This window comes from Piliocolobus tephrosceles, chromosome 1 (genome assembly GCF_002776525.5).
Source record: "Piliocolobus tephrosceles isolate RC106 chromosome 1, ASM277652v3, whole genome shotgun sequence".
Taxonomy (NCBI): Eukaryota; Metazoa; Chordata; class Mammalia; order Primates; family Cercopithecidae; genus Piliocolobus; species Piliocolobus tephrosceles.
The window spans coordinates 85,968,772-86,040,860 of NC_045434.1; the positions used below are offsets into that span (position 1 = coordinate 85,968,772).

At 40.0% G+C, this 72,089-nt stretch overlaps 1 protein-coding gene across 5 annotated transcripts; it reads left to right on the forward strand.

The window, feature by feature from the left end:
- The first annotated feature begins 893 nt into the window (after positions 1–893).
- On the forward strand, positions 894–55,970 carry CHD1L (chromodomain helicase DNA binding protein 1 like). Of its 5 annotated transcripts, none has more exons than XM_023193433.1 (23): positions 894–1,082; positions 12,412–12,524; positions 15,279–15,385; positions 16,236–16,350; positions 16,965–16,996; positions 20,319–20,400; positions 24,322–24,484; positions 25,844–25,999; positions 27,357–27,449; positions 28,729–28,825; positions 30,876–30,949; positions 32,126–32,236; positions 35,278–35,392; positions 35,986–36,139; positions 39,921–40,086; positions 44,594–44,742; positions 45,576–45,739; positions 46,553–46,758; positions 47,896–47,994; positions 51,696–51,766; positions 53,833–53,947; positions 54,607–54,715; positions 55,640–55,970. In XM_023193433.1, exons 1-23 carry the CDS (start codon positions 950–952, stop codon positions 55,716–55,718), a joined length of 2,703 nt encoding a protein of 900 aa, XP_023049201.1. In that variant the 5' UTR covers positions 894–949; the 3' UTR covers positions 55,719–55,970. The 5 variants fall into 5 exon arrangements, with proteins under 5 accessions (XP_023049201.1, XP_023049202.1, XP_023049203.1 ...); XM_023193437.2 differs by having other exon boundaries at positions 931–1,082; positions 24,329–24,484; XM_023193435.2 differs by lacking the exon at positions 12,412–12,524 and having other exon boundaries at positions 905–1,082.
- Positions 55,971–72,089: the final 16,119 nt, after the last annotated feature.

Here is a 72,089-nt window from a genome sequence, read left to right on the forward strand (position 1 = left end):
TGGAGGGTGCAACTTTAACATGAGTTTACTGAAGAAGGAAGCACCAAGATTAACCTAAATGAGAATACTATTCTAATGACATTAGCCAGAGAATAATATCATTCCTGTTCCAGTACTGCCAATTACCATTACAAGTCACAATATCTTCATTTACAATGTGAGGACAATTATAACACCTAATTATTGGTTATTGTGAGGGTTAAATAAGAAAACATACTTAATGCCCTTAGGACACCACCTAGAACTTCATCAATAAATGCAGCTGTTTTGTTATTATCATATTTATATTAGTGATGTAGTACATCATAAATCCACTCAAAGCTGATGTTGAGTCACTGAACACATTGCCTTAATCTGCTCGCCATAATGCACTCGAGATACCCACTGCAACAATGACGTCTTTGGTGATTTTAATTTATTACTATTCAGAGGTTCCCAATTTTGGCCCACAGGTCACAGGCAGTAAGAAATGTATTTCAGGGACTAAACCAACTTAGCACTACGTAAACCGATCAAGGACAGTTTGATCTTGTCATGAATCACTGGAGGGCATGGAACAAGTCTTTCTCACTTCTACAACCTCCAGGGCCCAGCGGAAGTATCTGACACATGAAAGTTGATGTTGATTAAATAATAAATGAATGAAGAGCATATGCCACCTCCTTGACGGGCAGTTCAGGCAACCAGACGCCCTGCGCGTGATCAGACGCCTAGCGCTTCGGAAGCATAACTAGTGAGAACTGGGCGGCCCTTCCACTCCGCACTGCAAAAACTGCCTAAGCCGGAGGGTAATTGCAACAGCTCCGCTCCGGAAATCTTGGCAGGACGCGCCCTCTGGCGGCGCCTCGCTGGCAGGTGGGCCCCAGCGCGCCGCCGCTCGCCCCCGCGCGCTGGGAGGTTGGGAGGGAACTGCACGCAGGGGCGCGCGGGGCGGGGCTCTACTGGCCTGATGGAGCGCGCGGGCGCTGCCAGCCGCGGGGGCCAAGCGCCTGGCTTCTTACTGTGGCTTCATACTAAGGGCCGAGCCGAGGCGGCGCGGTCGCGGGTGCAGGAGCAGGACTTACTGCAGTGGGGGCTGACAGGTGAGCGGGCTCCGGGCGGACTTCGCCTAGGCGGGCCAACCTGTTGGGACTGCCTCTTGCGGGCCGGAGGCGCAGCGGGTGGGCCGCCCGGTGGGCTGTTTACCCGCCGGCGCCAGGGCCTTCCTTTGCTCCTGCCGTGGGCGGAGAGAAACCGCGCCCGGGCCTGCTGGCCACGTCCCCCGCCTGCGCGGCGCGCGGGGCGGCGGACGCGGGATGAATGAGGTCGCAGTCCCAGGAGCCGGGCCCGGCCCCGGGCCTATGGAGGGGAAACTTGGTGAGATCAGCGCCACCTGCAGGCCTCCGATGAAGAGTTGGACGGCCTGGTGCACCAAGGATGTAGGCTTCCAGTTGCTGTTACAGTGGGTTTGGGTCCTGGCCTGGGGAGTTTATTGGTTGTTTTTGTAAAACGATCAACTCATCTCCCAGCTTCAGCTTCTCCGTTTACTGTGCGCGCACAGTTATTGGAGAATTCACCACTGATTAATTCTCCCAATCGAGTTACGTGCGGCAGTGAGCGGACAGACTCAAAGCACTGTCTTATGAAGCTGTTTTTGTGTCGAGTCATTCATAAATACTGACTGAACCACGTACTATATGCCAACTTAGCTTGTCCGTTCACTACTGCACGTAACTCGATTTATTGACACTAGCTCTTGCGGAGAGTCTGCAAAGCGCGAACATTGCAGGCCCCGCAGCCCTGCAGCTGCACTGCTGACGGTACTTCCTGCAGCCCCAGACCCCGCTCTCCTCCCTGGTCTGCGCTGACTCGCCGCTGAACCCCCCAGCCTCGTTTTCCTTATTTACAAGTGGGGAACGTAGTGTGTGCTTTATATTAACAGAATCGTGCATCAGTAATAATTAATAATACAGTCGTTTATTCATTACTGATTAAATGCCACTGGGAGCGTATTCTTAGGCATTGGCTACAGAGATGAGCTAAACAAATATGGACCCTTCCTACCTAGAGTTTTAGACTAGTGAGAGTGCATTTAAAAGTATAAACAATAACTTATTTAAGTGCTCAATACCACGAAAGAGTGAGGTTTGTCATTCTAGGAATGAAACAAAAGGTGCAGTTCTGTGTTCAGCTTAGAAGAGAGAAGGATGAAGTTGAATGGAGAGGATGCAGACGAGAAAGAGAAAGACCTCTCCTTGATTTCCTGAGTCTGTAAGAATTTGTGGCTGTAAGGAGTATGTATCCAGTTTAAGTACGAGCTTGTCGACTGGTCTTTTTATGTTTGACTTTATCTTAACTAAAGTTGATGTTTGTGTTGTTTGCCTATTTCCTTGCAAGTGTTGGGAATGGTTCTTTAAGAACTTGTGTGAGAGAGGGCTCAGAAAAGTGTGCCAGTTGATACTTAGCCGGGGATAATATGCCAGGAGAGACGTACATATGGGCAGGTGTTTTAGTGAAAATGAGGAGACAAGAGGTTGCAAGTTTGAGTGGGTGGAATGGAGTGAATAAATTCAGAATTAAGTAGGCAAATGTGACAGCTTGGATAAATTGGTAGTGGAGAGAAGGAAAACAGAAAAGCAGGGTCAAAGGAATAGCTACTGAATATTATAACTTGTAATTTCTATTTCTATTTACCAGAATAAACTAGTATTATGAGAAACTATTCTTCATGAGTTGGTTAAAAAAATTCTTACTGCTTTTTTTTTCTTTTGGTTACAGAAATAGTACATATTTTCAGTAAAGCATTCAGGGAAATAGCCTATGCATAAAGAAAATAAATATTAATCTCCATAATCTCCTTACTGTTAACATGTTCTGTATCCTGTATAATTTCCTTTACTTTCCGGTGGAGGGGGAAGGTGCAAAAATGGAGTTTCATGTACATGCTTTTGGGAAATCATAACTTTTTTTTCCTTATCATTCAGTCTTCTTCAACATCATTTTTAATGGTTACAGTGTTTCAGTATATGAATGTACCATAGTTTAGACAGTCCCTCTTCTTGGTATTTATTTATTTATTTAGGTTCTTTTTTTTTTTTTTTTTTTTTGCTATTGTAAGTAACACTAATAAATATCCTTGTAACCAAATATTTATTATAGCTATGGACGTTTGATTCCTGAAAGGTACTATTTCTAGAATAAAGAATATGCAAAATTTTTGCTTATTTCTCCATACTCTCAGCAACACTAGTATTTTCTAATTTCAGAAGTTAACATGTTATTGTATTGTTTAATTTAATGTTTATTTGGTTACCAATATTGATGGACATTTGGATATTCATCTTTGGATCATGAAGTTACCTTAGGACCTTTTTGTTTCTGGAATATGCAGACCTATTACTTCTTGCTGTTTTACTTACTGTTTCACTACTTGTCATCTCCCTGACAGAAGGGCAAAAGAATCTACATCTGGAGGTTAAAAAACGAAAGACTACCTTTCCCAAACCCCACCGTAGTTTGGTTGTAAATGTGACTTGGATTTAGCCAGGCACATGACTGTGGGAGATTTGGAAGGGGAAAGTGAGGGAAAGGACTCAGAGGGGTTTGGGTTTTCTGCTTCCCTCTTGGCTACTACCTCATGGGTCTCTGGGTGGGTACAGAGCATTCATTTTGTTATCATGGTTGATAGGTTCCTGGAGCTGACGGTACGGTGGCCTCCTGGTTGGTTCCTGGCTTCCAGGTCATGGAGGTAGATACTTCCTTGGTGTGCCTGTTCTGTGGTGCTCGATTTAGCAGTTGCACCCAGAAGATCAGCCTAGATGTTACTCCTCGGGCCCTTTCGACAATTTTGTGGTGATCTAATTCCCTGTATTACATCCCTTTCTGCCTAACCTACCAAGGGTAATTTCTGTTTTTTGCTGTTGACTCCTAAGTGTTAAGTATTGTTATCTTTGTGGATGTAATTCCATATTATTTTTGAAAATTCAACTTTTTTTTTTTTTTGAGACAGGGTCTCATTCTGTCGCCCAGGCTGGAGTGCCATGGCCCACTGTAGCCTCGACCTGCTGGGCTTAAGTGGTCCTCCCACCTCAGCCTTCTGAGTAGCTGGGACTACAGGCATGAGTCACCAGTTGTAAGAAATAATACAGAAAGATCCCATGTAACCTTTACCCAGTTTCCCCTCATGGTCACATCTTGCAGTGTGGTACACTATCACATTGTGTGTGCTTGCACCGATGGTATGCTATCACAACAGGATATTGACATTGGGACAGTCAAATCCAGAACATTTTGCATCTCCACAAGGATCCCTCAACTTGCACTTTGATAGCTATACTCACCTCCCTTCTACCTCACCACTTACTTAACCCCTGGCAGCAACTAATCTGTTCTCCATTTCTATAATTTTGTCATTTTGAAAATGATATGTGAGTAAAATCATACAACATGTAGCCTTTGGGGACTGGCTTTTTTCACTCAGCATAATTCTCTGGAGATTCATCCAGGTCGTTGCATGTATCAATAGTTTCTTTTTATTGCTGAGTAGTACTCCACAGCACAGTATACCACAGTTTGTTTTACCACTCACCCACTGAAGGATATCTGAGTTGTTTATAGTTTGTGACTATTGCCAAAAAAGAAAAGAAAGATACTGTAAACATTTGTGCATAAATTTTGTAAGACAATAAATCTTCATTTCTCTGTAATAAACGCCTAGGAGTTCTGTGAGTGGGTCATATGGTAGTTGCATGTTTAGGTTTCAAAGAAATTGCCAGACTTTTTCCAGAGTAGCTGTACTATTTTACATTCCCACCAGCAATGTATGAGTGATTGAGTTTGGATTCTCTGCATCCTTGCCAACATTTGATATTGCCACTTTTTTATATTGACTATTCTAATGTATGTGTAATGGTATCTCATTGTGGCTTAGGTATGAATTTCCCTATTGGCTAATGAAATATGTAACCTCTTTGATAAAATGTCTTTTTCTTTCTTTTGCCCATTTTAAAATAGGATCCTTTGTTGTTTTTTTCCACTGTTGAGTTTTGACATACTCTAGTCTTTATATACTCTAGATACTGGTATTTTCTCAGATGTATGTCTTACAAAATATCGGGGGAAACCCTGCCCCCGATATTCAACGTGGGTTCTTTTCTGTTTCCCTAAGCATTGTCTGGTCTGAGAAATAAAGGGAAAGAGTACAAAAGAGAGAAAATTTAAAGCTGGGTGACTGGGGGAGACATTGCATGTTGGCAGGTTGTGTGATGCTCCCTGAGCCAGAAAACCAGCAAGTTTTTATTAGCGATCTTCAAAAGGGGGGAGTGTACGCATAGGGTGTGGGTCACAGAGATCACATGCTTCACAAGGTAATATCACAAAGCAAATGGAGGCAGGGTGAGATCATAGGACCACAGGACGGGGTCAAATTAAAATTGCTAATGAAGTTTTGGGCATGCATTGCCATTGATAACATCTTATCAGGAGACAGGGTTTGACAGCAGACAACCTGTCTGACCAAAATTTATTAGGCAGGAATTTCCTTGTCCTAATAAGCCTGGGAGTGCTACAGGAGACTGGGGCTTATTTCATCGCTTCGGCTTCGACTTTAAAAGGCAGCCACCCCTAAAGCGGCCATTTCAGAGGCTCACCCTCAGGGGCCATTCTCTTTCTCAGGGATGTTCCTTGCTGAGAAAAAGAATTCAGCGATATTTCTCCTATTTGCTTTTGAAGGAAGAGAAATATGACTCTGTTTCGCCCAGCTCACCGGCAGTCAGAGTTTAAGGTTATCTCTCTTGTTCCCTGAACATTGCTGTTATCCTGTTCTTTTTTCAAGGTGCCCAGATTTCATATTGTTCAAACACACATGGTCTACAATTTGTGCAGTTAACGCAATCATCACAGGATCCTGAGGCGACATACATCCTCCTCAGCTTATGAAGATGATGGGATTAAGAGATTAAAGACAGGCATAGGAAATCACAAGGGTATTGATTGGGGAAGTGATAAGTGTCCATGAAATCTTCACAATTTATGTTCAGAGATTGTAGTAAGCACAGGTGTAAGAAATTATAAAAGTATTAATTTGGGGAACTAATAAATGTCCATGAAATCTTCACAATTTATGTTCTTCTGCCGCAGCTTCAGCCAGTCCCTCTGTTCAGGGTCCCTGAGTTCCTGCAACAACAAAAGTTTTAAATCTTGGCTAAAATTTATCAATTTATCAATTTTTTTCTCTTATGGATAGTTTTCTTGTGGTTTGGTGTCAAATATAAGAACTCATTGCCTACTCCCAGATCCTAAAGAGTTTTTCCCTAAAAGCTTTACAGTTTCTTATTTAAGTCCATGATCTACTTTGAGTTAATTTTTGTTGCACAAATTTTGATATGTTGTATTTCCATTTTTATTTAGTTCAGTGTATTTATTTCCCTGGAGACTTCCTCTTTTGATGGACTGTTTAGAAAGAAGTGTGTTGTCTAGGTTCCAAGTGTTGAGAGATTAGCCTCTAATGTTTCTGTCCATGAATTCTAATTTTATTACATTGTGGTCAGAGAACATACTCTGTACAATTTCAGTTCTTTTAAATGTGTTAAGGTTTTCTGGCCCTCCTTTAGTTTGGATATGGATTATTTGTTCCCACCAAATATCATGTTGAAATTTGATCTCCAGTATTGGAGGTGGGGCCTAGTGAAAGGTGTTTAAGTCATGGGGGCAAATCCTCCCTGAATAGATTAATGCTGTCCCTGGGCGGGGAGCAGAGAGAGTGAGCAACTTCTTACTTTTTAGCTTCCAGAAAACTGGTTGTTAAAAAGAGCCTGGCATCCCCCACCCCTTTCTTCCTCTCTCACCATGTGATCTCTGTACATGCCAGCCCCACTTCCCCTTCCGCCATTAGTGGAAACAGTCTGGAGCCCTCACCTGAAGCAGATGTTGGTGCCATGCTTCTTGTACAGTCTGTAGAGACATGAGCCAAATAAACCTCTTTTATTTGTAAATTATCCAACCTCGAGTATTCCATAGCAACACTAAAATGCAGAGACAGGAGCATCACGCAACCTGCCAACATGCAACATGACAGGCCCTGAATATGTTGTATGGTCCATGGCACTTGAAAAACATGTGTATTCTCCTGTGTTTGGGTATCAGCAGCGCTTCATTCCTTTCTGGAGGCTCTAGGGGAGAATATATTTCCCAGCATCCAGAGGCTGCCCACATTACTTGACTCCTGGCCCCTTTCCTCCAACTTCAAAGCCAGCAACATTTCATCTCTTTGATCCTTCTCTAGCCAGCTTCCTCTCTAACCACAGCTGTTAAAGATTCTCCGAATGATGCATGTGATTAGATTGTATGTCCATTGCATTATCCAGGCCCACCTGGATAATTCAGAATACTCTTCCCATCTCAGACCCCTTAGCCTTAATTATATGTTCAGAGTGCCTTTTGCCATGTAAAGTAACATACTCACTGATGCCAGGGTCAGGGCTTGGACATCTTTGTGAGGGCCACTATTATGTCTACCACTTCATCCTTTTACTTTTCATTTATTTATCTAATTATTTTTGGGTTGAATTTCTTGTAGACAATTTATAATTGGGTTATGTTTAAAATCTACTCTGGAAGTCTTTGTCCTTTTTTTTTGAGATGGAGTTTCGCTCTTGTTGCCCAGACTGTAGTGCAATGGTGTGATCTCGGCTCACTGTAACCTCCTGCCTCCCAGGTTCAAGTGATTCTCCTGCCTAAGCTTCCCAAGTAGTTGGGATTACAGGCATGCGCCACAACACCCGGCTAATTTTGTATTTTTAGTAGAGACAGGGTTTCTCCATGTTGGCCAGGTTGGTCTTGAACTCCCTACCTCAGGTGATCCTCTCGCGTCAGCCTCCCAAAGTGCTGGGATGACAGGTGTGAGCCACTGTGCCCAGCCAAGTCTTTGTCTTTTAATTGGTATACTTATACCATTTATGTTTCATGTAATTATTACTGTGTTTGAGCTTAACTCTGCCATCTTATTTTTATTGTTTTTAATTTATCTGTTTTTGTTTTCTTTTTCTTGCCTTCTTGTGAATTATTTGAACATTTTTTAGAATTTTAGTTTTGTTTATTTACAATGTTTTTTAGTTTATCTCTTTGTATAGCTTTTTTAGTGGTTGTTAAAGGTATTGTATATAAATGTATGTGTGTGTGTATAAAATCACAGACTACTGATACTGTCATTTTACCTATTTGAGTAAAGTACGGAAACATTACTTCCCTTTATATAAACATTACTTCCCTAAATATTTATCTTCCCTTTATAGCTTTACCTTCTGTTTATAATTGTCTTAAATATTTCCTTTATATACCTTTAGAACCATGTCAGACACTGTTATAATCTTTGCTTCAGCTGTTAAACATAATTTTAAAAACTCAAGAAAAGGAAAACCTATTGTATTTACACATATTTTTGAATGCTGCATTCTCACATTCTTCCTCATGTTCCAAGGTTCCATCTTTTATCATTTCCTTTTTTGTCCAAGGGCTTCCTTTAGCCATTCTTTGAGGGTAGGTTTGTTGATGATAAATTCTCTTTGTTTTCCTTCATCTGAGAATTTCCTTTTCATTCCTGAATACTATTTTTCTTGATTACAGGAGTCTGGATTGGCAGTTCTTTTCTTTCAATATTTGAAACATGTTGTGCCATTTCTTTCTGGCCTTTAAGATTTCTGACAAATCTGCTTGCATTTGAATAGTTTTTCCTCTTTAAGTAAGGTGGTGTTTGGTGTTTTTTTTTTTTGGCTGCATCTAAGATGTTTTCTTTGTCTTTTGTTTTCAGCATTTTAATAATTACATACCTTGGTGTGTATTTCTTTGGAATTTTTTTTTTTTTTTTTTGAGACAGAGACTGTCCTTGTCACCATGCTGGAGTGCAGTGGCGCTGTCTTGGCTCACTGCAACCTCTGCCTCCTGGGTTCAAGCGATTTTCCTGCCTCAGCCTCCTGAGTAGCTGGGATTACAGGCACCCACCACCACACCCAGCTAATTTTTGCATTTTTAGTAGAGATGGGGTTTCACCATGTTGGCCAGGATGGTCTCAATCTCTTGACCTCGTGATCTGCCTGCCTCGGCCTCCCAAAGTGCTGGCATTACAGGGGTGAGTCACCACGCCTGGCAGGATTTTGTTATGTTTGCAGTTTACTCAGTTTCTTGAAACTGTAACTCTTTAGCCAGATTCGGGAAGTTTTCAGCTCTTATTTATTTAAGTACTTTTTCAGCCCTATCCTCCTCCACCTTTTTTTATTGGACACCATTGAACAAATGTAAGATCTTTTGTGGTAGTCCTGAAGGTCCCTGAGGTTCATTTATTTTCAGTCTACTTTCTCTCTCTTCTGATTGTAATCTCTCTCTAACTTCTGTTCTGTAGAGTTCACTGATTCTTTCCTCACTTCCTTCCATTCTGCTGTTGATGCCATCAACAGCATCAATAGCCTTTTATTTTGGTTAGTGTATTTTTCAGTTTTAAAACTTCCACTTGGTCTTTCTTTATATCTTTTATTTCTTTGCTGAGATTTCTGTTTCTTACTTGGGGTTTTCTGTTTTATCAATTGCTCAAGTGCATCCATAACTACTTGTTGAAGCATTTTATCATTACTGCTTTAAGGTCTTTGTCAGATAATTCTGCCGTCTGTGTCATCTGGTGTTGGCACCTATTGATTATCTTTTTTCGTTCAGTTTAAAATCTTCCCAGTTCTTGATATAATGAATGATTTTTGTAATAATTAGAGCTAGGCGTGTGTGTGTGTGTGTGTGTGTGTGTGTGTGTGTGTGTGTGTGTGTTTTAAATAATACTTAAACCTCCTGTTTGACTGTCTTTGTCTGATGCTGCTCTGGCAGGGGAAGAGGGTCTGCTGCCTTGTTATTGCCAGGTAGGGGTAGAAGTCCAGGCTCCCCCTTCAGCCTCTGTCCACATCTGGGGACTGGGAAGGGGCTCCTCCTTCCTGCTGGGTGAGGGTGGGAGTTGTGGCTCCCTCCCAAGTCTCTACTGATCCTGCAGGTGAAGACCAAGGGGTAGGGCCTTGTTACTGGTTGGTGGGGATAAAAATCCCAGCTCCCTACTTGGCCTTCTCTCATACCATCCTGGCTGGGGTGCTGGGGCACTCGTTATAGCTATAGGTGAGAAGTCTGTGCTTTCCACTTGGCCTTTGCTGGTGGGGACCACAGGTTTATTCCTGTGCTGTTTACTAGAATACAGCAGTTATTATCTAAAAGTTTCCTGTCTTGCTAGGCTGCCATTTTCTAGCAGGAGCAGGCTTGTGAGGGGTGGGGGTGGGATGGTTTGGCTATGTCCCCAACCAAATCTCACCTTGAATTGTAATAATCTCCACGTGTCAAAGGTGGTGCCAGGTGGAGATATTTGAATCATGGGGTCAGTTCCCCCATATTATTCTCGTGGTAGTGAAGAAATCTCACAAGATCTGATGGTTTTATAAATGGGAGTTCCCTGCACAAGCTCTCTTGTCTGCTGCCATGTTAGATGTGGCTTTGCCCCTCATTTGCCTTCCACCATGATTGTGAGGCCTCTCCATCCATGTGGAACTGTGAGTCAGTTAAACCTCTTTTCTTTATAAATTACCCAATCTCAGGTATTATTAGCAGCATGAGAAGAGACTAATTTGGGGGGGTTGTTCTCATTTTGGTTTTGGTCTACATCAGTTGGTGTTCCCGGTTTGCTGATTTCTTGACCTGTCAGACTGGGATATATAAAGCAAAAACAAATTCCAGGGAACTTACTACCCTGTTCTTCCTCAGGTCCCAAGGTCCCTAGCCAATCTGCTTCTTCACTGCAGCTTTCAGAGTTTTTTTTTTTTTTTTGAGACGGAGTCTCGCTCTGTAGCCCAGGCTGGAGTGCAGTGGCGCAATCTCGGCTCACTGCAAGCTCCGCCTCCTGGGTTCACGCCATTCTCCTGCCTCAGCCTCCGGAGTAGCTGGGACTATAGGTGCCTGCCACCACGCCCGGCTAATTCTTTTTGTATTTTTAGTAGAGACAGGGTTTCACCGTGTTAGCTAGGATGGTCTCAATCTCCTGACCTCGTGATCTGCCCGCCTTGGCCTCCCAAAGTGCTGGGATTACAGGCGTGAGCCACCGCGCCCGGCAGCTTTCAGAGTTTTATGCTTGCTTTCTGTAGCATGTCTAGGGTTTTTATTTGTAGTTAGCAAGAGGAATAAGGGAAAACAAGTATACTCCCATCAGAAGTAGAAATCTCTGAATTTTCTAATTTATAAAATGGGGATAATACCTACTCCATAGAATCATTATAAGCATTAAATGAGATACCATAATTTATTATTATTATTTTTTGAGACAGAGTCTCACTGTGTTGCCGAGGCTGTAGTGCAGTGGCGCGATCTCAGCTCACTACAACCTCTGCCTCCCAGATTCAAGCAATTCCCCCTGCTCCAGCCTCCCAAGTAGCTAGGATTACAGGCGTGCACCACCACGCCCTGCTAATTTTTGTATTATTTAGTAGAGACAGGATTTCATCATGTTGGCTAGGCTGGTCTTAATCTCCTGACCTCAGGTGATCTGCCCGCCTCAGCCTCCTAAAATGCTGGGATCACAGGCATGAGCCTCTGCACCTGGCCTGAGATACTGTAATTTATGTAAAGTGTTTACTGCTCCTCTGGTATTTGTAAGTGCCTAAGAAAAATAACTTATTTTTAAAATTTTGTACAATTAATATATATTTTGAAGATTTTTTAAAGGTATAAATTCAACTAGAAAGTTATGTTTTTGCTAATAGTTCTTATATAAAGTATGTTTAGGGTTTTTCACCTTCCCAAGATATGGCTATTCTTTGAAATTGGATTTTTTTCACCAAGGGAAAGAGAAAAAAGAGAGTCAGTAAGCTCCATATTAATTTCACATGTTTTCTGCCATCCCTGTACACAGTTAAGCACCCTTTGTGAAACATCATTTCCATTTTTAAAAACAGCGCTTCTGTGTTGAAGCATTATTCAATGTAGTCCTAAGTTTTTTCCTTTAGCATTGATGACATATTTAAATGGGTGCAATTAAGCAAGCAGACACATGTACAATCCATGTGTTGTTGCTCTTTGTTCAGTTGTATCAGTAATGCCTTGTTTCCCAGAACGGACACTGGTGTGAGTCTCAGGCAGTATAGAGGCCAGATCCCAAGTTGACTTTCTCATCTATCAAGTGAATCAGGTAACAATGACGGGCTGCTTTGGGGCTTTGAATATAAAGGTGAATAAGTCTGCTCAAAAAGTAGTTTGGAAGTCAGCAGATGTTTAGATATCCATAACTCCTCAGCAAAAGATATGGCCAGTGAGGTTTAGAGTTACGTGAATTTAGGCTGTGTTCCTCATTCAAACTCTTAGAACATTGCCTGTGCATGTGCTGAAATGTCTGCTCTTCGGATTTGCTTTATTTTTTGTTTCTAGGGATTCACCTACGCCCTTATCAACTGGAGGGAGTAAACTGGCTTGCCCAGCGCTTCCACTGTCAGAATGGCTGTATCCTGGGAGATGAGATGGGCCTGGGGAAGACATGCCAGGTGTGTTACTATGCGACGAGTACTGCTCACCGCCACTGCGGTACCTCCTTATAACTCATTCTGGAGCTGAGAGCTCTGGAGCTAAAACAAAGCTCAGTTTCATAGATGTCCCTGGGATCCAGGCTAACTGGCTCTTGTACCGGGAAAGGGCCTTTCCTGTAGTCTTCTCTGCCTCAGTCATTGCATTTGCCCTGTTGACTTTATTCAGGGCCAGCAAATGCTATTTGTCCTTTCCTCAGATGTTCACATAGCTCTGCTTTAAGCTCTCTCAAAAGATACCACCTCCAAATTTGTTTTGCTTAAATTTTGTTTAGACTTTTTGCATCTATGTTCATGAAAGACATTGGTCTGTAATTTTCTTGTAGTGTCATTATCTAATTTTAGTATTGGGGTAAAGCTGGCCTTGTAGAATGAGTTGAGAAGTATGCCCTTCTCTTCCATTTTCTGGAAGAGTTTATGTAGAATTGCTGTAATTTCTTCCTTAAATTCTTGCTAGAATTCACTAGTGACTCCACACTTGTTTTGTAGACATACCTGGATTATAGAATAAAAGATAAACTTTCTCGAAATTGCATCCTCAGGGAAAGCTAGACTGAATGGTTTTAATTCATTAAGTCACTTTTTTTTTTTTTTTTTTTGTTGAGACGGAGTCTGGCTCTGTCGCCCAGGCTGGAGTGCAGTGGGCGGATCTCAGCTCACTGCAAGCTCCGCCTCCCGGGTTTACGCCATTCTCCTGCCTCAGCCTCCCAAGTAGCTGGGACTACAGGCGCCTGCCACCTCGCCCGGCTAGTTTTTTGTATTTTTTTTTTTTTTTTTTTTTGAGACGGAGTCTCGCTCTGTCACCCAGGCTGGAGTGCTGTGGCCGGATCTCAGCTCACTGCAAGCTCCGCCTCCCGGGTTCACGCCGTTCTCCTGCCTCAGCCTCCCGGGTAGCTGGGACTACAGGCGCCGCCACCTCGCCCGGCTAATTTTTTTTGTAGTTTTCAGTAGAGACGGGGTTTCACCGTGTTAGCCAGGTTGGTCTCGATCTCCTGACCTCGTGATCCGCCCATCTCGGCCTCCCAAAGTGCTGGGATTACAGGCTTGAGCCACCGCGCCTGGCCGTTTTTTGTGTTTTTTTAGTAGAGACAGAGTTTCACTGTGTTAGCCAGGATGGTCTCGATCTTCTGACCTCGTGATCCGCCTGTCTCGGCCTCCCAAAGTGCTAGGATTACAGGCTTGAGCCACCGCGCCCGGCCATTAAGTCACTTATTAAAGAATGGTTCCGGGCACAGTTTGGGCTGAGAAAACATAGATAATTTTTAAAAAATTATTTGTTATAAAAACTAACTACCACCCTGTAATGTAAGCACTCTAACCATAACCATGAGTTGCAATGAATGTTTTGCATGATTGGACTTTTGTTTTTGAGACAGGGTCTTGCTCTGTCACCCAGGCTGGAATTCAGTGGCGTGATCTTGGCTTACTGCAACCTCTGCCTCCCAGGCTCAAGGAATCCTCAGTCTCCTGAGTAGCTGGGACTACAGGCGCATGCCACCACGCACAGCTTATTTTTAATTTTTTTTGTAGAGATGAGGTCTCACTATGTTGCCCAGGCTGGCCTTGAACGTATGGACTCAAGTGATCCTCCTGCCTCAGCCTCCCAAAGTGCTGGGATTACAGGTGTGAGCCGCTGCACCCAGCCCGTGGTTGAAATTATAGTGCATATGTAGTTTGTATTTTGTTAATCTAACAGTGTCACTATAATGTTTTACTTTGTTATATTCTTCACAGTCGTTATCAACATTGCATAATATTCCATCAAGAGAATTTATAATTTACTTAAGTGTTCTACAGATGAGAAATGATGATTCCTCCTCTTTTTGTGCTGTTTAATCTTGATGGAACATCCTTGTGCTTGTAGCTTTCTCAGGATTTTGAATTATATCCTTAGGACAGATTTTTCTCAGAAATAGCTGAGCATTTGAAGATGGAGTCTGTTGACACATTTTTGTTTTAAAATAGGTTATTTTCTCTGTATATCACAGCGACATTCAAGTCATAAGTGTGTACTAGAATCTTCTGAAGTATGCTCATTTGCCTTTACCAGTATTTCCATTTTATACCCTTCCTTAAGCTTAGGAGGATCATGTATTGTCTGTTTTCCCCATTAGAATGTGTCCTCCAGGAGGGCTGGGCGTTTTGTCTGTTTTGTTCACTGTTGTATCACTGGTGTATAGAACAGTGCCTAACCAAGAGAAGACACCCTGTAAATACATATGGAAGAAAGGAAAACAGTAGGGGAAGGTGGGAGGAAGTGAGAGAGGAAGGAAAGCATCCTCCCTCGGGAAAGCCTGGCAGGCAGCAGAGGGCCACCATGCGATTGGTGGTTTTTACAGTCATATCTTGGCACTTCTTGCTTAATATTTTCAGAGTATTGCAGATCGTGGTCATCAGTTGGATTTTCATTGATTTTTATTGTCTTTCCTGACTTTTTCTTTACAGTAGAGGTTCAATTACCTAAACATTGAGCCTCATTGCTTGTTAACTACTGCAGTAATTGAGTTCCATAAATTTCCGTGGCAAGTATATTGAGGCTTACATGATTTCGCTCTACGAATGGATTACTCTCCTAATGTGCGGAAGATTGTACAGTATTTCTTTGTAAAACAAGTCTTACACAAGAGTGTGTGTTCCGCACAGGGTTGTGGGAACTCCATGGTTGTTTCTCATGGAGAAATGTGATCAAAACTGCCTTCTTTTTCTGTGTTCCAGACTATTGCTCTCTTCATTTATTTGGCAGGAAGATTAAATGATGAAGGACCATTTCTGATTCTTTGTCCCTTGTCTGTTTTGAGCAACTGGAAAGAAGAAATGCAGAGGTACAGAGTAGATGTAGCTGAAATTTTATTGTTTATCTTGATTAATATTTTTTTTTCTGGATGATGTATAAAATATGATAAAACAACCTATTGTTGTAATTAGTAAGTTTATTCCAGAAAACTTTGAACTTATGCAGTGTAGGTAGACACTTGAGGATATAATAGGGGAAGAGTAATTGGCAATTTAAAGGTCAGTAATCGTTTATAGTAAGTATTGAACTTAGAAGCCATTTTTTTGTTTTGTTTTTGTTTTTTGTTTGTGTTTTTGTTTGTTTTATTCTTTTGAGATGGAGTTTCACTCTTGTTGCCCAGGCTGGCGTACAACGGCACGATCTTGGCTTACCGCCACCTCCACCTCCTGCGTTCACGTGATTCTCCTGCCTCAGCCTCCCAAGTAGCTGAGATTACAGGCATGCACCACCAAACCCAGCTAATTTTGTATTTTTAGTAGAGACGGGATTTCTCCATGTTGGTCAGGCTGGTCTCGAACTCCCAACCTCATGTGATCCGCCTGCCTCAGCTTCCCAAAGTGTTGGGATGACAGGTGTGAGCCACCGTGCCCGGCCTATTTTTCATAGTGACGTAGCAAGTAACTAATGTGGAAGAGATCGTTTTATTTTTAGAGTCAGCACAAGACCTTTTTAGATCTGATCCCTTTACCTCTTCACATAGGAACTTGCTCCGAGGTTCAACCATTACTTTAGATAAGATTCAGAGCCCTAAGACTGGTTGTAGGACCTCATGAGGTCGGCACATTGCAATCCTCCCATGAAATGTAATTTTCCAGATATGTACATGCTGTTAAATGGATCTAGTGTTTATGTTCATCTACTTCTTTTCTTGGATTCAGATTTGCTCCAGGTCTTTCCTGTGTAACATACGCAGGCGACAAGGAGGAAAGAGCCTGCCTTCAGCAAGACCTGAAACAGAAGTCACATTTTCATGTGCTACTGACTACCTACGAGGTATTCATTTGTTTCTCTATAGCAAGAACTCCTAACCTATGACCTTAGAATTTGTAGAGTCTGCTGAAATTATATTTAAGTTTTGTTGAGAGCACACACTTTTCTGGGCAGGGAGTCTGCCTTCATCAGAGTCTCAAAAGAGGGCTGTGACCAAAAGAAGTGAAGGATCATTGTGCTTCAAATTAGTTCAATCTTTTCCTTTCTTGGTGGATCAAGGGGGAAGGCTTCTCAAGGAGGCGGCAATTGAGCTGCCTCTTGGTTGATGAACAGAAGTCAGGCAGGCAGGCAGGCAGGCAGGGGAAAGGGTTTTGTGGACTGAGGAATCATGTCTGTTACTGGAGGATAGGAATGGAAGACAGCTTTGGCCGCCTTATTTTAAATCCTCGTTCTTCAGTCTAAGATAGTGTGTGCCGCTGACCTTCCACTTGATCAGGCTTTTCTTTGTTTTTAAGATGGCGGCGCTACTTAGAACTTATTTTCAGAATGTTTTTTGCTTAATGAACAAATGAGACTTAGATAAATCCTGTAGTTGAAGAGAGTTCACAGAAAACTAGCTTATCAATATCAGAGTTTATCAGTGCCAGCCTTTATAATGTGTCTTCCTAATTTTTCAGATTTGCTTGAAAGATGCATCATTTCTAAAATCGTGAGTAGGTTGTACTATTTAAGAACTTGCGTTGAATGTATCGTGAATGTCATGTCTTTCCTTCACATTTTAGTACTTTGCCTCTCCTGGCATGTCTGGTATGTCTTAGTTCTCTTTATGGGTAGGTGGCATGGCGGGAGTCCCCATGTTACAGTCCTCTACTTATTAGCTGTGTGTCCTGGGTTAGTTATTTAATCTCCATGAACTTCAGCTTCTTCATCTGTAAAATGGGGATAATTGTTTCTTACCTCAAATAGCTGTTACGAAAATTAAATGAGATTAAACATACTTTGTATGGTTAATAGATACTAGGCTCTTTACATGAAACTTGCATAGACCCCTTTCAGTACTACCATTTGGAGATTTTACTGTAATATAGAAGGAGACTCATTTGAGCTGTTTGCTGGAAATAACCTAAAGTAGCAATCAGTGCTATGGAATTAACGTTCTAGAAAGTGAGTTTAAAGTGTACCTCTAATTAGTTAACTTTTAGACCTCATGTTGGCCCATGAAATTGGAAAGTCAGATTTAACTGTCAATACCACCTGATAATGGGAATGATAGAATCATGTCAAGATAACAGTTAAAATGCAAATTAAACAAGGGCTAGAGTTTAGGTAAGAAAGATATGTTGACAGGGTTTCATTCTGTACAACCTCTGTGGTTATGACATGGTTAGGTGGATATTCTGTATTTTAATATTCAAAAATTTTTGTTTTAAAAGGATTTTATCAATATTTTAAATGTTATTTCTCATCCAGGTTCCTGTGAGTTGGATTTCTATTTTCGTGTTATTTTGAAATACTAGGGGCTAGGTCATAGATTTCATGACTTCTATCTGGTATTTCATTTAAGTGAGCATATTATCTTACTTTTCTTAAGAAGATATACGTTCCCTCTCTTTTTGTTATTAATATTCAACTTAATAACAATTTTTTGTTATTGTTTTTGTTGAAAGTCACTCACTGGAAAGACATTGTTCTGAAAGTTATTGGCACTATCGGGAAAGTAAATCATAGAGCTACCCTAAGAAGACATAAACTCCAGTGGAGGGATAAGAAGTGTACAGATATCCCTACTATATAGCAATATATGGGAAGTCTCAAAAGACAGTAAAATTGGGACATAAATGTTGTTGGGTACTTTACATAAATTATCCCATTTAATCTTCATGAAAACCCTACGAGGCAGCTATTATCATCCATTTTATGGGTGAGGAAAGTAAGAGATTTGGTAACCCATCCAAGGTTACGTTGCTGATGATAAATAGCAAAGCAGACATTTAAACCCAGCATATGATGCTGTGGAGCCTCTTTTTAAGAGAACTTCTCAAAATAGCTAGTTACACTGGAGTTCTACTTTATTCAGCAGAAATAGAATCTTTCTATTTCAGATCATTTGTTGTTTTCAATGCATTTTCAGGTAGATTTAAGAACCTAAGTAACAGAGGGATATTTATAATGCTGTCTTGTAGTCCCAACAACATAGATATATTCTTTCAATATATTTGGAAGGTTATATTACTTATTACCATATTGTACATTCTGAGAACAGCAAGGAAGTGTAATATCATCTCTGCCCTAAAAAGATTTATTATGAAGAGTTAAGGCTGTGCATGTTACAAATATGAAAAATTTGAAATGTTTTTGGACAATAGACTTGTGAAACTCTTTGGATCAAGAGGATTAGAATTTACCTCATCAGACTTTCCATTCAGTGCTGGAATTCCCCCCATCTTTTCCTCTTCAGGGAACATCCTTTAGAGTATCCTTTGATGAGGGATTTGACCCACTTCCTTTCACGAGCCAAAATCTACCTCTCTATAGCCTGTTCCCACTGAACAAGCATTTTTTGGACCTAATGTCTAAACTAGACCTAAATGTCTAGTTCTTCTCAAGGGAATAGAACCTAATCTGTTTTGAAAGCTAATTCAAACAGAGCCAGGCACCATCCTAGAGAAACTTCCATACCTTATCTCATGACCACTGTGCAACTTCATCTGGGCCCTTGTTTCTTACCATCCTTAAATGCATCCTCTGCTCATGCCACCCAGCCTTCTCTGCACTCTCTTTGGACCTTCAGTCCTCCCTCTACTCACTCCTCTCAGTAGGTGAATTGTAGTGTAGTAGGCACCTCTGTTCCTCCGCCTGTCCTCTGGAGTTTCTCTGTAGCCTCAGGAAGAGGGCCTCCTCCTTGTAAGGTGAACCTCTGCTCAAGATCTTTCTCTAATTTGGGGGGAATTTTCCTTTCCATACCTACTGTTTTTCTAATATTCTGTTTTACCGGCATATACATTTAGTTTTTTAAGTATGAAAATAAAGTAATGGGATTCCAGAATGTTTATAATCAAAATAAAAAGTAAACATCCTATAATTTCCACTTTATTATCTTTTGCATGACTTTTATGTTTGTAAAAGAGGATATATGATATTTGTATCTTTTTATTATTCTATAGGCCTTTTAAATTGCAACATAATCATATTTATTATTTAAAATGCCATGTGATATTTTACCATCTATTATTGAACATTTAGGTTATTTTTCCATTTTTGCTGTTTTAAATAATACAACTTGAAAAATTCCCACATAAATCTTCTTCTGTATTTTGAATTTTTTAAAAATAGCTTCCCAGTAGTGTTTGTCAAAGTATTTGCTTTTATGACTGCAACTTCTTGAGAAATTGCTGATGTGACCCACTATGCTATAAGACGTGCTCTGGCAGCAGCCACTAATGACTTCCATGTCAACAACTTCAGTGGATGTGTCTTCCTGGACATCTCTGTGAGATCTGACTCTGTTCACCACTTCCCCATTTTAAAGTCACATTTCTTAAGTTCCTGCAACACCACTGTCTCTTGATTTTTTTCTTCGTGTTTGAACGTCAGCTCTGTCTTTATGACTTCCACCAAGTCACCTAACCTTTCTGAGCTTTAGTGTCTTTGTTAGTGAAATGAGCACAATCGTCTGCCTGCTATATTCTTTTGGACTAAATAACACATAAAGCCCTGAGGTCAGTGTCTGGCACAAAGTAATAGATCATAAATGTTTCCTTTTCCTTTCTGTCTCTGGCTTCTTCCTTTCTTCATAGGTCTTTCCCATTTTGTTAAAAAAAAAAAAAATCCCTTAGTTTTACTGCCTTATCCAGATATTGTATTATGCACACGGTAGCCTCTCAGATAGGAAGGTAATTTGGTAGCATTTGTAATAGAAGGGGCTTACTGTTAGTCTTTTTAATAACAGGCACAGTTTTGTAGTAAGACTTTTGATTGTGAAATACGTGTTTAAATTACACAAAACTGAAAGCATGGGTTTTCTCTCACAGATTCCCTTGGAGTGTTCTTGTTGTGGATGAAGCTCACAGGTTGAAAAACCAAAGCTCCCTGCTGCATAAGACCTTGTCAGAGGTAAACTTACAGTGTAGCCTTAGTTTTTATATAACCTTTTCTTGTAAAATAGCCATTATATTTTAGAGTAATTTTAGATTCACAACAAAATTGAACAGAAACTACAGATGTTTCCCATGCATATGTCCCCACACATGTACAGCTCTCCCCTGTCCCCACACATGTACTGCTTCCCCCGTTATCAACATACCCCACCAGAATGGCACAGTTGTTGCAACTGATGAACCTACATGATACATCACTATCACCCAAAGTCCATAGTTTACATTTGGGTTCACTCTTGGTGGTGTGCATTCTGTAGGTTAGGACAAATGTACAATACCATGATATCTACTGTTATAGTATCATACAGAGTAGTTTGAACTGCCCTAAAAATTCTCTGTGCTCCACGTATTCATCTTTTCTTCATAACTCCCTTAAAAAAATACTAGTTTAGGCCTATATAGAGTCAATTAAATTGAAACCTTTTTTTGAGTTCGATTTCCGCAGGGCTAAATAAACATTTTATGGAAGACAGAAGTAGTACTGAATATGGCCTAACTTCTTCTTTCTTTTATATAGGAGATAGGTTTACTAATATCTGGTGAATAAGAACCCTACCCCAATAAAATGCATTTTATTTCAGAAATGTTTCGACTCTCTTTTGATCATCTTCAAAGGGACAATTTCTTTTAAAAAATCTTATGATTCTTCTCTGTGCAATAGTAGATATATCAAGACATGTACCCCTCCCCCCAATTTACCTGTTGAAAAAATTTGATAGTTCACCTGGGGTCATAAAGAGACCAATTACATGCTATTGAATATTACCTCCAGTTTCTTGTCTTTGTCCTACTTTTGAGCATAATACACTTGCTTTCATTCCTTTCTCTGGATCTCTTGCATCATTCTGGCAAAGTAGATGAGCAATGTCATTGTAGCCTAGATTGGTCCTTTTTTCTGAGGAGTCAGTGCAATGTGAAATACCCTTCTTCGCACTGACTTGGTAAAGATTTGTTCATTGATGAGACCATATATGTTAATTTCTGTGATGATAATTGAAGTTTGTTCCTTGTCCTATAATAAACCAACTGATAAATTTAGAGGTCATTTGGAGGAAAGTCTTAGATACAAATTCTATATTTTCTAGCCTAAAAGTTGCAGTTTTTAGAGTCTTAATGTAGATATGATCACTGTGTATTATTAGTCCAGTCTCAAAGGTTACTGTCCCCTGGTGGGGCCCCCTCTATCCCTGGTGTCCTTTGCCTTCTTTGTAGGGACTTTTAACAGTATCTCCTTCTGAGAGCTTGTCTTGGTCTGTTTTTCACAGCGTGGGTAATTCATATGAGCAGAAATTTAGTTCTTACCGTTCTAGAGGCTGGGAAGTCCAAAATCAAGGTGCCAACATTTGGCAAGAACCTTCTTAACTGCATCCTCACATGACAGAAGGTGAACAGGCAAGAGGGAGCAGAAGAGCAAGCTATCCAAATGCTGCATGACACTTTTTTTAAAAAAATAAAGGCCTGAATCTTATTCACGAGGGAAAAGCTCTCATGAACTAACCACCTCTTAAAGGCACTACCTCTTAATACTGTCACATTGGCAACACCTGAATTTTGGAGGAAACACATTCAATCCATAGCAGTTGTCATATCCTGGCATCTAACCTTATAAAAGATGACTTCATAATCTACTGTGCCAGTTTACTAATTTACAATGGGAGGAGAGAAGCAGGCATAGTAAAAGAACCTGGACATTGAGCGGGGAAGTTAAGTTCTGTTGCTGGCCCCAGAGCCTTTTCTTGTTATTCATAAGGAAACTAAGGCTCAAAGGGATTAAGTGAAGAAATGGTTCTGGGTCATCTAAGCATTCCTTTGTAGATGAGGCTTGGGTTGCAGATAACTAGTTGGTTGGAAAGAAGGTACATTTATTTATTGGACTGAGAGATGGGGAGGGGGATACTGCTGTTGGTTTTTTTTTCCCCCCCAATATTGTTTTCAGTTTATAAAAGTTGGAAGCAACCTAAATGTGAAATACAGGGAATTGGTTGTACAGTTTATGCTACATTCACACAGTGCATTTGCAAAGGGTAAGGCAACCAAGAACAATTATGTAGAAGAATATTTAATAACATGGAAAATGTTTGCAAAGTATTTTATTCACACACAAAAAAGCTTACAAAATACTATTTACAAATAGAGACAGTCTCTTAATCTTTACCCAGTTATAATTTTGATCCCAAAATGGACCTAACTGAATCAAAATGTTAATTTGTGTCATCGGTTAAGTTACCTATAGTGACTAGCAGCCACGGTTTCCTTTGTGACCTCACAGCCTTCATTTACTTCAGCTCTTTACTTGGTGAACACATATTGTAAGAATGTGAACTGATTTTTGGAAACATTTCTTTTGACAAGTTCCCATACTTGAAATACTACAAAAACATCACCTAACAAGCAGAACAAGCATGAATGGGTAGACATTGATTAGACATTTAAAAAGAAACAAACAAAAAAGGGAGATGGCAAAAAAAAATTGTTTACGTATGTTTTCATTGATTGTGTTATTCATTTATCATTTTTTATATTATAAAAGCAGTATCTTCCTATGACCCCCTCCAAATCAAAATATAGAAAGACAAGAAGAAAAGGAAAATATCCCAGTAATCCTACTCCTACATTAACACTTTAATGGTGTATATGCTGCCATAATCTTTGCTGTGTGTATATACCCAAAAAGTAGTGTATATATGCATATTTAAGAAGTCAAAATGTATATTATTTTAAATATCAAAATACAGTACACTTGTATACGTACGTGTGTGTATATATATGTGTATATATATATACATTTACATACTATGTTTTGACATTTAAAACAGCCTGGGTGTTAAGGCTCACACCTGTAATCTCACACTTTGGGAGGCCGAGGCAGGAAGATCACTTGAGCCCAAGAGTTCAAGAGCAGTCTGGGCAACATAGTGAGACCTTGTCTCCACAAAAAAATTAAGAAATTAGCTGAGTGTGGTGGTAAGTGCCTGTTAGCTCCAGCTACTGCAGAGGCTGAAGTGGGAGGATCACTTGAACCGGGAGGAGGAGGTTACGGTGAGCCGAGATCATGCCACTGTACTCCAGCCTGGGTGATAGAGCAAGACCCTGTCTCAACAAAAGAAAAAAAATGATATACATACTCAAGATGTCAAGATGTGGCTTCCCCCTTTTGATGTATTATTTAATTCTACTGGCGTAAGTTCTTGTGAATGTCAGCTTAGAGAATATCTTTTGCTTGACTGAATATCTTTTCTTCTTTTTCCTAACCTTCTACTTCATCTGTCTCTTATTCTTTATGTTCTTCTCTGTTGTTCAAAATTTAAGAAAATTTTTTTTCCATTTGAGATTCTCAGTCATCCTATGTCTAGAAACATCCAGAAATCTTGACATCTTGCATCTGACGCACTATTAAATTTTATAAAAGGACAGCCTCCTATTATAAATCTTACTTCTTGCTTTCAGTGGTGGGGCCTGATGCTGTAGTGTTGGGTTTTCAAACTGCATAAGCATGTGCATTGTGTCTCAGATACCTCAGTAGACCCCCCCACACAGGCAATAACACATAGTTTGAATCCCCACATAAACTGAATAATAACAGCCATATTAAATCCTCATGCAGTACTTCAGAATTCACAAAGCATTATTATATCCTCATATAACAGTATTTTCTTCATAGGATTATTATCCCCTTCTTATAGTTGAAACTGAAGAGGTATTATTTCCTGCATCAAACAGCTAGTATGCAGCTTGAACCTGAGTCATCTGATTTCATGTCGCCTTGGTCATTCCATTAAATCATGCCTCTCTCTGTGTGGGTAAAGGTTGTGATGGGTAACTCAGCCTTGCATTCCAGTGTTACGGAATATTTATTTTATTTATTTGTGTATTTGAGTTCTCAGTAGTCTTCAGTCTCCTGTTGACCGGAACTCCCATCCAGAACAGCCTCCAAGAGCTCTACTCCCTCCTCAGTTTTGTGGAGCCTGATCTCTTTTCCAAGGAAGAGGTGGGAGATTTTGTTCAACGCTACCAGGATATTGAGAAAGAGTCTGAGTCAGGCAAGTTCCTTTCCAACAAATCATCCCCAAGAAGTCTTGGCACAGAAACCATCCTCATGCATAATGGTTATAGGTAGAAAAGAAGGAGAACTGATGACCAGAGGACACCTTCCAGGGAGACAGAGAGCTGCAGATACTAGGGAGACGTTAGATCACACATGTTGTTCCCAGTTGTCTGCTATTCATGACTCTCTTAATTGTTTGCTATGTGATTCTGCAGTAGGGCTTCTTTAGTTCATTTTTGGAAGAAATAGAAAGTGCCTGCTGATTTGTAGACTTTTTTTCCCCAACTTGTAATTTCTATAAAGACTTTGTTAACTTTATATGTCACTTCCTGAGGGAGAAGAGTATGTGGGTGCTGTAGTCCCAAACTACTGTTCAGCATTCTACAGCACTGGTATTTCTTTTAATGCTGCACCAAAACCAGAATTCTGGGATGGGAACCCTTCCTCATTCATACAGCCAAGAGTTGTAGTCTTCTGTTCTTGTATCTTTGCCCCTCTGTGTTGGAGGATTATCTATATATCCCTGTGATACTATCCTGGGATGATTTTTCAAAATAGATGGGAGGTTTGCCAACTAGTGAGTTTGTATGTACTAGGTAAGTGTGAATTTGAGGGGGCTTCTCACAGCAAAAATCCCCAGACCACAGACTGAAGATTACCTGGTGAACCTGCTCTGATTACTCCCATGTTTTAGGTTACTTGATAAAATATAAGACTTCTAGTCAAATGCATGACATACTTGTATTACATGGGACACACTTGTGTTAAAAAGTTGTTCATTATTTATTTGAAATTCAGATTTAACTGGGCACCTGTATTTCCATTTGCATATCTGGCAATCCTAAAGGTAGTATAATTCTAATTTAGAATAGTTTTTGAAATTCAAGACACCTGGGGAAAGAGTAAGGGATTTTTAAGTCAAAGAACCAAATTTGAATGCTGGCCACATTCACATCCAGCTGTGTGACTTTGGATATGTTGCCTAATTTCTGAGCCTCACTTAGCTATGAAAATGGGGACAGTATTCCTCACTTGAAATTTCTAAGCTGTTTTGCTGATCAATGAGATTAAATGCAAAAATACTCTGGAAACAAAAGAGCTTTGTGCAAATGAGATAAGTAAGAATCAAGTTATTTTGAGTGTTCCTAGATCTTGGGCTAAGAACCAGTCATGATTCCAGAAAAAAGAAGATCCTAATGAAGGAAGAAATACTATAAAAAATGACCATACTGGCCTAGAATGCAGAATAAGTGTGAAATGAGAAACAAAAATAAATTCCTTTAAGTTCTCTAGTAGTTCATTGCCTTGGTTCTACTTTTGTGCGACACTTCTTGTATTTTTTTTTCTTATATAGCAAGTGAACTGCACAAACTCTTACAGCCGTTTTTGCTGAGGCGAGTGAAAGCTGAGGTAGCTACAGAGCTTCCCAAGAAGACAGAAGTAGTGATATACCATGGCATGTCAGCATTGCAGAAGAAATACTACAAGGCCATTTTGATGAAAGACCTAGGTAATCAGAGGGCACTTGTCAATTTAAAAACTAAATGAGGATATGATTTCATGTAGTAAAATATTTTATAATCACACTCATTTGTATGATCCCAATATGGGATGGAATTTTGTATTCTGAATAATTATGGTCAGTTACAGTGTGATGGTGGCGGAGCATCTTAAATGTTAACTCAGCCTTGGTTGTTGCAGTTGTGTAATTTCCTTTTCTCCCCTCACTCAGTTTTTCTTAGTGCCTGTAATTAAGCAAACATTCCAGGTGTCCCAGTCATGCCTTTCATCCTCCCACCCTGTGAGATACGGTAGTCCACCTTCATTTGCAGTTTTGCTTTCCAAGGTTTCAGTTCTGCACTGAACTGCAGTCTGAAAGTATTAAATGGAAGATTCCAAAAATAATTCATAAATTTTAAATCAAACTCTGTTGCTATTAGCATGATGAAATCTTATTCTGTTCCACCTAGGACATGAATCCTCCTTTTGTTCTGTGGATCCATGCCGTCAGCGTTAGTAGCCTGCTCTGTCATCAGTCTGATAGTCATGGTATCACAGTGCTTTTGTTCAGGTGACCTTTATTTTACTTACAAATGGCCCCAAAGCACAAGAGTAGTGATGCCTGCATTTTGGATATGCTAAAGAAGCCATAAAGTGCTTCCTTTAAGCAAAAAAGGTTAAAGTTCTCAATAAAAAAATGAAAAACAATTATATGCTGAGATTGCTAAGAACAAATCTTCTGTCTGTAACATTGTGAATAGTGGTATATTGTTATAATTGTTGTATTTTATTATGAGTCACTGTTAATCTTTTACTGTGCTAAATTAAACTTTATCATAGGTATGTATGTATGGGAAAAAACACAGAACACATACAGGGTTTGGTACTATCCTTGGTTTCTGATAGCCACTGATGGTTTTGGAACATATTCCCCATGGATAAGGGGGAACTGCTGTATTTAAGAGAGTGCAAAGCTTTTTTGTTGAATCAAACTCACTGGGAGGAATTGGAAGTGGCAAAGGAGAGATAGAAATGAAATAATTTCTCAATTTGCATTTTTTTGTCCCTTGACGCCACAACAACAGTTAAAGAACATTTAGAATTCGCTAAAGAGTAACAGAGTACTCCTGAGTTCAATTTATAGTGGAGGGTCTTTCTTAAAACAAAATGGTTAAGAAAATTTTATGTGAACATGCTGTTAATTCTCCATACAATTCAGTGAAATTTGGGACGTTAGTATAGGTTCGAAGGATATAATTGAAATGATTAAGGTTATTTATAAAAACTCAGGGTTTTGGTTTTTTTTTTTTTTTTTGTTCAGTAGGCCATCTGTCTCTTTCCCTCTCTCTCTCTTTTTTAAATTTCAGATGCATTTGAAAATGAGACGGCAAAGAAACTTAAACTACAGAACATCTTGTCCCAGCTTCGAAAGTGTGTGGATCACCCATATTTGTTTGATGGTGAGGCAGTGCCTTTTCCCCCTACATTATTCTTTGGTAATGTTTCTGTGGCCAAATCATACCAAATTTCTTCGAAATAATTGCATATACTTTCTTTGTCTACTTTGTTTATTCTCAATTTCTCTGTATTGGTGTTAACTCGTATATTGTTCATGTTCAGATCTCTTCGGTTGTCCCAGTAATATCCCTTCGGGTATGTTTTTCTTTTTTTTTTTGTTAAATCCATGATCCAGTCCTAGACCCTGCAGACTCTGCATTGCATTTGCCATGTCTCTTTGTTCTTCTATAATCTAGAAACATTCTTCAGTGTTTTTCCCCCCCTTTTTTTTCTTTCATGACCTGAAGAGTCAAGACCAGTGGTTTTGTGGAATGCATGATAATCTAGGTTTTTAAAAATCATTTCTTCATGATTAGATTTCCCATTGTCTTGAACTGACTCAGTCAGCCTTTCCTCACCACTATTCCAGGTTCACTAATGATCTCCCTGTTGCCCAACCAATGGTTATTTGTCAGTTCACATTTCAGTTACCCTCTCAGAAGCCTTTGGCACAGTTGATCATTTCTTTCTTGAAGCACTTTCCTCCCTCAGCTTCTAGGGTATACTTTATCTTTTCCATCTGCTCCTTCTCAGTCTCCTTTGTTGCTTCCACTTCATCATACAGACCTCTGTAAATTTTCCCTTGAGCACTGCTTTAGCTGCATCCTAGGAATTTTGATGTGTGGTGTTTTTGTTTTTCTTCAGACTGGGGCTTTTTTGATTCCCTGATTGGTAGCCCTTGGAGCAGGCACTCCTGTGGCCACTGAGACTCTAGATAGGATCAGTACAGAGGGCTTGCTGCAGTCATTTTAAGGGAATCTCTGCCAAGTAGTGCTACGAACTTTTTAAAGATTGTACAAAATCTCAAGTAGGTGCGTATGAGAACTTTTTTAAGAGGAGGGGGTGTTGGGAACACATAGGTTTTGAAAGAAGCCCTCCAGGTTATTCTGACTGCCATCTTGACTTATTTTATACAGTGAGTCTCAGGATTTCAGTTTGGGTCTCCTTGACCTTTAGCATCTTCTTATGCCTGTTTCCTGCAGAGTGGTTTTCTTCCTTAGATAGATGTTTATTAGGCTTGTTGGATGTGCCAGGCTCTGTAATTGGTGTTAAACAGGACTGAGATCATCATGCAAACAACTACTTACATGAGGAGCTTTTGGCTTTTCTCCTTGTAGCCTGGCTATTGGCTTCTGCCCTTACTAAGGGCACATTACTGGGAGTGGTTTCTTTCTTTTCTAGGTGTGGAGCCGGAGCCTTTTGAAGTTGGAGACCACCTGATTGAGGCCAGTGGGAAGCTTCACCTGCTGGATAAGCTACTAGCATTCCTATATTCTGGGTAGGTTCACATTTGCTGCTGAGCTAACGACTGTTAAGACCTGACTACTGAGGAACTCACTGAGTTGTTCAGGCCAATTCCAGTTTTCTTTTTTTTTCTTAATGCTGAATCAGGTTCTGCCTTCTCTGTGGCTACACTCCCACCCCATTCTATCCCACCCCACCTTATCCCTTCCACAATCATTCTTTCCTTTCCTGAATTTCTACAGCACTTTGATCCTAATCCAGCACTTGGCAATGTGCTGCCTTAATCTGCTGTCTGGTTAATTGGTGTATGTTTACCGTATCACTCCAACTATATATTGTTTGGCTCCACAAGGACAGAGACAACACTGAGCATTTCTTTTATAGTTGCCTGCTAGTAACTTGGCATTGAATTGACACATAATGAAGGCTCAGTAAACATTCATTTTTGTTAACCTGTGGGGTTTGATTTAAACTCAAGAGGAACTTGAAGGACTTTCTCAGAGACATGAGTTATGCATCAGAAGACCAGGTTTAGAGCCAGGTGCTGTGGCTCATGCCTGTAATCCCAGCACTTTGGGAGGCCTAGGTGGGCAGATCATGAGGTCAAGAGATCAAGACCATCTTGGCCAACATGGTAAAACCCCATCTCTACTAAAAATAGAAAAATTAGCTGAGCATGGTGGCTTGTGCCTGTAGTCCCAGCTACTTGGGAGGCTGAGGCAGGAGAATCGCTTAAACCTCGGAGGCGGAGGTTGTAGTGAGCCGAGATCACACCACTGCACTCCAGCCTGGTGACAGAGTGAGACACCATCTCAAAAAAAAAAAAAAAAAAAAAAAAGACCAGGTTTAGTTAGTGTTCAGCAGCCATGTATTCAGCTTATGCCTAATCCTCCTAGTCACCAGAGTTCTGTCTTTCTAGAGGAGTCTAGGAAAAGCCCAGATTCCCATGGGTTTCAAAATTATCCCTTTGGGATGACTGTGTTAGGTATGGGCTGAACTAATATAAAACTTTGAATTTGGCAAAATTGCTCAACTTTAGGAATGTGCAAGTTAAATAATGTCTTACTGTATTTAATTGGTTCTCATATATCTGCTGTAAGTATGTTAGAGTTGGAGAAGGACCTATAAATGCCTTCTGGCCAGTTTTTTATTTCACAGACCCAAAAAGGTTATATGACTTGCCCAAGGTTACACAGCCGCCAACAAATGGCAGAAATGAGATTAGAACTGAGGTTTTCAGATTCAATGCTTTCTCTACCCGTTTGGGGCTTGAATCTTGAAAGAGTTTCCCATAATTGTTCCTCTTACACTTGTTGCAAGCTCAGATTAAATAAGTTTTTATAATGAGAATGTTGTTTTGACAGTGCTGTGCTTCTTTGTTTATGCACATTTAAAATAACAGCAAGTAACAAGGGACTCTAAGCCTGACTTTGTTCTTGACTTACTCCATCATTTTGCCTCCTCCTTTCTTCTCTCCTCTCACTATATAAAAATTTTCTCATGTATTATGGAAGATGAGACGTCACTTACCCCTTGCTTCTCTAAAGTAATGCCTCTCAGACTTTTCAACCCATATAGCTGTAGATGAGAGGATAGTAACTTTACACCCCCGACAGGGAAGAGTTGTAGATGACTAACCACAGCTTTCTTCGGAGTCTCCAGTTTTTCTTTCTTTTTTTTTTTTTTTGTGCGTTTGAATTTTGCATTTTACTCTTCACATATCTGTATTTATTTTGCTATTAAAGTGAAAGCTTATATTTCTTCCCACTGAGCAAAGTGACATTCCAGAAACAGGCACCTTGTTTATTCTAGGGCTTATATCCCCTGTTGCATTGACATGTCCCCTGGGAATAATCTCCACTCCAGTTTGAGGATGACTGCTCTAAGGGATACAGCGACCGGTGGAGGTGTACTCTCATAGAAAACATTTGGAGTTTCTGAGGCAGTCTATAAGTCATATGACATTTATATTTCTAATTTGGTATTTATTTATAAACTTGTATTCTTTGGTAAATTTTGCCTGAGGGAAATTGACCTTAAATACCACTAGACTTGGCAGTGTTTCCTTTTCTTTTTCTTGCCAGGGGCCATCGGGTTTTACTTTTCTCCCAAATGACCCAGATGTTGGATATTCTCCAAGACTATATGGATTACAGAGGTGACACCTTTTGGCCACTACATTACCTAAGGCTCTGTTAGACTTAACAGTCCAGATAGGTTCATGAAGAATAATATGGGATATCAGAATATTACAAAGGAAAGCAGGGTGAGAACATTACTCAGAACCAAAAAATCAAAAGTAAGGCGAGAGGACAGTGGTATGTGAAGGCAGGGATGGACAGCAGAGAAGAGGCACGTGGGCAGAAGTAAACACCCACTTTCCCGTCAGTCACGTGGTTTAAAATTATGGACTGTAGAGCAAATGTTGTGGAAATGTTGTGTTTTTGAAAATGTATGATACAGCTTCGGTGACTAGAGCTTTTAGTCTCTTGTAACATTCACCTCAATAGTTGGGCACTTATTCATGATCAGTGAAAAGGCGAATATTGAAATTATAGAGATACCAGATAAGCCAAGGGAAAAGAGCAACTTTTTCTATATAGACAATAAAGAATGTTGGTTATTACCTGGGAAGTCTGTTTAATATGTAATAAGATTTGTGTGGGATGATGAGAAAAGCCTCTAATATGAGTTGATTTTGAGCCCAGTGTTGAATAAGTATCAGCTCCAGACCTTACAATTTAGAAAAGTAGTTCAGACCGGGTGTCTTGAATTCCGCAGTATACCTGGTCCAGCAGACACTTGCAGCAATGCTGTTGGCACATGCCACTGGCTATTGAGGGGCCCCCAGATGCACAGACAGCCTGAGCTTGTAGCTCCCCTTCCACACATGGATGCACGGAGACAGGTGGTGAACTCTAAAGCCTCTTTGAAAGGCAGATTGCTGGGCCCTTAGAAGGGCTCACTCACCTGCCTCCAAGCGCTTGTCTTCTGTTTGCATAAGAATTACGTCTCAGCAAAATTGCAACTACCATACAGGATAGATGCTCAGGGTTGCTTGAGAATAGTCAAACTGAGTATTAATTCCATAAGTGCCAACGACTTCAACTGCATGTACTTAAAAAATCCAGAGGAGTATGTTATGGTGAGTTCTTTTGTAAAATGATAATTGTCCCTGTTAGTTTAAATTTTTCCCATGGGATTTGCTTAAAGTAGGGTCGTGCCTGTATATGCAAAGGGACAAAATTGGCCTTTGGTTTTGGGCTTAATTTTTTATTCCCCAAAGACTACTTGAAAAGGGTTAAGATTTCTGTTTTTCTTTCTCTCTGTAAAGGCTACAGCTATGAGCGTGTGGATGGTTCTGTGAGAGGAGAAGAGAGACACTTGGCCATTAAGAACTTTGGACAGCAGTCCATTTTCGTTTTTCTCCTGAGTACTAGGGCAGGTAGGCTGCAAAGGCATTGATGGAAACAAATGAGGGATAATAGAGTAGTATTATATCCCAACTGTTAGTACACTTTTTTCCTTAATTCTCTGAAAGGTGAGGTTATTATTGAATGTAAAACAAGATACTGGACTTCAAGCATGGTGCTCTTTTCTCTCCACCCTGTCCAAACTGTCATCTCATCAAAGAAGCAAGGCTGAAACCTAGGGTTATTGGAAAGTAATTTTAATGTGCTTTGACCATTGACCTGGGAATGTCCTGAAAGGTTTCTGTAATTTTGTGGAATGTTTCATTTACATTCAGTGGAAGTAGCTCTTCTTCCCAACCGTGAATTTATCTGCTAGTTGTCCTTCCTCTGGACTATTCCTCTGGAATAGTGTTGAAAAGCTTAACAAAAATCTAGTTGTTTAAAAATGTGATTATGTTGAAACTACCAACTTTTTAGAATTATTTATGACATTGTCCATATATGACTTAAATCATGAATATTATGACATTTGTAATGCTTTACCAGTTACAGAGTGCTTTCATAATATGTTACATAATTTGAAATCAGCTCTTGGAGATGAAATGATTCTCTAAGTCATTGTGGTGTCTGAGAAAAAAAAAAGAGGCCAGCGCAGTGGCCCACGCCTGTAATCCCAGCACTTTGGGAGGCCGAGGTGGGTGGATCACTGGAAGTCGGGAGTTTGAGACCAGCCTGGCCAACACGGTGAAACCCCGTCTCTACTAAAAAAAATACAAAACTTAGCTGGATGTGGTGGTGTGTGCCTGTAATCCCAACCACTAGGGAGGCTGAGGCAAGAGAATCACTGGAATTCAGGAGGCGGAGGTTGCAGCGAGCCAAGATTGCACCACTGCACTCCAGCATGGGTGACAGAATGAGACTGTATCTTAAAAATAAAATAAGAAATTATTCTCATGTCCTGGAGTAAGCTGGCCTTAGTTTTGAACCCATAGGATCCTAGTTTCATTATCTTAGTTTTGTAGACATAAATCTGGATGGAGTACATGCAGTAACATGAAAAGGATGTGTGTCCACTATTAAAGACAGATTGATATTTTTCTAAAAAGAGAGTTCAGTCTTATTTAGAAAGCTTTATAAATGCCTAGTACTATAAGGGTATGTGAAAGAAGTGTTAGATACAATTTTTGATTATAAGGAGATTATTTCACCTGTGTTTATCTTGCTAATAAAATTAATAACATATTCATTTGGCCTCAGTCTTCCAAGATCATAGACTGCACACAGAATCTCAGCCATTTTCTTACGTGATCAGTTGCCTCGGGGTTAGTCTCAGGAGAAACTGAAAGAATCAGGCAGTGCATCATCACTGTCAGGAAGACAGTTTTATTTATGCTTTAATGATTTTATCATCTTCAGAGAGCAGCATTATGTCTAAAATTAGGAAAAAAGACATCTTTGCTTTTCAGTTAATCTCCTTGGAGGACTCAGAGTAGATCTTCTGGGGGCTGAAGCTGTCCTGGATATTAGCCTTTTCCAAACACTGACTGTTGTGTTTGCTATCACAGTTTTGCTGTAGTTTTGCAGTATTTTCATTTATTTAACAGGAATTTCCTTCCAACTTTCAAGTATTTCTGTGATTGAATCATATTGCCACCAGATGGCAGTGATAGTTCATGTGTATGTTCCTATTCATGGATGTGAGTGTAGCTTATTTATAAAAATCTCACCCCTCAGTGAAGAAGAGCTGCACTTAGACAACATGAATTCAAGAAGATAATTTTATGGAACATATTTTAAAATGAAATAAGCGCTTGAAAAGTATTACAGTACAGTGGATAAAAGCACGGGCTCTGGACCCAGACTGCAAGGGAATGAATCCTGGCTCTTTCACCTTCTAGCCTTGCAACTTCAGAGAAGTCCCTTACCCTCCCTTTCAACATCTATAAAGTGGGGATAATCGTAGCAACTACTCAACTTCCCGACAGAGTTGTTGTGAGGGTTAAAGGAGTTAATATAGAGAGAGTGCTTAGAATAATGCCTGGCAAGTAGTAAGCGTAGCATAAGTGACATTATCATTATTATTAGGTATAATTTAGCATCTCTCAGTAATCGGTCATGATTACCTCCTTGTTCCAACTTCAACTTGATATGAAGACTTTAATTAGAATATTCCTCCCTGATTTGTCTGGAGATCCAGCTTATGGTCAGTAGTCCTTCTCAAAAGTTAGTCCTTAATTCAGGTTCATAGAACAAGCCCTTTCAGACTTGCTTGTTTCAGCAACAAGCTCTAACGACCCTGGCAAGAGGGAGTCTGTTTCGTACTTGTTTTCACATTAATCAAAGAGAAGGCTGCAATTGACCTTCATGGTTCTCTTAATTAATTCCTGTAACTCAGGGTACCTCCTCAGCTCTCTTCCTGCAGCACTGAAGAAAGACCAGCAAGTTGTTCCATGGATTGTTCTTGTCTTGCTATTGGTTTTGTTACTTTCTCTTTGATTAATGTGGAAACAAGTACAAAAAAGACTCACTGGAGTTTTCCCTAATCAGAGGGAGGTGGTTTTCCACTTTGCTCGTGAGGATAATATCATCCCCTCTTCTCATTAACTTTTTATCAGAGATCTTTCTTCCTAGTTGTAACTTGCAAGAGACATTTGGTGCTCTTCTCTTGACAGTGCACACTGCAGACCTCTCATATTTAGATCTGTTTTCTGAAAGAGCATGTGTCCTTTTCCTCAGACTACTCTAATCAAAACCTAATCAAGGTTTTTAAGCAGAAGAGATAAAGTGGCTCCATGGCACTGATTTAAGTATCCACTTTTGCCACTTGCCCCTGCTCCGCTCATTCTGTTTCATTCAGTCATAAAAATTTTCCCTTCAGGCAATAAGAGGTCAGGTAGCACCTCTCACTGCTAGAACAGGGCTCTGGAGTTGGGGGTGTGGGTCCATTTGGAGGATGCAGCCAATTGTTTTGACTGATTTCAGTTTATCAGTCTGACCCACTCTAGTCTTATGCTTATTTTCTAGCTCCTCGTCTGTGTGCTGCTGATTACGTTCCTTTTTGCATTGTTTTCAGGTGGAGTTGGCATGAACTTAACAGCGGCAGATACTGTGATTTTTGTTGACAGTGACTTTAATCCTCAGAATGACTTGCAAGCAGCTGCCAGGGCTCATCGAATTGGCCAAAACAAGTAAGTGATTTTTTTTCTGCTTCCTTGGCTTGCCCAGCAGCAGTTCCGGGTTGTGAGAAAGGTGAAGAATATAGTCCTGGCGACAGGTTTTAGCCATCTGTGCTATTGACTCCTAGGGTAGTATTGGGTGGGTCACATTATCAGTCCAGACTGACTTTATGGGAAAGAGCAAAATCAAACAGTGAAAGGATTAGAAGGAAACTTTAGAAGTCATTTAACTCATCCTTCTTGAGTTAGGTCTAACTCAGCTAAAAAATGGGGTTATGGGGCTATGGAGCTAAGCTAAAAAATAAAAAATAGATGTTACCCTTTGAGGATAATTTGATCTTCCAGAGATTTTCCTTGGCCACACATAAGGAATCCCAGTCATGGTTACCCCATCATTCTTTCCTTGACTCTCTTGAAATGGTTCAGAGAGAATTTCAGGCAAGTTCCTCTAACAAGTGCTCAGGTCCAAATGAACCAATCTCCCTTTCACTGTACCCTGAATATGGTATTTGGTTTTGTTTGCTTTTAGATGTATTTACCTTGCATACTTTTGCCCAGCTTTGCAGACCTTTATAGCACACTACCCTCGTTTGAATTATGTCCAGGTCTGTTAAAGTTATTCGACTGATTGGCCGAGACACTGTGGAAGAAATAGTGTATAGGAAAGCAGCCTCCAAACTGCAGCTCACCAACATGATCATAGAAGGAGGCCATTTTACTCTGGGAGCCCAGAAACCCTCTGCTGATGCTGACTTCCAGGTATGATATGATATATTGTTCTTCACTTTGGAATATGCCAGTACCCTTTGTAGGGAAGAATGTAAATGAAAAGAACCAGCACTCATCAGCCACTCTCCCCAGCTACACATTTGTTCCTTGGCCTCCCTCACACCTGCCATAGTGCTGACTGTGTGCAGGGTCTGTAGGAACTAAGAATTCAGATCCAAGCCTCATCACTTCTTGGCTGTTTGGGTTTGAGCAGCTTTCTTAGCCTCTTAGATCTACTCTTTTTGCATTTCTAAAAATAAAGACACCACGGGTTACATCAGAGGGCTATTAAGAGAATTAGTTAAAATAAAGAACTCAGCATAGTCAATAACAATTAATTCTGTACTTCCTTCTTAATCCCAGACCCTTTGATCACTGACTTACATTACTTCATACTCACAAGAGGGCAAATGAGATCAGGAATTCAAAATTGTGCCATAGAAAAAAATGGGTGAAAGAACTAGAGGTAATTTGCTTAAAGAAGGGAATACTGGATGGGAGACAGACACTGGATTGGAAAATTTTAGAGCTCTCTTTTGGAAGAGGATTTAGAGTTATTCTGTAGCAGCCCTTGGGTTAAAATTAGAACTCATAATATTTCCTGGATCCTTTGTTTTTGCCCTAAGGATGAGGGGCTGGATGCAAAGAAACCAACTCCCAGGATACTAGAAAGATGCAGGTATGAAGGGAGTAACAAATGTCTGTCAAGGGCAGCATCAGTGGGAGAGTCTGGTGTGAGAAACATTGCAAAAGAAGGAAGGACAGGAGTTGGCTACTGTTTAGAGGTGGGTCTCAACAGTAGGAGATAGAAAACTCAAAGATGTCTGTGAGGTTTTAAGCCCCTATGATGAGGAGAGTAGAAAGGAAAATAGGAGGTAGGGCAGAGTTTTAGGAAGATAAAGATAATTTAGGCTTTAGTCAGAGTGTGCAGTAACAATACAATATAAACATAAACTATTGTTAGAGGCAGACTCAGACAAAAGGAAAGAATTTTATTTGCAAAAGTTTGCAAGATAGACTAGGCTTGGAAAGGACTAGACTATCAAAAAATATAAGTGTTTAAGAGAGAAAAAAATTACACAATATTAGAAGCAGTTACTAAGTTTATAATTAGTCTGAGCATGGGTTTAAAAACAGCAGTTTTCTCACATGGTTACCGTATCTGCAAAGGCCAATGCATATCTCTACATATCAGTGTTGTAAAAGTCAGGGATCCTGTTGTTTTTATTAGGGAGTCAGTAATTACAGGAAAGGCTCAAGGTTTTATTAATTTTGGGACTAGAACTAGAAAGAGTAACCCTGGGTTTTATTTATTTGTTTGTTCTTTGTTTATCTTAGGGGTCAGTGTGACTTTTTTCTTTTTCTGACTTTCCTTTTGTTGCTGACTCCATGTCACATGCATGCTTAATTAATCATAATGGTGATAGGGCAGGCTGTACGTTTTGTTTTCACATTGTCTAAGAGACAATTGCAAATGTGAGATGAAAGCTTGAGAGAGAGGTAGAGGTATGCTGTAGATACCCTTAAATGCAGTTTTCCACAGAACAGTTCTTCATAGAACCTTAAGAGAGAGAAGGGCACTGCTGGGCATGGTGAAGGGATAAATGACAGAGCCTCAGAAGGCCCACATTCTCTTGTTAGAGGAGGAAGAATGTCTTAGGTTGTTTGCACTCTCCCAATGGAGGGAGCTCCAGGGGTCCAGTGTGGGGTATCTTGTGATGTGGGCTGCTGGACACATCACTGTGAAAGGTGTAGACATACTTCCACCCCATGGGGCCACATACTAGTGGGAACATGGACTGTTGGCTGAGAGGGACTCTATTGGACTTATTGCCCAGCTCATGGTTATCGGAAAGTTACTTTCTGACTCTAATGTCTGATTTATCTCTTCCCCAAGCAGATGCCAGGAGTTATTTGTAGTTGCCAAAAGCAAAGGTAATAACCCGATGCCCTTGCCTAGAAGGAAAGCAGGGGATTTTTTTTTTTTTTTTGCAGTGGAGTCTTGCTCTGTCTCCAGGCTGGAGTACAGTGGCGCGATCTCAGCTCACTGCAACCTCTGCCTCCCAGGTTCAAGCAATTCTGCCTCAGCCTCCTGAGTAGCTGGGACTACAGGCATGCACCACCACACCTAGCTAATTTTTGCATTTTTGGTAGAGACAGGGTTTCAGCATGTTGGCCAGAATGGTCTTGATCTGCTGACCTCGTGATCCGTCCGCCTTGGCCTCCCAAAGTGCTGGGATTACAGGCATGAGCCACTGTGCCTGGCGGAATTTTTTTTTTTTAAATACCAGAAAACCAAAAATAAAAGATGTGGTTCTGATTTGGTAAATCTAAGCGGTAGGTGTGGAGTTCTGAAGTCCTGAAAGAAGGAAACAGGTTTTTTATCCTGCAGGGAGGACACCGTAGAAACAGGCAGGCAGATGCAGGTATAGTGAACACTTATTGGATGCTGTGTGCTGAGTGTTGTCTGAAGTGCTCTTTTCCAGTTGTTTCAGTAAGTAAGAGTAATAGCAGGATGAGATAGACACTATCTTTATCCCCATCCTAAGTAATTTGCCCAAGGTTATTCAGATTTAGGATTCCTATCCAAGCACTCTCTAACCTCCGAGCACATGCCCTTAATTACTATAATATACAGCTTCTCATAAAAACACATGTAATTTCCTTAATGACTAAGACACATTGCAAGTGAGCAATAATAAGGGAGAGCCAGGAGGTGAGCATAAGTACAAGGGGGTTGAAGGGAGAGTCCCAGTATGGACTAATTCTTACCATAAATAGTTGACTTCCTACTATTCTTGGTACCAGCTGCCAAAGCCAGTCATCCTGGTTATGTATATGGAGGGTAAATATAAATACATCTAGGTACATTCATACTTAAGTGAGCTGTCTATTATTTTTTCAAGCTATTACAGAATACCTTAAGATTTCCAAGTTACTCACAAAATAGACGATCTAGAGATAATTAACCCAGTCTAAAAGGGCAAGATGAGAACAAGGGCCCAAGGTTGGAATCCACCTTGGGTCAGGATCTCAGAGTTAGTACTTAGGGAGGTGCAAAGTTGGAAGTAGCAAGTGAAAGCCAGGAAAAATGATCTATGCTTTCTGTGTGGTTCCTATAGCCATAGGCAGTAGGCTGACAGTACTCCAGAGAGGGACGAGAGAAGAGAAGCAGGATAGTGCAATGCCAGAGGAACATCCAGAAAAATTCAAAGAGAGAAAAGGCCTTCGAGTCTGGTGGTCAGAAGTTGTTACTGGTCTTTGCCAAGGTGTTTTCCATAGACCACTGCATTAGGAAAACAAATTGCCAAAGAAAAGGAGTCAGTTCATGGTAGAGGTAAAGTTCCCAGTGTAACCTTCCCTTTCTAAGGAGTCTGGCAGTGGAGAGGTCGGAAAGTAGCTAACAGGGTCTCTGACCTCAAGTGGCTGCTGGGAATGCTTATGAAAAAGAATCAGTGAGAGGTGCTGTAGAAAATGCAGGAAATTACTGTTATTCTTCAAAAAAATTGGAGGCTTATATATATATTTTTGTTTTTATGCAGAATTGTCAAAGTCAGTACCTCCAATAATCATGTATCACCTCTCTGCTTACCCATCCTCCAACTATGAAATGTCCCTGGCTGCTACCATCTATGATGGGGACAGCAGAAAGGCTGCCTGTTCATTAGAGAAGGACTGTGCCTGGTGTCGTTAATCCACTTAGCCAATCACTGATATCCTAATGTTTCTTTTCATGAGAACTTACTGGACTTTTTTGTTTCCTCTATTCAAGTTGAGTGAGATACTCAAATTCGGTTTGGATAAACTGCTTGCCTCTGAGGGGAGTACCATGGATGAAATAGACCTGGAGTCCATCCTGGGAGAAACAAAAGATGGCCAGTGGGTCTCTGATGCCTTGCCTGCAGCAGAAGGAGGGATAAGAGAGCAAGAGGAAGGAAGTAAGTCGGAGGTTAGAGCAGAGCAAATGGCACAGCCACCCCAAGCTCACGTCCCCATGGAAAGTTTTGGATGCTGCTCTCTGGGACATCTTTTTTCTACCCTACCCTATTGTCAACACTGTTTAAGACTTGCTTGATGCAAGAACTGTACCCAGACTAAGTGGAAATTTGTGTAGCTCTACCCTTGTAGCTGAACTGTGAACCAAAATCATAGTATTAATGTTTATGATAGTATCAATCTTAAGGCTTTGAATTTGTTGCTCTCCTCCCTTGGTTGCAAGCATCTTCTCCTTTGTTTATTAGTAAAGCCTCTACCATCCTTGGTATGATGCTCTGCACATAGTCATTCCTTTTCTAAACAGGAGAATTACTTGTTTGTTACATTGCAGCTAACACTGAGCATTTACTTTGTGTTCATCAACAGTGTGGACTTTGTCATGTGCTTTCTCCATTTATTTTCCACAATACGCCATGAGATGTAGGAGATGGTTGCCTTTCTCTTAAATTTTCTTTTCTGAATTTGGTCAGCATTTGTCATTTTCTTCTTTTCTATTCTAAGTATTTAAATTTCTGACTTGAAGTAATTTTTCACATGGTAACTTTGTAAAGGCATTCCCTAGCATCTTGTAGTTATTTTGAAATGACTTATTTTTCTGGACCAGCTGCAGCAGAGATTCAGTATGGACTGGGGTGAGAGGTTTGGGAGTCTTACTAGGCTTCTTAATTCACCAGTGCTTTCTTTCAATAATAGAGAGTAGTGCTGTTTCTTTACTACTTAGCTCCTTTTCATGTTGGGTAGTGGTAGTGGCATGATTTCTGGTTTTGCAGTTCTCTTTTGTTTCTCTTTTGAATTTCCATCACTTGCTTTCTCTTTCGTTTTACCACAAACTTGTCAAAGGATGTCTCCCCACTTCTAAGTTGTCTCTCTCTCCCTGCCAGAAGCAATGCCTTCCCAAATTCCTGGCTGCATGTGTTTTCATACCTTCCCTTCTGTTCAGTTTCTTAGTAGCCACTTCTCTGATCCACCAGGTCTCAGACCTATCCTCATCATCTTGCCACTTGGAATGTGACCCTCTTTTGCAGGTAAATTTTATCTCTGACCTTTCCGGAACCCCCCTGCCCTCTCCTCTGCATAGTCTCTGCCTGACTATCTACTCTAGTGTGGGCTTTGGAGCTGGCTCAGCTAGTTTTGGGGGTTCATTTCTCTTACTTCCATAAGTTGAAGTGTGTAGTATTTTCTGACTCCTAGTGTAGTAGGCATGGATTGGGGCGGCTTTGTTCTCCTTTGTTGATCTGTATAGTTTTTGTAGGATAGGTGGAAAAGTTGGAATTTGGGCAGCTGGCATTGTTTTACAGGAAACTGCTTTTTGACTTTTTTTATGTTTTACTTTAAAATTCTTTATACAAATATCTTGTTCGTATTCTTCAAGAACTCTTTCTTGTTCTCTGCTTATTGTTTTAATTGTACTCTGTTCTCATTTCAAGGACATACTGTCTTCTCTGGGGACATTTATTATGGCTTTTTAATATGTATTCCAGGGAGGATATTTATTATATCTTTTTAAAAAATATTTTTCTTTCCACTGCATTGAGTTTTACTTCTCCTTCTTTTTTTTTTTTTTTAAAAAAAAACACATATATATATTTGTTTATTTATTCATTGAAATTTGCAGATAAAATTGTATTTATCATGTACAACATGATTTCTTGAAGCACATGTACATTGTGGAATCGTTAAATCTAGTTAACGAACATACATCACTTGGTATGGTTATACATTTGTGGTGAGAACACTTAACATCCACCCTCCTAGTATTTCTCAAGAATACAATATGTCATCATTAGCTATAGTCACCATGGTACCTCTTTTACTTGTTTGGGGGTCTCTTGTTCTCATCGATAGTTTCCCCAACCATCTGGTATTCCCTGGCTGTCTGATCACATGTGCTGATAAAGTGCCACAAAACTGATGGCTGCTCTGGCATGGGCAGGTGCATGGGCCCTGGGGCCTTATTCCTGGTTGGCGAGTCAGCTTTTACGTGGAGGGCACCTTCCCTGATCCATATTTGACATCTTGTCACTGGGCAGCCCATTTTCTCCTGAGACCAATCCTCTAGTATTTTCCCTGGGAGAGGTGAGAATGGAGTTCATCTGGTTGCTCAAACTGAAAAGGCAGGGTGAGTCAAGGGCTCATGGCACTCCTGCTCCTTGGGGTGCACATCTTCTCTCAGTTCCCCCCTTTGCAGTACTCTGTGCTTGTAAGTCCTAAGCTCTTCAGGGATTGAGAGGGTCTCTAGACTCCTAATGAGCCCTTGGCTAGGCACCTGTGTTTTGTTTCCATGGCTCTTCTTAATCTGTCATTATCCCTCCAGCTACTTTGCATTTTCCAAAAGGTTATTGAACTTTTTCACCCGCCATTGCCTCATATATCTTTTTTAAAATTCCTTTAACTGTCACTTGGTGGTTTCAAGTGAGAGAAGAAATAGATGCATGTGATCATATTTTTATTTTTATTTTTTTTGAGACGGAGTCTCGCTCTGTCGCCTAGGCTGGAGTGCAGTGGCCGGATCTCAGCTCACTGCAAGCTCCGCCTCCCGGGTTTACACCATTCTCCTGTCTCAGCCTCCCGAGTAGCTGGGACTACAGGCGCCCGCACCTCGCCTGGCTAGATTTTTGGTTTTTTTTTTAGTAGAGATGGGGTTTCACCGAGTTAGCCAGGATGGTCTCGATCTCCGGACCTCGTGACCCGCCCATCTCGGCCTCCCAAAGTGCTGGGATTACAGGCTTGAGCCACCGTGCCCGGCCCGATCATATTTTTAAGTTATAATTGATTATATTAAATAGCAACACTTACACTCAGTTCTGTACTGATCTAGATAATTTCAGCTTATTTTCCTAACGTTTACTAGAACAAAATAAAGTCATACTCTTTTCCAGAAGGATAATTATATTTCTCAGTCAATCCAACTGCCTAAAATAATTTTACTTTTTTTAGACAGTCCAACTGCCAGGAAAAATCCCCAGTTGTATTAAACTTTGGAATTTTCTCTTTGATGAATGGGTATGGGTCTGCTCTGTGGTAAATGATTCTCCTGGTAGGACAGAGATGCGTGTCTAGGCTTGTGATGGCAGAGTGAAGATAGGGAGCATGATTACTAAGAATGTAAGTGGATAGGATAGACTGGTAATTAACGTGGCCCCAGTCAGAATTAAATAAAAAACAAGGTTGCTTTATCTTGAATGCCAGGCTTTTTTTTAAAAAAAGCATGTTTGGAAGTTGAGACTCACATGCAGTATGAAGCTACATATGTTGATCATGTTTGACACTTCTCAGCTCTATTTTTTTCTGCTTGTTGATAGAGTGCCTCATTGAAAGCCCCCTGCTGATTTAATTAGCAAATGCCAATTAGAATTACAGCTGGTTAGATCTGGGTACAAGTGTGAAGCAATTGATCTCTTGAGAATGAAAATGTTTTGCTTTCATACTCTCTAGGGAAAACATACTTATAGTGGATTTCACAAATGTTGTGAAAATACATTATTTGGTAACATGTGCTACTAAAGATGCTTTCCTATTGAATCATTTGTCTTACCTATCTGTGGTTGCTAGTCTTGGCTGGTCCTAACTTTTCTTCATCACTTGATTCATGATCTTGGCAGATCACTCCACCTCATTGAGCCTTTGTGTTCTCATCTGTAAAATGGTCCTATTAATGCCTGCTTTACTCTTTTACACAGTTGAAACAATCAGACACGATAACAGTTGTGAAACTGATCTGACAGCATGAAGTACTATTCAAGATGACACTATTGTCTTCACTGTTATTGTTATTACCACAATTATTATTTGCTAGCCTATCTCTCCACTCTTCTAGAGACACAGTTATATACTGAAAAGAGCACACTGGCCTTAGAATCAGAAGATCCCGCCTCTTCTAGTGAGAATTACAGAGTCCCTTAATTTCCGCCTGAGCAGAAAGTTTTCCCTTTCAAAAGTAGGATTAGTTATACCAGGATTGTGGTGAGGATCATGATGAAGATGCTTGCTGAGATCTGTAAAGAATATTGTAAATCCAAGGGATTATTCTTGTGATTCTTCATTCTCTCATAGATTTGCTGAGTTGAATGTTAAAAGTGTGTTTGGAATAAAAAAGTATAGATTTTATTAGATGATCTTAATGTCAGTGAGATTTGTGCTGAGGAATAGTTGGGAATGAATGAATGAGCAATGAATGGAGGAATCCAGCAGAGATTCACAAACCATCTAGGGATGAACGAAAGGGCTTTAAGCCATGCTTTCCCCTTGGAAAAGTAAACACATGGGATCCCCATGTAGAACCCACATTCTTCAGTGTCAGTGGGATGGGAAATGAAATAACCTTCATCCAGACTTAGCCCATTTAGAATATAGGCTGTTCTCTTGTCCACTCTAGTTATTGTTTTGAATAGCATTAATCTGTTTTTCCTTGGTGTCTAACATTTCTCTTTTTGTGTTTTATGTTGTTAGAAAATCATATGTACTTATTTGAAGGTAAAGATTATTCTAAAGAGCCCAGTAAGGAAGACAGAAAATCATTTGAACAACTGATAAACCTTCAGAAAACCCTTTTGGAGAAAACTAGTCAAGAGGGCCGATCACTCCGAAATAAAGGCAGTGTAAGAACTGTTAATTTATTTAAAAGTTGTTCTTCCAAACTCTCATTCTAAAAAAACAAAACAAACAAAAAAATGATGCTGGCGTCATTTTGTTCTCTTAGGATGATTTGTCAAGAAATAAGTATGTGTTTGTTGAAATGTTAATATAATAACTATACCCTAGTATAAAAACTATGTCAGAAAGTCAGCATAAAAAACATTACAAAGGAGAGAATATATTGTACGATTTAATGCAGGGGAAAGCAGCCTTGTCCATCTAAGTCACCCCTAAAGGCATCCCTATATTATACCAAAATACCATATCCTGCTGTTGGTAATGATGACCCGATGGCAATAAGAGGATGGCAATCATAAATGATACATGTAGTGTTCACAGTGTTTGGCCGTTAATATGTGTTCATTAAATGCTAGCTATCACTAAGATAATCATGATGTTGAAATATAGTCTTAAAAAACTATATAATACATTGCAGAAAGATTTCCATTAAAAATGGGTGAAGTGGCATCCTGCAGGGTATGCTTTTAGTCAAGGAAAAAAGTTACTTTTCTGAAGTACCTTATTCCTAATGAAATGAATCAAAATGACTGTTTCAACCATGCCAATGCTATGGCTGAGTTGCATAGCATTGTATCCTGACCACTGCGCCTGTGAAGTGTGTAGTATGAACAGTGCCTCCAAGTGCTTTGCCTCCAGTTCCCACCATGCAGGGTGGGTGGAGATGCAGTGTTCTGTGGAATATTAAGCATGTTGCTAATGTAAATGTGTGTTAGAGATAATGAAACTTGGGGAGGAATCTTCTTGACCCTGGTGATGGATCTTGTTCCTCCTCTAGGTTCTCATCCCAGGCCTTGTGGAGGGATCTAACAAAAGGAAGCAGGTTCTGAGTCCAGAAGAGCTGGAGGACAGACAGAAGAAAAGACAAGAAGCTGCTGCCAAGAGAAGGAGACTGATAGAGGAGAAGAAGAGGCAAAAGGAAGAGGCTGAACATAAGAAAAAGTATGTCTGCGTTAACCAAGCTGGGGACCACAGTTGAAGGAGTCACTATTGTATAGTGAGACTACAGCTGAACATCACTTTAAAAATACCGAAAATGTCTTTTAAGCTGATTCCTGTTGGTAACAGAATACTTTTAAAAAACATTTCCTCTATGTAAGTGAAAAGTCTCAGTGTGTAAGGCAGGGAAGATGCATTCCATTGAAACCAGAAATTTTTTTTTTTGAGATGGGTTCTTGCTCTGTCACCCAGGTTGGAGTACAGTGGTACGGTCACAGCTCATTGCAGCCTCAACCTCCCATGCTCAGTGATCTCCCCACTATAACCTCCCTAGTAGCTGGGAACACAGGTGTGTGCCACCATGCCTGGCTAATTTTTTTTTTTATTATTTGTAGAGACAGAGTTTCACTGTGTTGCCCAGGCTGGTCTCAAGATCCTGGGCCCAACCTATCTTTCTGCCTTGACCTCCAAAGTGCTGGGATTATAGGCATGAGCTACTATGCCTGGCCAAAACCAGAAAATTTTAAGATTTTATTGTAGCTGTCTGACAACGAGTAGTTTACTTGAACAGTCTCTTTTAGTCATGTTCTTAAAAACAGGAACATTCAGTGAATGCTCATTATTGAACTGTAGTCGGGAAACAGCCTAATCAGTAAGACTTGTTTATTTACAAATAAGTAGAAAACTTCCATCAGAGTGAGTTTCTAATTGCATTTCTACTTGGCAGATATTGTTTGTGAACAGCAGTATAAAATGTGCTCCAAGGGAAATTGTGATTGTCTGGGTTAATTTCCTTTTCTTTCTGGCCTGCTAAAGGATGGCCTGGTGGGAATCCAACCATTACCAGTCCTTCTGCCTACCCTCTGAGGAGAGCGAGCCAGAGGACCTTGAGAATGGGGAAGATGAGAGCTCTGCTCAGCTGGATTACCAAGACCCAGATGCTACCTCCCTCAAGTACGTTAGTGGTGATGTCACCCACCCTCAGGCTGGGGCCGAGGATGCTCTCATCGTGCACTGCGTAGGTACGAGAAGTGGTATGGGCTGAGGATGGGGGCCTCAATCCTTACGGTGCCAAGAGCTGGGGAGGATGGGGCAGAACCCTGACCTGGGGGTGGTGGTCCCAGTGTAGTATTGCGCGGTCAAAAAAGTTTGAATTTTAAAGTCAGGAGACATTCCAGAATCATTTCACTCTTGGCTCTCTCGTTTACCTGGTCTAGTTACCCAGTCTCTCAACTTCAACTTCCTTATCCATAGAATGGGACAGTATCTGCCTTATCCTCTGCACAAGGTTTTTAAGAGGGTGAAGTGAAACAGCATTGACAAGACAAACAAATCCTTTGAGAAAAAGCAAAACTTCAAGCTTGTTCCCTTGCTTGACTTTTGTGCTTTTTACTTCATCTGCCTAAAACCGTTTCTTCCCAAATAACCACATCAAATGTTGTTCAAATGTCTGTTTCTCAGAGAGGTCTTGTGTGATTACCTCATATAAAACAGGCCCCATCCTCCCTCTGTTATTCTCTGTCCCTTCTCCCATATTTTCCTTTATCACACCTGTCCCACCTGACATATTACCTACATATTTGTTTATTTGACTGTTGCGTTGCATTAAAAATACACTTCATGGAAGCAGGGGTTTTTTCTTGTTCGCTGCTGTGACTCTGGTGCCTAGAACAATGCCTTACATGTAATACATGCTACCCAACATTTGTAGTGTGGATGAACGCCTATAAATGCTAAGATACTAAGCAGCTTTGTTAGTACCAGCTTGAATAAATCATTTAACCTTTCCTGTGTGCTGTTTTATAACCTTGCCTGTGTGCTGTTGCATAACCATTGCTTCTACTCTCTCTGTAGCGTTCCATCTACTCTCTGTCCTTCCGCAGTCATCTCCCAGGAATCACAGATGCACCACAGAGATGTTGCTCATTGAGAACACTAATTTTTGAGATGCTTTCCTATTATAATGGTCCCAGCTATATCTTCCAGAAAGCATAAACATATTTGGGAAGTCCAACCTGTGATATTCCTAGGAGATAAGATATTTTGTTTCTTCCCTTTGAAAAATCATTCTTCCACAAGTCCCTTTTGTGTGCCTTTGTTGTTCTAAATTGGGGACTGGACTTTACCTCATATAGATGAAAATCTCTTTCTTCAATCAGATGACTCTGGCCACTGGGGCAGAGGTGGTTTATTTACAGCTCTGGAAAAACGATCTGCTGAGCCAAGAAAAATATATGAGCTGGCTGGGAAAATGAAAGGTAAGAAGCAAAGCAGAGGGAAAGGTTACGGGTGGAGTAAGAGAGGAGAGGACACCTAAGACCGTATCATGAGGGTTACATAGCACTAGATAAGGAATCAGAATAACTGATTGGGAACTGAATTCTGTCATAAATTAGCTACTTGTTCTGTGACTTCAAGTCATTCCCTTACCTTTTCTGTACCTGTTTCCTCATCTGTGATTTGTGAATAATACTTACTCTGCCTACTTCATGGAACTGTAGTGAGCATAATGAATGTGTGTATTCTGAAAAATGTCCATCCCTGCATACATGTTAAAGTGTTGGAATGGGCCGGACGCAGTGGCCCATGCCTGTAATCCCAGACTTTGGGAGGCTGAGGCAGGAGGATTGCTTGAGGCCAGGAGTTTGAGACCAGGTTGGGCAACACAGTGAGATCCTGTCTCTACCAAAAATTTAAAAATTGGCTGGATGTGGTGGTGCACGCCTGTATTTGCAGCTACTTGGGAGGCCGAGGTGGGAAGATCACTTGAGCCTAGGAGGTTGAGGTTGCAGTGAGCTGTGATTGCACCACTGTACTACAGCCTGAGTGAGAGTGAGACCCTGTCTCATAAAAAAAGTATTGGAATAAAGATGAAGGAATATGTCATGGAAACATCAAAGATCTATGGGAAGCTGGGTGTGGTGGCTCACACCTGTAATCTCAGCCCTTTGGAAGGCTGAGATGAGGCAAGGAATTCAAAACCAGCCTCTCCAACATGGCAAAACCCTGTCTTTACAAAAAAAATACAGAATTAGCCACGCGTGGTGGCACATGCCTGTAATCCCGGCTACTCAGGAGGAGACTGAGGCAGAAGAATCACTTGAACCTGGGAGGTGGAGGTTGCAATGAGCTGAGATATGCCATTGCACTCCAGCCTGGGTGACTGAGCAAGACTGTCTCAAGAAAAATACCTGGGGAGAGAAATCAGACATACCATTAAAATACTGACAAGAGCTTTGGTTTGGTGCTGAGGGGAATGAAGATGTTTTACGAGGTCAGCACAACCTGGGGTGTAACACTCCCTGGAGACAGAAATAAAGCTGTTTGGTGCCAGGGGAACTTAGAAGCCTGAACAATATTGTCCCTTGGCATGGAGAAGGGAAAAAGGCACCTCCTTTTACATCCGGAAATAAAAAAGTGGCAAGAGGAATAAAATTATTGTTGTGGTTGTTTTCTGGAGATTGAAGGACTTTGTCTGATAGAGAAGGGCCCCCCAGATTCCTTAGAGATTGTTTTTTCCTAATTCTGCCCAGTTCTCTATGGTGGAAAGGGATATAAGAACTTAGAATGACTACTTTTTCTAGTAAAACAAGTTACTGAAAGAAGGGTTTAATGTGTGTTGAAATAGTCAATCTAGATCTAGATGCTGATTGGGCAGTTGGCAAAGCAAAACCCAGGAAAGGTCAGATGTGATGGTGCAGATTGAGGAGTCCCTGTTTAGAGTCTGTGTTTGAAACCATGTGGGAGAGAGGGTGGAGAAATGAGAGGCAGAGAACAGACCTGGAAAACACCTCCACTTAGGACTTGAGACAAGAAGATGGAATTTCTGACAGAAGGAATTGTCAGAAAATTAGGGAACCTTGTGCAGTATTTTGAGGTACAAGGGAGGAAAGTATGTCAAGAAGGCAAAGAAGTTCATGGTGTCAGACACTGAAGTGAGGATGAATTGGGAAAAGGCCATGGATTTGACCCAAGGTTGCTCACCTTGGAGCACTTTGAGGAGAGTGGGAAGCTCGGACTTAAGGCCTGAGTGCTCAGTAAGGAAATGGAGATGGGAGTGTGCAGTTTTCTCTGAAGAAGGATTGAAGCAGGGTGCAGCAAAGTAGATGAAACTGTAGACTAGAATTCCCAGGGAAGGCTTCATGGAGGTCCTGGGCCTGGAAAGGTGGGTCGAATTTGAGTAGGTGGAGTGAAATGGCAAGAGGGTTCCCAACTGCTCATTACCACACCTACTATTCCTCGTGTGTGGATATTGAAGGACCCCGGCAGTTACCCTGTTCGTTTGTGTGGAGGATGGCGTACAGGCCAGGTGGGCCAGAGTGGAGGGTTGAGGCAGAAGAATAGAGGAGAGTTTTGTTTTCACCAGAGGCTTGGGCCTGAAGACCTCATATGATTTGTCCAGGGAGACGCCATTCTGAGCAGAACCTTATCTAATGGAATGGGTAATGGCTGGTCGTTTTTGGGGGATTTGATCAAAAGGATGGCGTAGCACAACCAGTATTTTAGAATGACTGAACAAAACGTTCAAACTGGTATCAACCTAACCAATAGTGTCAGGTTTTTTGTTGTTTTGTTTTGTTTTTGTTTTTGAGATGAAGTCTCACTGTCTGGAGTGCAGTGGTACGATCTTGGCTCACTGCAATTTCTACCTCCCAGGCTCAGGCGATCCTCCTGCTTCAGCCTCCCAAGTAGCTTGTCTCACAGGCACACACCACCACACCTGGCCACTCTTTTGAATTTTTGGTAGAGACAGGGTTTTGCCATGTTGCCCAGGCTGGCCTCGAACTCCAGAGCTCAAGTGATCCACCTCCTTCAGCCTCCCCAAGTGCTAAGATTACACGCATAAGCCACTGCACCCAGCCTGAGGTTTTTAAGGAGAAATGAGGATGATTACATACTTTTTTTGAATCAGTTATCCTTGGCTACAAGGATTAGTAACAAAGGTGGCACCAGGCCGAGGTTGGGCAGGCAGTTGATGAGCAGATGTCTTTGCAGAAGTATATTTTTATGTAAGGTTGCCAAGGCCCTTGTGCAAGGTTGTGGTTTTTGTAAAATCTGTTGTGATAGTTCTTGTATTCAGACATTCGTGCATTACAACCCTCCCTTCATGGCCTTCCCTGGCTGTATTTGTCAGAGTTTTGTTTTATTTTTTGAGATAGGGTCTCACCCTGTCACCCAGGCTGGAGTGCATTGGCGTGATCATAGCTCACCGCAGCCTTGAACTCCTTTGCTCAAGAGATCCTCCCGCCTCAGCCTCCTAAGCAGCTAAGACTACAGGTTCACAATACCAAATGTAACTAATTTTTTCTTATTTTTTGTAGAGACTGGGTCTTGCCTTGTTGCCTAGGTTAGTCTGGAACCCCTGGCTTCCAGCAGTCCTCCCACCTCAGCCTCCCAGAGCACTGGGATTATAGTCATGAGTCACTATGCCCAGCCATATTTGTTAGAGTTTTTAACACAAGTATCTCTGTTTTGATTCTAACTGCTTTCACATCAGCTTATGTAAAGCCATAGAATTGAATTAGCGCATTTTTCTTCACTATCAGTTTTATTTGATTTGGATGGAGTAGGAAAATATACAGATACTGATAAAGTAGAATGTAATAATTTGAATGATTTAAGACAAGCACAAAACTACCAAAGGAGTTTCAAGCTCATAATGCTCCCTCCCCAAAGTCCCCCCAGCTACCTCTGGGTTTTGTATTCACTTTCTGATGTCTATAGGGGTACTTTGTTGTTAACGTTTGAGGAGCATTAAATTAGGAGATCATAAAAATTCAGGAGTGAAGCAGGTGAGTACCCAGCTAAGAGGTTGACTGATGCCAGGAAAGTGAGAAAGCGCTATGTAGGAAGGTGGGTCCTGAAACTCAACTGAATTTGAAGAAGGCAAGATACAAGGAGGATTCATTCCTTAGTGAACTTGGTGTTCTTTATGTTTCTCCTTTCTGTTTTACCTCAGACTTGAGTTTGGGAGGTGTCCTTTTATTTCCTGTTGATGATAAAGAATCAAGAAACAAAGGGCAAGATTTGGTAAGTAAAACCCATCTCTTTTCAGAACTAAAAGTGGACTCACATCAACTTCTCTTGAAGTGTCCCCTGCCCCCATTGGCCTCTCTACTAGTGTATTAGTTTGTTAGGGCTGCCATAATAAAAAGCCACAGACTAGGTAGCTTAAACAGCAGAAATGTATTTCCTCACAATTCTGGAAGCTGAAAGAAAGTCCAAGATCAAGGTGTCAGCAGGTTTGGTTTCTCCCAAGGATTCTCTCCTTGGCATGCAGATGGCGGTTGTCTTGCTGTGCATGCACAGCCCTGGTGTCTGTGTGTCCAGATTTCCTTTCTTATAAGGATAGCACTCACAATGGATCAGGCCCCACCCTAAACCCTTGTTTTAACTTCACTGCCCCTTTAAAGACCCTGTCTCTAAATACAGTCAACATGAGGTACCACAGGTTAGGGCTTCAAATGTATGAATTTGGTGGGGACACAGTTCAGCCCATAACAAGCAGATTGGGCTATAGCCTTCACTGCACTTCCCGTGTCCCCAGGCTTCCATCCATCCGTCCCCGGAGCACTGTCCAGACAGTAGACCCCAACTAAGTACAGCGTTTCTATTTGTGTTTTTATCCTCAGTACCCTACATAGTACTAGCTCGTAAGAAATGCTCCATAAACATTTACTGCATGAGTAAGAAGGCATGACTCAGAACTCTGAGGGTTTCATTTCTTATTATGTGAAAATTTCTGTGAAAGATTGTGTTTTCTAGTCAGCCATAATAAAGCAGGGGAGAGGAACTAATACATGTATTCTGTGCCCACCTCAGAATCCTTTTGCATCTTAGGCATCTTGGGATGCCTGTAGTGAGTTTGATTTACCCCACCTAACTGGCTTTCTCCAAGGCCTGAATTCACATTCAAATTTTAAGCCAGAATTAAGAAGAAATTTCAAAACCAGGCCAAAAGAGAGACTCATCCTCTTGAGGTTGCTGTCTGTGTGACTGTGTTAGGCTGTTTTTGCATTGTGATAAAAGAATTCCCTGAGACTGGGTAATTTATAAAGAAAAGAGATTTATTTGCTCATGGTTCTGATGCCATACAGGAAGCATGGTACTGATATCTGCTCCTGGTGGAGGCTTCAGGAAGCGCACAGTCATGGTTGAAGGCAAAGGGGAAGCTAGTATATTACACATGGCAAGAGCAGGATCAAGAGAGAGTGGGAGAAGGTGCCACACTGCTTTAAATAACTAGATCTCATGTGAACTACCAGAGCAGGAACTCATCACCAAGGGTATGGCACTAAGCCATCCATGAGGGATCCACCCTATGATCCAATACCTCCCACTTGGCCCCACCTCCAACACTGGGAATTACATCCCAACATGACATTTGGAGGGGGACAAACTTCCAAACTACACAGTGACTAACAGCAAAGTGGTTCCTGTAGAGTCATTCCTTCAGTAACTTCTAAAATGCTAAAAAAGGAGAAAAGTAAAGTGTCTGTGCATGAGAAACTCAGAATCCAGTGATTCAGGAAAACTGTTTACAGTGAGTAGAGCACCATGTCTATGATACGACTGTGATGATGTTATGCCGGAAGCTCCCTTGACACTCTCCAGCTCTGCCCACTTAGGTTAGGATGGTTGAGAGATACTTGGCATTTTGTCCTCATGGGAATTGTTCAAACAGAGATGGAATGACTGCTTGTCCTGGGGGTTGTGGAGCTGACTCAGGCATCAAAAGGCTGGGATACAGGAGCCTCTAAGATCTTTTTCCATGCCTACAATTCAGAAAAATTCTTTTTTTTTTTTTTACCCTTGAGAACTTTTGGAAAGTATATGTTTTGGACTCATTCTCTGGTTTTAACATACTTTAAAAAGAAGAAGAAAAGCCTGTATAAAGTGACCACCAAGTGAGAATTAGGATGGCATGTGAAGTCACACACACAGTTAGGACATTGCTGTTCAGACACAGCATCTGAAAGAGACAGAGCCAAGGCCCAATGACCCATCAAGGGCTGTGCCGCCTCCATGGGCAGTCACTTGGTTGATGGTGTGGCTGTCTCATGTCGGGTTGGTCATCTGATGGAGGTTCTTTCCAGTTGGCCTTGATTGTGGCTCAGCATCGTGATCGCTCCAATGTCCTGTCTGGCATTAAGATGGCAGCACTAGAAGAGGGCCTGAAGAAGATATTTTTAGCAGCAAAGAAGAAGAAAGGTAAGCTCTTTCACCTGTGCTCAAGAGTAGATGAATTTGTTTCTAGGCATGTGATATGACTTTTGATAGGACTTTTCAAGACCCCACTTAATATGCATGGTAAAGGCAAACCAAATAAGTGATCACCCCACCATCTTGTAGTCATATAGCCGTCCTTTCCAAAACACTTTTAATGTTGGTTATCTCTATAGGCCATCTCCATTCCCTGGGTATTTTTATCATGATTTTACAGATGAGGAGGCAGAGGACTAGACATGAAGCAACTTAGTTATATGTAGTTGGTAAATGCTGTTTATTTCATCACAGTTCCCAGTAACAGACAGTTCTTCAACAAAAATTGAATTTAGTTTTGTTTCCAAACCTAGTGTGTCTCAGAGCTTATTGAATTGATTGGCTTGTTAGAGAATCTTTGCTTATTTTAATTTTGCCTCCACCAATCGTAACCTATTTCCATTGTATGTATTTCTAGAACTTGTGGGTCCTTGTGTTCAACAGAATAATTTAATTTTTCTTATTACAATTCTTCCCACAGAATATTTTTGACATTATAATTATGTGCTTTGAGTGAGATAGTCAATAATTATTTTCACCCATGTATATTTTATACCCATCAATCAATTTTTGATGAGTGAAGACATCTGTTCTTCTCTTCATAATAGCAAGTGTTCATCTTCCACGTATTGGACATGCCACGAAAGGTTTTAACTGGTATGGTACTGAGCGACTTATTCGGAAACATCTGGCTGCAAGAGGCATCCCAACTTACATGTATCCTTTTGTGATCTTAATTGTGTATTCTCCCAAACCAAGAGGGAAAATGTGTTCATTTTCTGGTGTCACTACTTAATCCAAGGCCAAGTTTCTTCTTGCCACAGTCTTTACTCTCCACCTCTTCAGTGAGACAAAGTAAGAAGCGCTTTCTAACTTGTGTATATCAAATATGAATACCCAACAAGATCAACACATCCAAGCATTTCTGGATGCTAGCAGATAAATTAAAAGATACATGAAGGGGAGAATTAATTGAGCAATTGTTAATTTGGTAACATATTGAGTCACATGACTTCTCTAGAGATCCTTCAGGTCTATGGAACAAGGGCGTAATTCTAAGAACTTCACACTGTTCATTTTAATGAATAGTTAAGCAAACAAATAAGTGAACTATTTTATTCCTGAACTTTTTTGATGTATTATTAAAAGGCAGTATGACATTTATTTTAACCATGAAGTCATGATCTACTTTAGTTAGACTAGTGTTTTCTTCTAGTGACCTTCTTGCTATATAAGTTAGCATATTTTGAACTATTTTGCTGAGTCCCAAAATTACTAGAGAAAGCAGAATTGACCCCCAAGTGCTATAATCACACAGAAACTCCATCTTTTTACTTAGATATTTGACTGAAATTCACTCAGTGATGGTCTTCGAGATATTTAAATCACTATAAAAACTTAGTAGAGAAGCAAGGTTTTATGTACTTGCACAATTCGAGCAGTATGTAAAGAGTTTTAATACCCCGAAAACAATAGCAGCAATAAGTACTAACAATATTGAAAGTATTTATGATATCGTGAAAGAGAATTAAAGCGTACTACTTCTAGAACAGTTATTTCAATGATTACTAGAGAACTAGTTGTTTTGGTAAAGTTAGTTTTAAAGTGATGACATGTATCTTCCTTGACCATCCTTATCAGATATTATTTTCCTAGAAGCAAGTCTGCTGTCCTTCATTCACAGTCCTCATCTTCCTCCTCAAGACAGCTGGTACCTTAACAATTGGCCCAGCCTCAGATCCTGTCTTTAGCAGCCAGCTAATATTTACCCAGAGCTACTGCAATAGAATATTTCAAAATGGAATCAGGATCTGGTGGGCCTAAAAAATTGTCTCTTTTCTGAGTTTCAGTGTGGTTCTCCTGGATGTTTTGCTCTGTTTTGGCACCTGTAATATAGGGAAACACAACTTTTTTGGGAAAGCCCTTTGACCCCAGCTTGCTAGTTGCATAATAATAAATTACCTATTCCTAATGGTTTTATTGCTTTCTTTCCCCCTATATCTAGTTTTCTTCTCCTCTACCAGAATGATTACTTTATAGAGGGAAAGGCTGTATGGATTAAGGAGACATGAAAAGTCACAGAACAGAGTGGCTCTGGGAGCAGGAAGCACCTTCAGCCAGTTCATGCCTTCAAAAAGAAAGGACCCAGGAAGAGAGACTGAGAAGTGAGATTCTTTATCCAGACAAATAGTGTACCTCCTTCTCCTTTTTGCACTGCACAACATCAAGATCTGGAAAAAATACATTGATCTAGAGCTTGTCAAATGTGACTTCAGAAAAACTATAGGATCTTTTTTCTCCTAGCCACCAAATCCAATTCAGCTTCAAGGAATAAGGGAATTGTGAAAAGGGTGCAATCCCATCACAGCATGACTGATGATACTGGGGAGGGTAGGAGACCAAGAACCAACAGAGAAGGAGTCATGGAGGGAAGACTCTAAATCGTGGCTTTTCACACTTGGGTGTGTCTCAGTCTTGGCTGAGTATCCTCACCCAGCATCATTTCTGCTGACTTGAGGCCATCAACTCCTAGAGTGCTATGGAGACCTCATGAGAAGTCTCAGTCCTGGGCTTTGATGTGGGGAACCCTGGCTGTTGGACTCACAGCCAGGACCATGGTCTTCTAAGGAAGGTGGTACCTGCATTTTCCTGTTCTGACTCTCTTCTCACATATTCACCCTTCAGTAATATAGCATCATGCTGAAGACCTATTTCATCGAAAATTCAGCATTTCTTACATTTTTTTCTCCCAAAACTTGCATCGATTTTAACTGCCTCCTATCCACTACTATTTCCACCAACCTTAACATGTAGATTATTATAACAACTTTAAGATTTTATCTTAAGACTTGTATCTTTACAAAGATACAAATCTTTAAGATTTGTATCCTAAGTCTTGCCTACAACTGGAAGCAAGATTAGAACTCCCCCTATTCTGTCTACCATGCTCCAGTCATGTGGGATTGTTCTCTGGATGTAGTCCCTGACCCATGAACCTTGGTCTTTTGGTAAGCTGGGCATAAACAATACGGAGGAAGATCAGAAAACCCATGTAGCACATTCTCCCTTCAGTGTGGGGTCACTTCTCAGTGGCAGTGCCCTGATTTGCCTTCCCACCTCTCTTAACTCCTCAGAGTCAAAAACACTGTCCTACTACGTATTCAGAAATCTGTCCTATTTTTTATAATCCATTCTTTCTATCAGAGGTATCATTCTCTGGGAAGGTAGAATGAGAGAAGCTATCTATTCTATTTGCCCCAAGGACTTGTTCTCTTTCTTCCACATCATATCTTTGATGCCATCTCACTGTCCCCTCTGAGGATGGAGCCAGGAGGATGATACCAGTTTTTATTCACCGATGAGCTTTTGTAGACTAAACATCAGCTTTTGTGCATCCTAACCATGAGCATAAAAATCCCACTTATTGAGACAGTGAGGACCTTAAGTCTGCTGAAATTTTTCTGTAAGTATAGGCTCGTATTTTCTTGACTTTTAATACATTTGTCTTATAACAAGCCTACAACTTCATTTTTTGCCCCATAAAAACTGTATTAATTAACCCTTTAAAAATACAGCTTCAGTCAGCCATTTTTGAGCCCTAAACTATTTCTACATCTGTGTTTTCTGTTTTCCCATCGACTAACTGAAGCAGTATCCATGGCGGATTGGTTCCAGGACCTCCCATGGATACCAAGATCTGGGGATGCTCACATCCTAAATACAAAATGGCATAGTATTTGCATATAACCTCACATCCTCCTGTATACTTTAAATCACCTCTAGATTACTTATAATACCTAATAAGATGTAAATGCTATGTAAATAGTTGTCATACTATATTGTTTAGAAAATAATGACAAGGAAAACAGTCTGTACATGGTCAGCACAGATGTAATTTTTAAAAAATATTTTTCATCCACAGTTGGTTTAATCCATAGATGTAGATGCCACAGATACAGAGGGCTGACTGTGTAAACTCACTCTAGCATTACTTACTTTTCAACACAGTCTGCCTTCTTGTTTCCAAAAGACATCTGCAGTTTCTCACTTGGGCTCATGCTGGTGTGTCTCCTTATGCTGGTGCCTCTTCCTCGACTGTCTTACTCCTCTAAATTATTTTCCCAGCATCCATCATCCCCTATCAAATCTAGTCTTTAATAACCCAGAAAAAGGCATTTTCTACATTCCCACTAAATTGTAATCTCGCAGGGCTACCAATGATACCTGGGTTTATAGCACTTACATAGCTCCCTATGGTCTCATCAGTGTATTTACTTAACCCTCGCCTAGACAGCGAGGTCTTTGAGAAAAAAGGACTGATTGAAGCTATATTTTTAAAGGGTTAATTAACTTAATAGAAAATAGTTATTTGGGGGCAAAAAAATAAAAGAAGTTGTAGGCTTGTTATAAGGTAAAGAAAAATGTATTAAAAGTCAAGAAAATATGAGTCTATACTTAGAAAAATTTCAAACCAATAAGCTGACACTCAAATCTTTGTTGAGTTGAAATTGTATGGAAATAACTGGCTATCAATTTGGGGAGTATAATAAACTCTAATTAATCTTAATTATAGTTTAAATCTTAAAATGTGAATATGGAAAAAAAACATTTTCATGGTGTCAGACTAGCAGTTGCCCCCTTTTATTTATTTATGTTTTTGAGATGGAGTCTCACTGTCACCAGGCTGGAGTGCAGTGGTGCGATCTCGGCTCACTGCAACCTCTGCCTCCCAGGTTCAAGCAATTGTCCTGCCTCAGCCTTCCAAGTAGCTGGGACTACAGGCACGTGCCATCATCCCCAGCTAATTTCTGTATTTTTAGTACAGACAGGGTTTTACCATGTTGGTCAGGATAGTCTTGATCTCTTGACCTCGTGATCCACCCACCTTGGCCTCCCAAACTGCTGGGATTACAGGCATGAGCCACCATGCCTGCCCCCTCCACCCCCCTTTTTTTTTTGAGATAGAGTCTCACTCTGTTTCCCAGGCTGGAATGAAATAAAGAGGAATGAATTTCTTGAGACAAATGAAAATGAACACACACTAAAACCCATGGAATACAGCAAAAGCAGTTCTTGGTGGGACATTTATAGCAGTAAGTGCCTAATCACAAAAGAAGGAAGATCTCCAGCAATGTAATATTGTATTATACCTCAAGGAACTAGAAAAAAGAACAAACTAAACACAAAATTAGTAGAAGAAAGGAAATAATAAAGATCAGAGCAGAAATAAATGGAATAGAGACTTAAAAAATTACAAAAGATTGGCCGGGTGCAATGGTTCATGCCTGTAATCCCAGCACTTTGGGAGGCCAAGGCAGGTGGATCACGAGGTCAGGAGATTGAGACCATCCTGACTAACACAGTGAAACCCTGTCTCTACTAAAAATACAAAAAATTAGCCAGGCGTGGTGGCAGGCGCTTGTAGTCCCAGCTACTTGGGAGGCCGAGGCAAGAGAATGGCTTGAACCCAGGAGGCGGAGCTTGCAGTGATCCAAGATTGCCTGGGTGACAGAGCAAGACTCCATCTCAAAAAACAAAATTACAAAAGATCAACAAGATGAAGAGTTGGTTTTTGAAAAGATAAATCTTTAGCTGGTCTAAGAAAAAAGACTCCAAATCAGAGATGCAGGAGACATTGCAACTGATTCTACAGAAATACAAGGGATCAGGCTGGGCGTGGTGGCTCATGCCTGTAGTCCCAGCACTTTGGGAGGCTGAGGCAGGCAGATCCCCTTGAGGTCAGGAGTTCAAGAACAGCCTGGCCAACATGCTGAAACCCCATCTCTACTAAAAATAGAGGTCGGTACCTGTAATCCCGGCTACTTGGGAGGCTGAGGCAGAAGAATTGCTTGAACCTGGGAGGCAGAGGTTGCAGTGAGCCGAGATTGCACCACTGTACTCCAACCTGGGCAACACAGCAAAACTCCATCTCAAAAAAAAAAAAAAAAACAAAGGGCTCATAAGAAACTATTATGAATAATTATATGCCAATGAGAGGGCAAATTCTTGGACACATCCAATCTACCAAAACTGAATTATAAAGAAACAAAAAATCTGAATAGAGGCCAGGTGTAGTGGTTCACACCTGTAATCTGAGCATTTTGGGAGGCTGAGGTGGGTGGATCACTTGAACCTAGAAGTGAGAGATTGGCTTGGACAACAGAGTAAGACCCTGTTTCTACTAAAAATAAAATGAAAAATTAGTTGGGTGTGGTGGTTCACACCTGTGGTGCCAGCTACTCAGGAGGCTGAGGGAGGGCTTGAGCCCAGGAGTTTGAGGCTGCAGTGAGCTATGATCACACCAGAATACTCCAGCCTGGGCAACAGAGCAAGACACTGTCTCAAAAGAAAAAAAAAAAAAAAAACTGAACAGACCAATAAAGAACAAGGAGATTAAACCAGTAATAAAAAGCCTCCCTGGAAAGAAAAGCCCAGGAACAGATGGCTTCACTCCTGAATTCTAACAAACATTTATAAAGAATTAGTACCAAAAATTAAGAAAATGGAATACTTCCAAATTTACCCTACAAGGTCAGCATTATCCCAATACCAAAAGTCAAACATACCAAAACCAAACAAGGATATAACCAAAAAAAGAGAGAACTACAGGCCAATATCCCTGATGAACATAGATGTAAAAATCTTCAACAACAACAAAATTTAGCAAACCATATTCAACAACCCATGAAAAGGGTCATCCATCATGATCAAGTGCAATTCATCCCAGGAATTTGAGGGTGGTTCCATTCACACAAATCAATAAATGATACACAGTGTTAACAGAATGACAGACAAAAACCTTATAATCATTTCAATAGATGTAGAAAAGGCATTTGACAAAATTCAAAATTCCTTTATGATAAAAACTCTAAACAAATTATGTATAGAAGGATTGTACCTCAAAACAATAAAGACCATATATGACAAACCCATAGCTAACATCATACTGAATGGGGAAAAGTTGAAAGCCTTTATGCTAAGATCTGGAACAGGACAAGCATGCTCACGCTGGCCACTTTTATTCAACATGGTACTAAAAGTGCTAGCAAGAGAAAGAAAAGTAATTGAAATTGGAAAGGAAGAAGTTAAATTGTCCCTGTTTGCAGAGACATGATCTTATATAAGAAACCCTAAACTCTCCATCAAAAAAACTGTTAGGACTAATAAATTCAGTAAAGGTGAGGGATACCAAAATCAATAGAATTTCTATGCAGTAACAGCAAACTATCTAAAAAATTAAGAAAACAATCCATTTGCAATAGCTACCAAAAAATACTTAGGAAGAAATTTAACCAAGGAGGTGAAAGATTTCTACACTAAAGACTGTAAAACATTCATAAATTAAAGAAAATACAATAAAGATAATCTTTGTTCACAGATTGGAAAAATTAATATTGTTATAAAATTATACTACCCAAAGCAATCTATATATAGATTGAGTGCAATCCCTATCAAAGTGAAATAGAAAAAAATGCTAAATTTGTATTGAACCACAGAAGATCCTGAATAGCCAAAGCAGTCTTGAGCATAAAGAACAAAGCTGGAAATACCACATTATCTGACTTCAAAATGTACTACAAAGCTGTACTAACTCAAACAGCATGGTACTGGCATAAGAACAGACACAGATCAATGAAACGGAATAGAGAGATGAAAAATAAATTCATGCATTTACAGTAAATGGATTCTTTACAAAGGCACCAAAAATACACAATGAGGAAAGGACATGTCTTCAATAAATGATGCTGGAAAAACTGGATACCACATGCAGAAGAATGAAATTAAACTCTTCTCTCTCATCTTTTATAAGAAAAAAAAAATCAATTCAAAATGGATTAAAGACCTGAAACTGTGAAACTCCTAAAAGAAAACGTAGGGGCAGAGCTTCATGACATTGGTCCAGGCAATGATATGACCTAAATAGCATAAGTAACAAAAGCAAAAATAGACAAATGGAGCTACATCACACTGCAAACCTTCTGCACAGCAAGCAATCAACAGAGTGAAGACATACCCTACAAAATGGGAGAAAATGTTTGTGAAGTATGTATCTGATAAGGGATTAATATCCAAAATACATAAGGAACTGAAATAATGCAATAGAAAGAAACAAATAACTGGATATTTTAAATGGGCCAAAGATCTCAATAGACATTTCTCAAAGAAGACATACAAATGACCAACAGGTATATGAAAAAATGCTCAACATCACTAATCATAAGGGAAATACATATCAAAACTACAATGAAATATCACCTCCTGTTAGAATTGCTGTTATCAAAAAAAAGATAAGTGTTGGCAAGGATATGAAGTAAAGGGAACCCTTACACACCATTAAGTAGGAATATAAATTAGTACAGCCATTATGGAAAACAGTATGGAAGTGCCTCAGAAAATTAAAAACAAAACTACCATATGACAACATATGATTGAGCAATCCCACTACTGGGTCTATATCCAAAGGAAATGAAATCAGTATGCTGAAGATATCTGTTCTCCCTTGTTCACTGCAACATTATGCACCGTAGCTAAGATATGGAAGCTAAGTGTTCATCAGTGGCTAAATAGATAAAGAAAATAAATGTATGCACAATGGAATACTTACTGTTCAGCCTGTAATTTGTGACAACACAGATGAACATAGAGGATGTATGTTTAGCAAAATAAACCAGACACAGAAAAATACCATGTGATTTCCCTCATATATGGAATCTTAAGAAGTTGATCTCCAAAGTAGAGACTAGAATGGTGGTTACCAGAGGCTTGGGTGGTTAGTGGGCTTGGGGAGTTGGGGAGATGTTGGCAATGAGTACATATTTACAATTAGGAGAAATAAGTTCAAGACATCTAATGTACAGCATTATCTTGCTAATGTACAATAAGATGACATTAATAATGTATTGAAAAATGTTTAGAATGGATGTGTTGTCATCATAAATATATGAGATAATGCATTTGTTAATTAGCTAGATTTAACCATTCTGCAATGTATATATACTTAAGAACATCATGTTGTACATGATAAATACAATTTTATATGTCAAGTTAAACAAATTTGAAAAGAAAAATAAAAAAATGCATATATAGGAGGATAGACATGATAACATCTGGATAATAGCATTGTACAGGACAGAAAGATTAAAATGGAGATGAAAAATTATTAGAATAAATATTGGAGACAAATTTCTCATTAAAGAAAGATAAACTGCTTCAAACTGACAGTGTTCAGAGAGTACTAAGTAGAAGAGGTGAGAACCCATACCTAGACATATAATGACATCTCCAAAAGTCTCAGCGGTTTTGCCACAAAGGACTCATTTTAAAAACATTTTTGGAGGAACTATTTAAATAAGAGAAATAGAACCAGCAGATGCTGGCCTGGACCCCTTTACTACCTTGCTAACATGTCTCACTCCTTCACCCCACTTTAGGAACTTAGTGTAGCTCAGAACCTTTTTACTATTCATACACATTTGAATAAATTATTGGCTAAATATAAAATTTGTTTCAAAGTTATTTTCCAGCAATCCTGAGCAAAAAGAACAAAACTGTGGTACCAAAACAGAGATATAGACCAATGGAACAGAATAGAACCCTCAGAAATAATACCACACATCTACAGCCATCTGATCTACAAGAAATGGGGAAAGGATTCCCTATTTAATAAATGGTGCTGGGAAAATTGGCTAGCCATAAGTAGAAAGCTGAAACTGGATCCTTTCCTTACTCCTTATATGAAAATTAATTCAAGATGGATTAGAGACTTAAATGTTAGACCTAATACCATAAAAACCCTAGAAGAAAACCTAGGTAATACCATTCAGGACATAGGCATTGGCAAGGACTTCATGTCTAAAACACCAAAAGCAACGGCAACAAAAGCCAAAATTGACAAATGGGATCTAATTAAAGAGCTTCTGCACAGCAAAAGAAACTACCATCAGAGTGAACAGGCAACCAACAGAATGGGAGAAAATTTTTGCAATCTACTCATCTGACAAAGGTCTAATATCCAGAACCTACAAAGAACTCAAACAAATTTACAAGAAAAGAAAACCCCATCAAAAAGTGGGCAAAGGATATGAACAGAATTTCTCAAAAGAAGACTTTCATACAGCCAACAGACACATGAAAAAATGCTCATTATCACTGCTCATCAGAGAAATGCAAATCAAAACCACAATGAGATACCATCTCACACCAGTTAGAATGGCAATCATTAAAAAGTCAGGAAACAACAGGTGCTGGAGAGGATGTGGAGAAACAGGGACATTTTTACACTGTTGGTAGGATTGTAAACTAGTTCAACCATTGTGGAAAACAGTATGGTGATTCCTCAAGGATCTAGAACTAGAAATACCATATGACCCAGCCATCCCATTACTGGGTATATACCCAAAGGATTATAAATCATGATGCTATAAAGACACATGCACACGTATGTTTATTGCGGCACTATTCACAATAGCAAAGTCTTGGAATCAACCCAAATGTCCATCAGTGACAGACTGGATTAAGAAAATGTGGCACATATACACCATGGAATACTATGCAGCCATAAAAAAGGATGAGTTCATGTCCTTTGTAGGGACATGTATGCAGCTGGAAACCATCATTCTCAGCAAACTATCCCAAGAACAGAAAACCAAACACCGCATGTGAATTGAACGATGAAATCAGTTGGACATGGGAAGGGGAACATCACACACTGGGGCCTATTGTGAGGAGAAGGGAGGGGGGAGGGATGGCATTGGGAGTTATACCTGATGTAAATGACGAGTTGATGGGTGCTGACGAGTTGATGGGTGTAGCACACCAACATGGCACATGTATAGATATGTAACAAACCTGCACGTTGTGCACATGTACTCTAGAACTTAAAGTATAATTAAAAAAAAAGAAAGAACAAAACTGGAGACATCACATAACCTGACTTCAAAATATATTACAAAGCTATAGTAACCAAAACAGCATGGTATTAGTATAAAAATAAACACATAGACCAGTGGAGCAGAATAGAGGATCCAGACATAAAGCTATGCATTTGCAGCCAGCCGATCTTCAACAAAGCCAACAAGACCTTACACTGGGGAAGAAACACTATCTTCAACAAATAGTGTTGGGAAAATTGGATAGCCACATGCAGAAGAATGAAACTGGACTCCTTACCTCTCACCATACATAAAGTAAATTCAAAATGCATTAAAGAGTGTAAACATAAGACCCCAAACTATAAAAATACTAGAAGCAATTTTAGGGAAAACACTCTCTTGGATATTGTTCTAGGCAAAGAATGTATGACTTAAGACTTAAAAAGCACAGGCAACAAAACCAAAAACAAAAATGGGAGTTTATTAAACTAAAAAGCTTCTTTATAGCAAAACAAATAACAGAGTGAAGAGACAACCTATTAAATGGGAGAAAATATTTGCAAACTATTCATTTGACAGGTGACTAATATCCAGAATACACAAGGACCTTGAACAACTCAACAGTTAACAAAAGAATAAAAAAGTGGGCAAAGGACATAATAGACAACTCTCAAAAGAAGACATACAAATGGCCAAGAGGTGAAAAAAAAAAAAAAAAAAAAAAGATACTGGCAAGAATGCAGAGAAAAGGGAACTCTTATTCACTATGGGTGGGAATGTAAACTAGTACAACCACTATGAAAAACAGTATGGAGATTTCTCAAAAAACTCAAATAGAATTACCATTTAATCTAGCAGTCCCACTACTAGGTATCTACTCAAAGGAAAATAAAGCAATACATCAAAGGAAAACCTGCATTCACATGTTTATTACAGCAGTATTCACAATAAGGCTCATGCCCCTCTGGGATGAAGCTTCGAGAGGAAGGAACAGGCAGCAATCTTTGCTGTTCTGCAGGCTCTGCTGGTGATACCCAGGCAAACAGGGTCTGGAATGGACCTCCAGCAAACTCCAGCAGACCTGCAGAAGAGGGGCCTACTGTTAGAAGGAAAACTATAAAACAGAAAGCAATAATATCAACATCAACCAAAAAGATGCCCATGCAAAAACCCCATCCAAAGGTCCTCAGCATCAAACATCAAAGGTAGATAAATCCATGAAGATAAGGAAAAACCAGTCCAGAAATGCTGAAAATTCCAAAAACCAGATGCCTCTTCTCTTTGAAAGGATCACAACTCCTCACCAGCAAGGGAACAAAACTGGATAGAGAATGAGTTTGATAAATTGAGAGAAGTAGGCTTCAGAAGGTGGGTAATAACAAACTCCTCTGAGCTAAAGGAGCATGTTCTAATCCAATGCAAGGAAGCTAAGAAAACTTGATAAAAGGTTACAGGAAATGCTAACTAGAATAACTAGTTTAGAGAAGAATGTAAATGACCCGATGGAACTGAAAAACACAGCACGAGAGTTTCGTGAAGCATACACAAGTATCAATAGCCGAATTGATCAAGTGGAAGAAAGGATATCAGAGATTGAAGATCAACTTAGTTAAATAAAGTGTGAAAACAAGATTAGAGGAAAAAAAATGAAAAGTAATGAACAAAGCCTCCAAGACATATGAGAGTATGTGAAAAGAGTAAATCTACAATTGATTGGTGTACCTGAAAGTGACAGGGAGAATGGAACCAAGTTGGAAAACACTTCAGGATATTATCCAGGAGAACTTCCCCAAACTAGTGAGACAGGCCAACATTCAAATTCAGGAAATACCAAGAACACCACAAAGATACTCCTCAAGAAGAGCAACCCCAAGACACATAATTGTGAGATTCACCAAGGTTGAAATGAAGAAAAAATGTTAAGGGCAGCCAGAGAGAAAGGTCAGGTTACCCACAAAGGGAAGCCCATCAGACTAACAGCAGATCTCTCTGTGGAGACCCTACAAGCCAGAAGAGAGTGGGGGCCAATATTCAACATTCTTAAAGAAAATAACTTTCAATGCAGAATTTCTTATCCAGCCAAACTAAACTTCATAAGTGAAGGAGAAATAAAATCCTTTCCAGACAAGCAAATGCTGAGGGATTTTGTCACCACCAGGCCTGCCTTACAAGAGCTCCTGAAGGAAGCACTAAATATGGAAAGGAAAAATCAGTACCAGCCACTGCAAAAACATGCCAAAATATAAAGACCAATGACACTATGAAGAAACTGCATCAACTAATGTGCAAAATAACCAGTTAACATCATGACAACAGGATCAGATTCACACATAACAATATTAACCTTAAATGTAAATGGACTAAATGCCCCAATTGAAAGACACAGACTGGCAAATTGGATAAAGAATCAAGACCCATCAGTGTGCCGTATTCAGGAGACCCATCTCACGTGCAAAGACTCATAGGCTCAAAATAAAGGGAGGAGGGAATATTTGCCAATCAAATAGAAAGCAAAAGAAGCAAGGATTGCAATCCTAGTCTCTGATAAAACAGACTTTAAACCAACAAAGATCAAAAAAGACAAAGAAGGACATTACATAATGGTAAAGAGATCAATGCAACAAGAAGAGCTAACTATCCTAAATATATACAATACAGGAGCACCCAGATTCATAAAGCAAGTTCTTAGAGATCTACAGAGATGTAAACTCCTACACAATAATAATGGGAGACTTTAACACTCTACTGTCAATATTAGACAGATCAGCAAGACAGAAAATTAACAAGGATATCTGGGACTTGAACTCAGCTCTGAACCAAGTGGACCTAATAGATATCTACAGAACTGTCCACCCCAAGTCAACAGAATATACATTCTTCTCAGCACCACATCACACTTATTCTAAAATTGACCACATAATTGGAAGTAAAATACTCCTCAGCAAATGCAAAAGAATGGAAATCATAACAGTCTCTGAGACCACAGTGCAATCAAATTAGAACTCAGGATTAAGAAACTCACTCAAAACTGCACAACTACATGGAAACTGAACAACCTGTTCCGGAGTGACTACTGGGTAAATAACAAAATTAAGGCAGAAATAAATAAGTTCTTTGAAACCAATGAGAACAAAACACAACATAACAGAATCTCTGGGACACAGCTAAAGCAGTGTTTAGAGCAAAATTTACAGCACTAAATGCCCACAGGAGAAAGCAGGAAAGTTCTAAAATTGACACCCTAATGTCACAATTAAAAGAACTAGAGAAGCAAGAGCAAACACATTCAAAAGCTAGCAGAAGACAAGAAATAACTAAGATCAAAGCAGAACTGAAGGAGATAGAGACATGAAAAACCCTTCAAAAAAATCAGTGAATCCAGGAGCTGGTTTTTTTGGAAAGATTAACAAAATAGACCACTAGCCAGAACAATAAAGGAAAGAGAGAAGAATCAAATAGACACAATAAAAAATGATAAAGGGGAGATCACCACTGATCCCACAGAAATACAAACTACCATCAGAGAATACTATAAACACCTCTATGCAAATAAACTAGAAAATCTAGAAGAAATGGTTAAATTCCTGGATGTATATACCCTCCCAAGACTAAACCAGGAAGAAGTCAAATCCCTAAACAGACCAATAACAATTTCTGAAATTGAGGCAGTAATTAATAGCCTACCAACCAAAAAAGGCCCAGGTCCAGATGGATTCACAGCCGAATTCTACCAGAGGTACAAAGAGGAGCTGATACCATTCCTTCTGTAACTATTCCAAACAATCGAAAAAGAGGGACTTCTCCCTCTCATTTTACGAGGCCAGCATCATGCTGATATCAAAACCTGGCAGAGACACAACAAAAAAAGAAAATTTCAGGCCAATATCCCTGATGAACATCAATGCAAATATCCACAATAAAATACTGGCAAATCGAATCCAGCAGCATATTAAAAAGCTTATCCACTATGATCAAGTCAGCTTCATCCCTAGGATGCAAGGCTGGTTCAACATACACAAATCAATCATCATAATCCATCACATAAACAGAACCAATGACAAAAACCACATGATTATCTCAATAGAAGAAAAGGCCTTTGATGAAATTCAACACCCCTTCATGCTAAAAACACTCAATAAACTAGGTATTGATGGAACATATCTCAAAATAATAAGATCTATTTATGAGAAACCCACAGCCAATAAATATACTGAATGGGCAAAAGTTGGAAGCATTCCCTTTGAAAACCAGCACAAGACAAGGATGTCCTCTCTGACCACTCCTATTCAACATAGTATTGGAAGTTCTGGCCAGGGCAATTAGGCAAGAGAAAAAAGTAAAGTTTATTCAAATCAGAAGGGAGGAAGTCAAATTGTCTTTGTTTGCAGTTGACATGATTGTATATTTAGAAAACCCCATTGTCGGCTGAGTGCAGTGGCTCATGTCTGTAATCCCCAGCACTTTGGGAGGCTGAGGTGAGTGGATCACAAGGTCAAGAGATTAAGAACATCCTGGCCAACATGATGAAACCCTATCTCTACTAAAAAGACAAAAATTAGCTGAGTGTAGTAGTGTGCGCCTGTAGTCCCAGCTACTCGGGAGGCTGAGGCAGGAGAATCACTTGAACCCAGGAGGTGGAGGTTGCAGTGAGCCGAGATTGTGCCACTGCACTCCAGCCTGGTGACAGAGCGAGACTCTGTCTCAAAGGAAAAAAAAAAAAAAAAAAAAACAAGAAAACCCCATCGTCGCAGCCCCAGAACTCCTTAAGCTGATAAACCACTCAGGATACAAAATCAATGTGCAAAAATCACAAGCATTCCTATACACCAATAATAGACAAACAGAGAGCCAAATCATGAGGGAACTTCCATTCACATTTGGTACAAAAAGAATTAAATATGCAGCAGTACAACTTACAAGATATGCGAAGGACCTCTTCAAGGAGAACTACAAACCACTGCTCAAGGCAAGAAGAGAGAACACAAACAAATGGAAAAACATTCCATCCTCATGGATAGGAAGAATCAACATCGTGAAAATGGCCATACTGCTCAAAGTAATTTATGGATTCAATGCTATCCTGTATCCTGTATAACCAAGACAACCCTAAGCAAAAAGAACAAAGCTGGAGGCATCATGCTACCTGACTTCAAACTATACTACAAGACTACAGTAACCAAAACAGTACAGTACTGGTATCAAAACAGATATATACCAATATATAGTACCAAAACAGATATATACCAATAGAACAGAAGAGAGGCCTCAGAAATAACACCACACATCTACAACCATCTGATCTTTGACAAACCTGACAAAAACAAGCAATGGGGAAAGGCTTCCCTATTTAATAAATGGTGTTGGGAAAATTGGCTAGCCATATCCTGAAAATTGAAACTGGACCCCTTCCTTACACCTTATATGAAAATTAACTCAAAGTGGATTAAAGACTTAAATGTAAGACCTAAAACCATAAAAACCCTTAAAGAAAACCTAGGCAATACCATTCAAGACATAGGCATGGGCAAAGACTTCATGACTAAAACACCAAAAGCAATGGCAACAAAAGCCAGAATTCACAAATGGGATCTATTTAAAGAGCTTCTGAACAGCAAAATAAACTATCATCAGAATGAACAGGCAACCTACAGAATGGGAGAACATTTTTGCAATCTATCCATCTGACAAAGGGCTAATATCCAGAATCTACAAAGAACTTAAATAAATTTACAAGAAGAAAACCCCATCAAAAAGTGGGTGAAGGATATGAACAGACACTTCTCAAAAGAGGACATTTATGCGGCCAAAAAACATGAAAAAAAGCTCATCATCACTGGTCATTAGAGAAATGCAAATCAAAACCACAATGAGATACCACTCATGCCAGTTAAAATGGCAATAATTAAAAAGTCATGAAACAACAGATGCTGGAGAAGATGTGGAGAAATAGGAACGCTTTTACACTGCTGGTGGGAGCATAAGGAGAGGATGTGGAGAAATAGGAATGCTTTTACACTGTTGGTGGGAGTGTAAATTAGTTCAACCATTGTCAAAGACGGTGTGGTGATTCCTCAAGGATCTAGAACCAGAAATACCATTTGATCCAGCAACCCCCTTACTGGGTATATACCCCAATTATTATAAATCATTCTATAAATACTCATGCACATGTATGCTTACTGCAGCACTGTTCACAATAGCAAAGACTTGGAACCAACCCAAACGCCCATCAATGATAGACTGGATTTTAAAAATGTGGCACACATACACCATGGAATACTGTGCATCCAAAATAAAACGGATGAGTTCATGTCCTTTGCATGGGCATGCATGAAGCTGGAAACCATCATTCTCTAACACAGGAACAGAAAATCAAACACCACATGTTCTCACTCCCATAAGTGGGAGTTGAACAGTAAGAACAGATGGACGCATGAAGGGGAACATCATACACCAGGGCCTGTTGGGGGGTTGCAGGGCCAGGGGATGGATTGCATTAGGAGAAATACCTAATGTAGATGACGGGTTGATGGGTGCAGCAAATCACTATGGCACGTGTATACCTATGTAACAAACCTGCACATTCTGCACATGTATCCTAGAACTTAAAAGTGTAAAAAAAAAGTCTTTTAGAATTAGCTACAGCTAATGGATAAAGAAGAACTTGGAGAAATTGAGCAATACAATAAAATTTGGTTTAAGAGATAATATATAGAACTTAACATACCTTAAAAAAGAATATACAAGTTTTTTTATATACCATGAGACATTTATAAAAATTGATTATGTAATTGACTCCAGAGGGAGCCATAAACGTTTTTTTTGTAAGTATCCTTTTTATTTTCCTCTACCCTCTTATTACCAACCAAAATTACAATGGATGACCCAAACAATTGCACCAGCTTTAACCTATGACTTCTATTATTCCCTGGCACATCCATGTATATATTTACAGTTTAAGAAACAATTCAATAAATGAATCTCTTTTGATGGAAAAAAATATATACCAGGTTGTGATACTAAATTACTGAGAGCTGACACATATCTTGCCCTTTCCTTAGCAACATATCCACCGCTAGGAGAAAGATGCCCTGAGAGGCAGGGAGGTAACTGCTGGCTATTTTGGATGAGCTCAGCAAATTTCGAAATAGGAATATCACTACTGTACATCTTGTAAGAAGAGGAAACTGAAATTTATACCCAATGTCTGGTCTTCTTTT

Excerpts from the sequence above, each read along its gene's own strand:
- CHD1L (XM_023193433.1), top strand. The coding sequence starts at position 950 with ATGGAGCGCGCGGGCGCTGCCAGCCGCGGGGGCCAAGCGCCTGGCTTC. Across the intron at positions 16,351-16,964 it reads TGCTACTGACTACCTACGAG|ATTTGCTTGAAAGATGCATC; the intron begins GTATTCATTTGT and ends CTAATTTTTCAG. Across the intron at positions 36,140-39,920 it reads CTGCTGATGCTGACTTCCAG|TTGAGTGAGATACTCAAATT; the intron begins GTATGATATGAT and ends CCTCTATTCAAG.